Source organism: Zootoca vivipara, chromosome 4, assembly GCF_965207765.1.
Source record: "Zootoca vivipara chromosome 4, rZooViv2.hap1.1, whole genome shotgun sequence".
In the NCBI taxonomy this organism is placed as follows: Eukaryota; Metazoa; Chordata; class Lepidosauria; order Squamata; family Lacertidae; genus Zootoca; species Zootoca vivipara.
The window spans coordinates 79,463,626-79,534,461 of NC_142587.1; the positions used below are offsets into that span (position 1 = coordinate 79,463,626).

The window sequence follows — 70,836 nt, forward strand, 5'->3', positions numbered from 1 at the left end:
AATCCCGACAAGACAGAAATACTGTTCGTGGGGGACAGGAAGCGGGCAGGTGTGGAGGACTCCCTGGTCCTGAATGGGGTAAGTGTGCCCCTGAAGAACCAGGTGTGCAGCTTGGGAGTCATTTTGGACTCACAGCTGTCCATGGAGGCGCAGGTCAATTCTGTGTCCAGGGCAGCTGTTTACCAGCTCCATCTGGTACACAGGCTGAGTCCCTACCTGCCCGCGGACTGTCTTGCCAGAGTGGTGCATGCTCTAGTTATCTCTCGCTTGGACTACTGCAATGCGCTCTATGTGGGGCTACCTTTGAAGGTGACCCGGAAACTACAACTAACCCAGAATGCGGCAGCTAGACTGGTGACTGGGAGCGGCCACCGAGACCACATAACACCGGTCCTGAAAGACCTACATTGGCTCCCAGTATGTTTCCGAGCACAATTCAAAGTGTTGGTGCTGACCTTTAAAGCCCTAAATGGCCTCGGTCCAGTATACCTGAAGGAGGGTCTCCTCCCCCATCGTTCTGCCCAGACACTGAGGTCCAGCGCCGAGGGCCTTCTGGCGGTTCCCTCGCTACGAGAAGCAAAACAAGTTACAGGGAACCAGGCAGAGGGCCTTCTCGGTAGTGGCACCCACCCTGTGGAATGCCCTCCCACCAGAGGTCAAAGAGAACAACAACTAGCTTTTAATGTTTCATGGATTTCTGTATTTTTTATTTTAAAAAATTGGAAGCCGCCCAGAGTGGCTGGGGGAACCCGGCCAGATGGGCGGGGTATAAATATTATTATTATTATTATTATTATTATTATTATTATTATTATTAAACCTTTTTGCATGGGCAGCAGCTGCTCTACTACTGAGCTATAGCCCTTTGCACTAGCAGGGATAGGGACTCCAGCTCCCGTAATGTGGGAGATTAGCAGGCAAACCTAAGAAATGCATATTCTTGCTAGTTAGCATGAGAAGTCCACAGAGCAGTATTGCAGATAGGCCACTACTCTGACCATAGAAATACAATTGGTAGAGAGGGCTCTGTATGATGTCATTTCCCCTCCTCTCCTGGAGGAGCATACAGTACTTCATGTTCCTCTCTCTCTCTCTCTCTCTCTCTCTCCAGGCACATGCCTGAAGCTGGTTTTACTGTAAATATAAGCATTTTGCCTGCATAGTCTTTACAGTTACAATTGCTGTGAACCAATACATGATTATAAAGTAAGTAAATCTTTTTTTTTGAACTTGCTTTACAAGTTGTTGCCTGGTTCTTTGTTAAGCGGGGTAAGAAAGGGAAAGCCAGCTTACTTCATCGCTGGACTTGCTCAAAACAAGGTTTTACGGCCTAATTCCTATGCTTTGAATTTTGCAGTCATGGATGGGATTTTGAAACTCTATTTAACCCACACATGCGGTGCCAGGAAGGGTAAATTGCCATCAATATACCCTCTCCTATCCATTGAAACTCTTCCCACACATAAGACCTGGCCAGGGTGGTCAATAATGGTCAGGGATAATGGGAGTTGTACAGGCCCGGCTCGCCCATTGACTCTAGTGGCGCGTTGCTCCAGGGTGCCTGGGCGATCAGGGGGCGCTGAGGGGCGCCCCAGCAAGTGGGGGAGCTGCACGGCGGCCTCCCTTTTCCCTCCACCAGCTGCGCCGGGAGAGCAGGGAGGTAAGCAAGCGGAACAGGGGCACTAGGACCCTGTTCTGCTCTGCAGTGCCAGGGTCATCCCTCACCCCGGCACTGCGTTTCATTCGTAGAGGCGACGCCACATGGCAGCACCTCTACCAATGAAATGCAGCACCCTGTTGGCGGGAAGGAAACGGCTGTGGACCCTGCAAGCGCCGGAGTCGCGGGAGACGGCCGGGAAAGCCCCGGCGCAGCCTGCCCAGGCACCCCGGCCCGCTGGGAGAAGGGAGGAAGGCCGCACGGAGCAGTGGCACCCCCTCTCCCCCTCAATCCGGCATCGGACAGGCGGGCGGCCTCCGGCACAGCGCGGCCCCACTGTGAGGTGCAGGGGCCGCAATGAGGCTCCCCCCGCCCCTGCCGCCCGGCACGCCAGGTAAGAGCTTTTCCTTTTTTTTAAGAGTGGGGGGGCGCCCGAGGGATCCCTGCACCAGGGCACCCGATGACCTTAAGATGGCCCTGGAGTTGTAGTCCCAAAGCATCTGCAACCCTGTATTGCTGCGGAACCAGCCACACTGCCCTAAATCCGCCTCTGGCTTCTCTCTTGATTTGATTTCCACACAGCTATTAAAAGGCAGGGGAAAGTCTGAAAATGGCAAGCCAGCCATCATTATTCTTTTATGCTGAAAATATAATGGGCTGGAGATAAGCTAGGGCACTGAACTCTTGTTTCAAAATAAAAGGCTACTCTACTGAACCATTGGGCTCCGATTTAAGAGAGTTAATCCTATTGGAATCAGAACAAAAAGCTAGACTGAGAGAGATTACACTGCTTACACCTAATGAGGCTATTGTATTATGATATTCGCTGTTTACGTATTACATTTCCCCCCCCCCCCGAGCTTTGCTCTAAAGCTCTGTTCAAAAGCTCCCAGCAAGGAACTTGATGCAGCATCTTCCATGAAGCCACATGAACTGCTGTGAAATCAAAGTAGGAATATTAAGATGGCTTATGAGGCAAATCCTTTGGATGACTCCTTAGAATTCCTATGAGTTTAATGGGATTTACAACCCCAAATGCTCCTAGAGTCTGCAATCTCAATATAGTTAGGGCCTATGTTATAAAGGATGGATAATTCCGTGGAAAATGGGTGTCATTAGAAAGATAACAAACAAGATGTTGCCGATGAATTGCTGTGATTTTGCACAATCCACAAATAGAAATCGGGTAAGTCTCAACTACTGTGAGAATACTCCAGTATTAGCAATAGTATGAATCAGGTATACAAAAAGCAGTCAAGACTGAGCTGCAAACTCTGAAGGCCAAAGAGATGAGTACCTACTTACAGTGTGCATCATAGGTCAGTGACTCACTGCGCATGTTTACTTTGAAGTCCCACTGGGCTTAGTCTCAAGCATGGCATCTAGATCAGGCATCCCCAAACTTCGGCCCTCCAGATGTTTTGGACTACAATTCCATCTTCCCTGACCAGTGGTCCTGTTAGCTAGGGATCATGGGAGTTGTAGGCCAAAACATCTGGAGGCCCACAGTTTGGGGATTCCTGATCTAGAGAGTTGCTTTTGGCATGCCCAGTTGGATTTCTGCCATGTGTTCCCCTTTGAACAGCAGGTGCTTTTGGTCATCTTGCGAACTGGTGTTGAAATGACTTTTCAAAAGCAGTTTACCATAAGGTATAAGGTAAGGTAAAGGTAAAGGAACCCTGGACGGTTAGGTCCAGTCAAAGGCAACTATGGGGTTGCGGCGCTCATCTTGCTTCCAGGCCGAGGGAGCCGGTGTTTGTCCATGGGCAGCTTTCTGGGTCATGTGGCCAACATGACTAAACCGCTTGGGGTGCAACCGAACACCGTGACAGAAGCCAGAGTGCACAGAAACACCGTTTACCTTCCTGCTGCAGTGGTACCTATTTATCTACTTGCACTGGCATGTTTTCAAACTGTGAGGTTGACAGGAGCTGGGACAGGGCAACGGGAGCTCACCCCGCCGTGCGGATTCGAACCGCTGACCTTCTGATCAGCAAGCCCAAGAGGCTCAGTGGTTTAGACCACAGCGCCACTCGCTTCCCTAGAATCTAATACCTAGATGGTATTAGAGACTGCTATTCAAGAATTTAAAGTACCTTCATTTGGCTAGTGGAATTAGTTACATAGTTCTATGGAGCCTGGCCTGATTTCAATATGCTAATATAACAAGGGTTTCTGGAAAATAAAGGGGAGGGGTCCACACATAAAGAAAGTGATATTTAATTATTTTATTTAAATAGTTTTATTTTGCAATTGTATAACTCAGCTCCTCACAGCATTTTACAAAATCAGTTGTAATTCTTTCCCCGTGGTTACATACAGAATGAAACACCAGTCTGTAAGTTTTTCTTCTTCTTCTTCTTCTTCTTTTTTAAAGGGGGGGGGATTTAAATGTGTATTTGAATAGGCTCAGAGAGAGATGAGCAACCCTAGCCACCATCTGGTAAAACGGAAATACTCTCATTTAAGCCAAGTTCAGACTAGCAAAGTTTGACAAACGTGAAATCCAAATACTTTCAACTTTGCTTGCCCTAAGTTTAAAGAGCAGGTCACTATCAAACAGAGGGATGGGCATATTGTCACCATCTCTTTCACAGTTTCATTCTGTTGCAATGACAGCACTCAGTTGTGGGGTTGCCGAGTCAATTAATACAAAAGTAATGCAAGGAAGCTGCATACTTGCAAATGCACGAACAAACAGCATCAGTACAAAAATAAATTATTCTTATAAATGTATGCTTTATAAAACAGTCTGTTCAGCAGGGGCTGATGTCAAGGTTGGTGCTCACTTGACTTTGTACGATAAAGCCTGTTTGAAGCGTCGCTTGAGATCTTGCATGTTAGGTGATTTGGGTCGGGAAATGAGGGACGACCGCCTTTTGTCTCCGCTGCCACAGCTGTGCAGCTTACTCACTTCTTTACAAAGATACTGAAATACATCACATACACCTTGGCAGCTGTCGCTGGTGGAGATTTCTAGAAACACACTGCCCAGTTCATTGGCCAGCTGCAGGCCATCGCTGGCCGCCACCTGTCTGGAGTGAGCCAAGTCGCCTTTGTTGCCTACGATGACAACAGGGATTTTAGAGTCTGGGCGGATCTTCCGGATGTGTTGATAAAGGGGACGGATGGACTGGTAACTACGGTAGTCTGTAATGGAATAGACTAAGACAACACCGTCCGCCCACTTCAGGCACCTGGAGAGTGAATCCAACATCTGTGCAACATCTTCTTGCACCTGGAAAGAAAAAGAGCACATAGACTTAAATAAATGAGATACAAGGGGGAAACTTTTCAACAACAGCTATATCAAATGCCTTTCCAAATAAGAATAGGTTTGCTTCAAGACGAGCTGGTTGCTTTGGAAAGAGAAAATCCAGCTTGAAATCTGTTGCTGGCACAACTGTTTCCAACTTGATGCCCGCCACCAGATGTTTTGGACTACAAATACCATCAGCCTCAGCCAGCGTGGTCAATGGTCAAGGCTGATGGGAATTGTAGTCCAAAGTGTCTGGAGGGCACCAGGTTGGGGGAGGCTGTCTTAGCCAATAGCCAGTTCACAAGTTCACAAAGGGTGCATGGCACTGGCACATGTTAACTATGCCATGTGTGGTTCTCAAGTGTAGAATGGTCGTGTGTATAGCTTTAGAGACTCATCAGAACCAGCATGACCATTGATGCTTTTGCATCTGAATCTAGAAGGGATTGCCAAAGACAATGTGTAGGTCTTCATCCATGGTGGCTTCTGACCCCCAGCCAGCAAGATGTGCGACTCTACTGTATAATGCAGAAACAAAGAGCTTCAAAGAACTTTTAGTTTCTGCATGAAACGTAGCAAAAGCCACACCTCTTTCTAAACAGCCTATGGGAGCTTTATTTCTAAGACTGCAATAATAGGAAGCTGCCTTATGCAGTCAGACTATTGGTGAATCGAGCTTAGTACTGTCTCCACTGACTGGCAGCAGTAGCTGGAGATGCCGGGAAAAGAGTGCAAAAGAAGATACTCTACAACTGTTGAAAAATGCTTGCTTGAAATAAGCCCTCTTGAAAACACAGTGGGCCTTCTGAAATGCCTACAAGTTACTTGCCGATTGTAGTCACAGACAATTGCCGTGTAATTTCACATTCTATTTCCTCCTATCCTTTAACCATTGGACTTCAGTCATAGAATGTCATTTGCATTAATATGCAGATTGCATCAATGAACCTGAAAGGAAGATAGCAGCCTACTCCTATCAATGGGAATTTTCTCAGCAACATTCATATCTACTGATGGAATGAGGCCGACAGAATGGACATATTTATGATTGTTTCCGTACCTCAATACATCCTGGAGTGTCTTGGATTTGCAAGAAAATCTGGTCACTTTCAACGTGAACGAGCCTTGAATAGAGATTGCCTGGAGAAGGAAAAATGGAAGCTCATTTAAAAACTGCTGCACTTTATTTGGAGGTAGGAGGTATATTATAAAGAAGCAGGGGAGCTGATGTTAAACACATTCTTTCTCCATGGGGGTGCAATGTAAATAAAAGGAACAGGTGTGGTCAGAGAATTGGCAAGGCTTATCCAGGCAGCTCACTGGGTGACCAAGAGTCATCCACATTTTCTCAGCCTAATTTACGTTTTTATGTTGCTGTGAAGATAAAAACTCACATACACTTTCCTGGGCTCTTTGGAGGAAGGGTGTGATTCTATTCATTTGTTAGTGTTTATTTATCTAGCCCTCCAATGAGATCAAGGTGCTTCATTCCCCTCCCACATTTTATCCTCACAACAACCCTGCGAGGGAGGCTAGGCTGACAAATAGTGATTTGCCTAAGGTCATCCAGGAAGCTTCGTGGCAGAGTTGAAATCAGAACCTGGATCTCTCCAGTTCTAGTCTTAGACTCAGTCTAACCACACTAGACCTAGGGTCTGCAAAATTATAAGGTTATATTTAAAACAAAAAAGAACCACAACACTGCTTCTTCCCTGTTCTCTCCTCCCTGTTGGGCAAGGCCAGGAGAAGGGCTGGGTGGTGCTATGGGAAGCATACATAGATCCATTTCCCAGACTTCCCTAGAATGGAACCATTCAAGAGGAGCAAAACAAGGCTATATGTGCATAATCCCCACAAGCACCAGATCCAGATTCACAGAGAGATTCTATGAAAGAAAGAAGCTCACCTGTGTTGGGTTCATAGTCTCCAATGAACCTCCTGGTTAGGTACCGTACAATCATAGCTGAAAAGAAACGAGAGTTGTTGGGTTACTAGTGGTGACAGGTGGCAAAGGAAGACGCGTCAAACGACACACATCACTTTGATAAAAATAGCATTTGCAAAAAGGGGGGGGGGGCTGCGGTGATGTTCTGCTACAAGCAAACACAGCCACACAAAGCATTCAGCAAAATGAGTGTGGTCTCCTTAGCTACGATGCCTGCTTGCCAGCGGTGGCATCTCCAGCCTATAACGCAACAGGCGTGTAGAGTGTGCCTCGAAAGCAACTCTCTTCTCTGAATATGTTCGCAGCTGCTTCGTGTCAGGAGAAGATCTGCACGTCCGTGCCCCCGTGGCTTTAGGAGAGCATTCCCCCAGAAGCCATTCATTCACTCTTTCATTCTGGGAGGCAAGAGGGCTGAAACGTGGATGGCTTTGGGAACAAGAGGTGGCTGCCTTGCAACAAGCCAGGAAAATTATCCTTCCCGCTTACCAGGGGCGTAGGAAAGGAGGTGGGGGTGCAGTCCACCCTGGGTGTCATCCCTGAGGGGGTGACAAAATGGCACACCACGGGGGGGGGGCGGTACTTACCGCAGGGCCTGGCCTGCAGCACACCCAAACTATGTGTCCCTCCTGGGAGTGATGCGGCAGCTCGGGGCCCTGTGCTGCCTGAAACGGCAGGGTGGGGCTTGCGCCGGCCAGGCGAACTCCATGGGCAGCTCGCCACGCCCCTGGGTGGATTGCCACGGCGCCCCCATGGGTGGCTTCCCCTGCCCCGCTGCTCCGGGTGGCAGAGCAGCTAGCTACAGCCCTGCTGCTTACTACTGTCTCTGCACAAGGGCAGCCAATGCAGATGTTGTGAACTGCAACTCCCATCAGCACGGCTAATGGTCAGGGATGAAGGGGGCTGTAGCTCACAAAATCTAGAGGACATCGGGTTGGGAGGGGGGGGAGAGAGAGAGACTGAATTAGTTCACCAGCATCTGCCAGCTGGCTTATAGGCACGTCAAACCAAGGATGCGTCTACCGGTAGCTCAAGAGTGGCCACATTGACCAGGAATCGAGTGACTCCCTCGGGAGGTTGTGGCCTCTCTCCTTCCTTGAAGGTTGTTAAGCTTTAGCTGAGATTCCTGCATTGCAGGGGGTTGGACTCGATGACTCTTGGGGTCCCTTCCACCTCTAGGATTCTATGATTACTGTACAAGGGTTGGGCAAACGGGACCTTTTGCATTCAAAACACGTGCCCCGCCCCGCCCCCGCCCCCGGTTCGGCTCCATCCCGCTTTGCAGCAGCCCCTCCGCGGACTCGGCGGTGTGACCTTGGCGCTTACCGCTTTTCCCCACGCTCCCCGTTCCTAGCACAGCCAGCTTCACCTCCTTGACCAGGTAGTCGGAGGGGCACTCCTGGATCGGGGCTAAAAGGTAGTTGTGAGACATGATCGACAGCCGCATGGGGATAGGCTCCCCTTCCTCCCGCGCCCGGCGAGGCGAAGACGAATCCGGAGGGGCGCAGCTAGCGGAGGCGAGGCGACCTTTCCAGAGGGAAGCTGGAGGGGAGGCGAGAAAGGACAGCGAGCCAGGCTCCCGGCTCCAGCTTCTGCTCCGGATCTCAGCCGCCGAGCCTTTAAAGCAAGCCGGGCGGCGGGCGGGAGGGAGCTGTCTCCGCCCCTTCGCCTCCATCTATGGGCCGGGGAAGGTCCGGAGCTGCGTGCGCAGGAGGGCTGGGAGCTGTGCGCGCACCGCACCTAGCGCCGCCCAGCGCAGACCGTGGGAGATGCCCGCGGTTCCAACGGCGCTCCAAGGTTGTGCGGAGGCAGCGAAACGAAGGAGTTTTGTGTAAGGGCGCGCTTTGTTGGAGAGCCGCGGCTCGATCCTGGCTTGCGGCTTGGATGAATGGGAGCCCCCCGCTCCGCACGCACCGGGAGTGCCTACGAGCTACGTGAATAAAATTTGGAGAGGTGGGGTTTCCAATATTTTATTGGAGGGGACTTTGGTCTCTAGGAGTCTGCTCCCATGGCACGCACAGATTGCCAAAAGGCGGAGAGTAAGGCAAAGCCAACAAAAAAAAAAAGTAAAGGAAACTCATCTTCAAAAAAGGAGGATGAGAGATGGCACAGGTTTGTGCAACATTTGCGTTCGCTGATGTAGATAGAATTTAGAAATCATGGCTGCAGTTTAACAAGAAATACAATACATTTCACACTGCAGTTTCACTGCGGTCAGGTGTGCTGTACACCTGCTCAGTTTTAGTCCAGGTCGGTGCTGACTATTGATGGCCTCTGTTGTCTAATCTGAGGGTCCTTCATCTTTTAACCTTCAAATATAGGGCTGCCCTCTGTAAAGCAAGATGCTGTTCACTATATTAAAATATGGTGCTTCTTTTTATCCCACCCATTTCTACACTTTATTTTTAAATTGATGAATACAAGAGCCAGAATTGGTTTTAAAAATTGGTTAAAAAATACAAGTGTGTAGTGCAATCCTGTGCACTAGCTCTCATGTGCCTTTGCAAGTTTACTAAGTCTCACTGCATCCAACGGATTCAGCTCACCTGGGGCTGCCTCCACCTATGACCTGCTTTGTGTGGAATTGCTATGCTTTGTTCACTTACATTTTATGGGGCATCATGACATCATCAAAGAAGTCTTCAAGCTCCTCCAGACAACACTTTTATTGAGTGTGTGTCCTGATTTGTTCACGTGGAACTTACCTGGAGGTTAGACCATGTCTGGCCTTTACTGAACATTTGGTCTGATTTGCTTGCTGAGGGGGGGGGGTCTAAGACAGGCATCCCCAAACTGCGGCCCTCCAGATGTTTTGGCCTACAACTCCCATGATTCCTAGCTAAGAGGACCAGTGGTCAGGGATGATGGGAATTGTAGTCCAAAACATCTGGAGGGCCGAAGTTTGGGGATGCCTGAATCTAAGACAACGGGGATTCAGCCTGGATTTGCTTGTTCAGTGGTTATACATATTTAGAATCACAGAATCTTGGAAGTGCAGAGTTTGAAGGAACCATGGTGGGTTATCTAGTCCAACTCCCGTTTTTCTCAACATGGGGCCCAGACCCACGACCCTGAGATTATGAGTTTCATGTTGTACCGACTGAGCTATGCTCATCCCATGCATCGTAAGAGCATTTCCTTAGCATGACTCCTCCATCTTTTATCAGAAATTGTCCCCCGTCTGTCCCCCCAATTGTATGGCTTTCATGTATCAGACAGGTATGCTTAGGATGATGTACCTGTACACATCAGTACATTCAGTGTTATCCTTCCAGTCATGCCATTTTTAAAAAAATCTATCCTTTGTGCTTCTTTGCTAATATAAAAAATATTTTAGAAAAGTGCATGTAATTAAATACAGTTGGATTTATATCCCAGGCTGCATTCCCTGTTTATTGTGCACTCGCTGTGTTTCCAGTGCTGTGTTTTAAAATCCCTATTATACATATGTATATCAACAACCTCAGATATGCAGATGACACAACCTTGATGGCGGAAAGTGAGGAGGAATTAAAGAACCTTTTAATGAGGGTGAAAGAGGAGAGCGCAAAATATGGTCTGAAGCTCAACATCAAAAAAACCAAGATCATGGCCACTGGTCCCATCACCTCCTGGCAAATAGAAGGGGAAGAAATGGAGGCAGTGAGAGATTTTACTTTCTTGGGCTCCTTGATCACTGCAGATGGTGACAGCAGTCACGAAATTAAAAGACACCTGCTTCTTGGGAGAAAAGCAATGACAAACCTGGACAGCATCTTAAAAAGCAGAGAAATCACATTGCCGACAAAGGTCCGTATAGTTAAAGCTATGGTTTTCCCAGTAGTGATGTATGGAAGTGAGAGCTGGACCATAAAGAAGGCTGATCGCCGAAGAATTGATGCTTTTGAATTAAGGTGCTGGAGGAGACTCTTGAGAGTCCCATGGACTGCAAGAAGATCAAACCTATCCATTCTGAAGGAAATCAGCCCTGAGTGCTCACTGGAAGGACAGATCCTGAAACTGAGGCTCCAATACTTTGGCCACCTCATGAGAAGAGAAGACTCCCTGGAAAAGACCCTGATGCTGGGAAAGATTGAGGGCACAAGGAGAAGGGGACAACAGAGGATGAGATGGTTGGACAGTGTTCTTGAAGCTACGAACATGAGTTTGACCAAACTGCGGGAGGCAGTGGAAGACAGGAGTGCCTGGCGTGCTCTGGTCCATGGGGTCACGAAGAGTCGGACATGACTAAACAACTAAACAACAACACCCTGTGCTTTGTTACAGAATCCTATTGTTTTGATGCGTTGCTTCTCAAAGTGGCTTCACACCAATCAGAGTCCTTAAGCTGCTCCTAATTTGTCTAGAGCCATGTGTGAACACCTTTGCAAAAGATAGAGAGAATAAACGCCATGGTACACCTACATCGGCACAACTGGACACCTTCCTTTGCTCCAGCTGCAACAAAATATGTCTTTCCTGTATCGGTCTCTACAGCCACAGCAATGTGTTGTAACTCGCCAATGGTTTGTCTCCAACCCATGAAGGAACACTCTTCCATTGTTTCCTGAGACAGACGGATTCCAGCCATGTCACCAGTGCCCACTGGTGTGAATACAAACAGAAATGAATGAAGCTGTGCTGACATGAACAGCTAGGGAGGGAAGGAGCCGTGAAACACACCGGAAAAACAATTTCACTGCACTCTAAGGGAGCCATGTGGACACACCCTAAGTAATTCTGCACAGGACCAGGCTGCCCCTCTGTGTACAGCTGTCATGGGAAGCAATGTTACCTGCAGCATGTGTGAATTGTGGCTGTCACAAACACACATCATGTTTTTGTCCTTTAAGCATCTTTTTACATATATCTGGAAACCATGATCCAATCAGGGCACCTGGCAACAGAAGACTGCTTATGTGAGCTTCTTTTGTCTGAAAATTAAAATCGCAACCATTCTGTTTTTGTGCCAGTGAAACTATTCTCTCAGAAGAGTAGCTGCAGACCAGGCGCGAGAGCAGTTTTCTAGCGCAAAGCAGCTATGAGCACGTAAGTGCAAAATAAGAGCCCTTCTGGGTCAGACCAAAGGGTCATTCAGTGCAACATCCTGCTCTCATATCAGCCAGCCAGGTGTCTGTGGGAAGCCTAGAAGCAGGGCTTGAGCGTGATAGTGCTCTCCCCACTTGCGATACCCAGCTGCTGCTATTCAGAGGCATACTGTCAATGATGCAATGCAGATACTCTCCGAACCAATTCAGGGATATCAGATGGGTGTGCACAGTTGTTTAAAGATATATTTGTACAAAGCCTATGTGACAACTGCGAGACAAAATGGGTGGAGCGAAAGGATTGGTCTGTAAGGACAGGAGGAGTTCTGTGGAAGCATGCTGAAAAGTTGCTAAAACATTTTATTGGGGAGCAAAGGTTCCTATGGCTACCACCGTAGGCATGTATCTGATGTGGCATAGGATAGGACTGTCTGCTACAGAGCTACAGTTCCCAACATTCTTAGCAAACTACAGTTCCCAGAATTCTTTCGGGTGGAGGAGTCTTGTGCTTGGAATGTGCATTGAATGTGCTTTAAAAGATGTGAGGTGGCAGCCTTTCACCTTTATTGCAATAAGCGGAGACGCCATATGTACTTTTCCTAACTGCAAAAACAAAGCTGCTTCACTGAGGGTTACTGAGAGCAGCTATGGGGAGAGAGAGGCGACAGGGATAGGGAGCTGGGAGAACCAGCCCACAGCCCCCTTGCCTTGGCTTACTCCCAGTCCCTGCCCCAAGTGCTGTAGAGTTGGAAAGGACTATTGAGTGTCATCTAGTACAACCCCCTGCAACGCAGGAATATTTTGCCCAACATGGGGCTCAAACTCAGGACCTGAGTGGGGGCAGTGGTAGGTAAGAGGATGACCCAATCCAGTGCGAATGACCCAATCCACATGGTCAATAATGATCAAAGCCAGTGTTTCCCAAACTTGGGTCTCTAGCTGTTTTTGGACTACAATTCCCATCATTCCTAGCAAGCAAGACCAGTGGTCAGTGATGATGGGAATTGTAGTCTGAAAACAGCTGGAAACACTATGTGTAGTCCAACAGCATTAGCTAGAGCACCACATTGATTACCTCTAGTTGGGGTTGATAGGAACTGTAGTCTAAATACTTCTGGATATCACAATGTTGGCTCCCCTGGCATATCTAGTTAGACTTGTGTGATTTCACTGAGAAGAGTTTAAACTATACCAGCCTCCGGGCCAAGCTTTTGTTATTCTCCTCTTCCATATTTTTATCTCTGGTAACAGTGTGATGTGTGTTTGTTGTGTCTCATGTGCCTCTCCAGTTTGCTCATAAACAATGTCATTAAAATTTGAATTTCTCAGTCATGTTGTGAAATGAGCAAAAAAAGAAAAGAAAAGAGTGCAATATTGCTTTTGTAACTGCAATAAACCTACATTGCAAAGAATATTACACTGCGTTACTAATCTACTTTTTAAACTGGCTTTGGAAGGAGCAGTAAAATTGTTGGACATCTTTTTCTCCCCTGTGTAAAAATAAAACAAAACTACTGACACACTAAAAGAAATGAGTTGCCATTTTAGTCCTCTAGAGGGATGCGCTTCATAGCTGCTTGGCTGAAATCTGTAAGAAAAAGAAACACCCTCACATATAAGAGAGATGAGAGACACCATTATGTGGATCCACATGAAACATCGCAGCTAATATAGGCGCGTTCTGAGATGGTTTATTAGCTGGCACTCTGAATTGTTCTCTTCCAGTGTGAATTCAATTTCATGGGTGTGAACGCACTGCTAGCAGACCACAGATACAGGGCATGTCATTGCCAGTTCAGAGCAGTTCCCGAAATGTGGCAAAAGGTTGTGTACTTGGATGATTCGAAAAGGGAACCTGCAAGAAAATGTTGCAGTATGGAGTGCTCCTGCCTAGCATTGGACCAGACAGTCTTTCACACTCCCTCCTTCCCTTGCCTGTGGTTCCTAGAAGTTGTCAGCATGTGACAGAAGCCATATCCCAGCCAGCTTTGGCTGGCTGGCTAAACCAGTTGAGGGCAGCCAATGGGTCTCACAACCTCAGTGAGTTAGGGAGTTCCCCTCCAATAATAATTTATTATTGATATGCTGCCCATCTGATTGAGTTGCCCCCATCACTCTGGGTGGCTTCCAACAAATTAAAACACAGTAAGACATCAAACATCAAAAACTTCCTTATCCAGAGCTGCCTTCGGATGTCTTCTAAAAGTCAGTTGTTCATTTCCTTGACATCTGACGGGAGGGCATTCCACAGGATGGGCGCCACTACCAAGAAGGCCCTCTGCCTGGTTCCCTGTAAATTCACTTTTGGCAGTGAGGGAACTGCCAGAAGGCCCTTGGCCCTGGACCTCAGTGTCTGACCTGGATGATGGGGGTGGACATGTATCCTTCAAGTATATGGGGCCGAGGCCATTTAGGGCTTTAAAAGTCAACACCAACACTTTGAATAGTGCTTGGAAATGTACTGGGAGCCAATGTAAAGGTAAAGGGACCCCTGACCATTAGGTCCAGTCGTGACCAACTCTGGGGTTGCGCGCTCATCTCGCATTATTGGCCGAGGGAGCCGGCGTATAGCTTCCAGGTCATGTGGCCAGCATGACAAAGCCGCTTCTGGCAAACCAGAGCAGCACATGGAAACGCCGTTTACCTTCCCGCTGTAGCGGTTCCTATTTATCTACTTGCATTTTGACGTGCTTTTGAACTGCTAGGTTGGCAGGAGCTGGGACCAAGCAACGGGAGTTCACCCCGTCACAGGGATTTGAACCGCCGACCTTCTGATCGGCAAGCCCTAGGCTCAGTGGTTTAACCACAGCGCCACCTGGGTCCCCAATGAACCGGTAGGTATTTCAGGACCGGTGTTATGTGGTTCTGGTGGCTGTTCCTCGTCACCAATCTGGCAACCGCATTCCAGGTTAGTTGTAGTTTCCGAGCCACCTTCAAAGGTAGAGCACATTGCAGTAATCCAAACAGGAGATTATTCTTGGAATACTCTTGGGAAGGACACCTTCCATAGCCTCCCCCCTCAGGAAGTTTCCCATCTCACTGCAGCAGGGGAATTCTGGGGGTTCTTGTAAGTGGGTCTGTTGGAGTGTAGGCCTTTAGCAGATGCCCAACCAGGCTGGCTTTTGAATCTACCTGTGCTTACCACAGTATGGAATGAAGTATCCAGGAGTGTGGAAAGGACCGCAACACCTTGCATTAGAGCTCTGCAATCTACTGACCCAAAAAATGCATTTCCATTAGGAACACAGGAAGCTGCCTTATACTCAACCAGGTGTGTTGGCCCCTCTGCCTCAGTATCGCCTACACTGACTGGCAGCAGTTCCCCAGGGTTTCGGGCAGGATCCTCTCTCAGACCTACCTGGGGATGCCAGAGATTGAATATGAGGCCTTCTTCATGCACAACAAATGGTCTGCTACTGTATTTTGACCCATCAAGAATGAGCTGGCCAGGTATAAGTTGAATGACAGGTGTGGGGGTGAGGATACAGAGCTACGACTGGATGAGACAGAAGATGGAATAGCAGCAAACAAGGGGAAGGACCGCAGAAGATTCAGAAATGGAAATACTTGAAAAAAGGATGCTAATGAAGAGAACATAGGGGGATGAGCCAGAGAAAGAAAGACAGAGAGATCAAGACTTATAGTATAAAAAGGCGACATCTGTTGGTAGAATGTACAGCCAAGGGTAAAGACATGGTGCTTTTTGCCACAACTCGTTCTGAGGCATGGATATTATGCTTTTTATGTAGAATGACAGAAAGTAACACATAGGAAGTTGCCTTATAGACAGACCATTGGTCCATCTAGCTCAGACAGATGGAGGTTCTTCAGTTTCAGGTAGGAATCTCCCAGCCTTACCTGGACATGACAAGAATTGAATCTGGGACGTCCAGCATGTAATCAGATACCGTCACTGAGCTACAGACCTTCAGCCTTAACCTATGATCCGATGATGGTTTTAAGGGAATACTTGGAAAAATTACAAGGACCCCTAAGAATGCATGCTGTTCTTTTTGGAAGGCACCGGATCAGTTTTGTCAGCAGAGATCCGATGTCTAACATCGCAATACTCGTGGTATAGAACCCATGAAAACAAACCATGCAATTTCTAGAGGATGTTTTAGCAGAACCAGTGTTTTCTGTTGACATACCAGCCCATGCATCCCATTTTTTATCTTCCAAATCACTGTCTTTTCTCATTGATCCCCACAGGTGTGTTTTCTGTAGAAGGAAGCCAAGCAGCAGGGTGACAAGGCTAAAATACAGAATTAATCATATTTCAAAGATCGACATGGGTTTATACTCTCACACTAAGTGGATCCCTTAGTGTTCGTGGGTGCAAGAGGCAAATGTAGTGGAGAGGGCGTAAAGGGAAATAAGGGATGCTGTCATCCCTTATCCTGAGACAATAAAGCAGTAATAGGACAAAAAACGTCAATGGAGACTGGATTCCTTTTTTGAGAGGCTAGTCAATTCAGCAACTTCAGCCCAATTGTAGTTGAATCACAGTGATTAAACTGGGCTACTTGGTGTATTTTTGGAACATCACTCCTGTAGCTACATAAAGCACAATTGTACTAAGCCATCAAGGACAAGAGGAAAGCGCAATCAATGTAATGAACAACACTTAATTTATATGAACAAAGGGTGCTATTTTTTTTAGAAGGTTTGCTACATGTCAAACTCTCAATTCACACAGGTTAACTACGTGCCATTTTCCCACACACACAGCCATGGAATGGGCGGTTGGAATGTGCTCAACATTTCCAAAATGGATTTTCTTGACCAAAGTTTATAAAGATAAAGCTTGACATAGATAATGGAGATAAACCGCCTGGAGGCGGTTGGAGGATGGATGGCGGCTAACAGATTGAGGTTGAATCCTGACAAGACAGAAGTACTGTTTGTGGGGGACAGGAGGCGGGCAGGTGTGGAGGATTCCCTGGTTCTGAATGGGGTAACTGTGCCCCTGAAGGACCAGGTGCGCAGCCTGGGAGTCATTTTGGACTCACAGCTGTCCATGGAGGTGCAGGTCAATTCTGTGTCCAGGGCAGCTAACAGCTCCATCTGGTACGCAGGCTGAGACCCTACCTGCCTGCAGACTGTCTAGCCAGAGTGGTGCATGCTCTAGTTATCTCCCGCTTGGACTACTGCAATGCGCTCTACGTGGGGCTACCTTTGAAGGTGACTCGGAAACTACAACTAATCCAGAATGCGGCAGCATGACTGGGAGCGGCCGCCGAGACCACATAACACCGGTCTTGAAAGATCTACATTGGCTCCCAGTACGTTTCCGAGCACAGTTCAAAGTGTTGGTGCTGACCTTTAAAGCCCTAAATGGCCTCGGTCCAGTATACCTGAAGGAGCGTCTTCACCTCCATTATTCTCCCCGGACACTGAGGTCCAGCACCGAGGGCCTTCTGGCAGTTCCCTCGTTGCGAGAAGCCAAGTTGCAGAGAACTAGACAGAGGGCCTTCTCGGTGGTGGCGCCTGCCCTGTGGAACGCCCTCCCCAACAGATATCAAAGAGGAAAACAACTACAGTACCAGACTTTTAGAAGACATCTGAAGGCAGCCCTGTTCAGGGAGGCTTTTAATGTTTAATAGATTACTGTGTTTTATTTTTTGTTGGAAGCCGCCCAGAGTGGCTGGGGAAAACCCAGCCAGATGGGCGGGGTATAAATAATAAACTATTATTATTATTATTATTATTATTATTATTATTATTATTATTATTAACCCTTACTGATCAAAAGCTGGACTCCCATCTGCATGTACCCTTTACAGACTGAAAAAACACTGGTTTCTGCTTCATCCCATTAGTGCAAGAGAATAGGTTGATTTCATTAGCCAAATGGCAAGTTGGGCATACACAGAGAGGGGGGGGCAACAACCATTTTGTGTGCATTTAATTGATGTGCAACCACCGATGTGTGGGTCCTTTTGGACCCAGAAGAGGGCAGAAAGGGGGCCGAACAAGTCAGGCTCATGCATGCTCCGCCAATGCGTGCAGGGGGCCAGGAATGGAGCCCCCACACAAAACAGTCATATAAATCTGTATCTCACATCCTAGATTGGCACACCTAGAACTCTGCTCAAGTTACTAAATTTTATAACTCAAACCAATGCTTTGAGAAACTATGCTAATCAGTTCTAGCTAATAAAAAATCTTTATGTATTTTTAAACATCCAGCTCACTTAGCTGAAATTAAATTAACAGCATACCCACAAGTAAGAATTTTGGGCCAATTTATAGTGCATTGGGGACTGGACAGCCCTTAGGGGCGAGAAAGAACTTGGCTATCTTTAAGTGAACATTTCTGCCTATAATTTAACTCAACACTCCATTCATGCCAACTAGTTCTTGTCTTTTTACAAGAGCACAGTGCTTGTTAAGAATAATTTGACCACACCAACACAAACTTAGGTCCTCAATATGGTCTTTTATTTTGTTCATATACACTATGCCATAAACTCATATGGAATTGGTTCCAGCAGCTCTGGCTCCTTGCCATTGTTTCTCACAAAGTGGGCTTCTCTTGGAGGAGCAGGCTAGAAGGTAGAAAAAGAAATTTAAACATAAATCCAAGTTACAATAGCATTGTTTAGTCCAGGTGCCATCTGTTGGGCTTTCCTTGTTTTTACTGCAGCGCTATGTCCCTTGAACACAAAAAACTACAATACTTTGGACTTGAGAAAGCGTGGCACCTCATCTCACAATATGGCAACCGCTAATTCTATGCATGAATCATTTTATAATTTATTAAATATTTTTCCCTAGCAAGTTTGCTGAATCATTTGAGAATAGGATGAGTCACATAGTAGCAATTTTTTGAAACAAGCCAACAAGAGCTTTCTTCCCCCCCCAAAAAAATAAGCACAAAGATTACCTACTAGCATTGAAAATAACTTTATATTCCTCTCCACTTCCGCAAAAAAACCACCCACTTTGTTTGCAGACAAAGTGCATATACTTTGTTCACATCTCAATACATTACCTGGCGTTTTAGTTCAAACCAAGTTCCCTTTTCCTTTCCTTCATTTTTCTTTCTTTCATTTTCTTTCACACGCTGCAAGAAGCTGTCTCTGCTCTTTGAGTGCTTAATATGCTCAATTCGCACATTAATTCTCTTAGCCAGAATCTTGCCCCTAGACACAGAACACCAACACAGTTAGATTTAGCAGTTTTTGCTGTGGTTTTTTTTAAAAAACAACAACAACAACAACAACAACAACAACAACAACAACAACAACAACAACAACAAGTAGGGCTAACCGCTGAGCCCAAGTCAGTACACATGGTTACCATGCTGGTTTCAGAGCATAGGCAACTCTGATTGCTGTAGGAACATGTAAGCTTTCATGTTTTGAAGAACTTTTCAATGTTTCCTCTGACAGGATCCAAGCCAATTAAGTATTAACTGGTTGGGTTTTAAAAGGATATTGTCTCTGCCCCACTTGAATGGCCAATAGAGACAACAAATGTCTAACTGGCAAAGTGAATGGGGAGAAAGGAATCCATCAATGCAATTAAAGCTCCAAACCATTTTAGTAGCACTTACTTAACTTTCTTGTTCACAATAATGCCCACAGCATGCTGGGTAATGTTGTATACCCTTCCTGTCTTGCCATGGTAACATTTGTGGGGCATGCCTTTCTGAATTGTGCCCATGCCCTGTTAATAAAAGACAGACAGAAAATATTACCATAACTTATCTTACAAAAAAATGCCAAAGATATATTGAACTAAAGCAGTTGCAATCATAACATGAGCAACATTTCTCAAAAGCTTCCAATATCAGATAGAGCATGTTTTAAAATACATATTTGTCCCAAAGTCCTCCAATGTCAGGTTCCCTAGCTTTAACTAGACTAAGCATTTGTATAATAATTAAACTATCAAGTAAGCTACTATGTTTTGGATTATACAGTGGGTAATATCTAGCAAGTCATACTCACTGCGAATGGACTAGCATTGTATATCAAGCAATGTTTACCATTTGAAATAAAATTCTAGAGCAAAGTACTGGGTCTTCCAGTTGCTCACTTATTCTGTTGCAGGAAATCAGATCATGCAGCAGCCATATCCAGACTGATGAATGGTTTTGCCAATACACACATGGTTGCCACAATTATCCTTACAAATTAATGCTATCTTAAAATATTCAATCAAATAAAATTCAATTTGAAGAACTGGACTTCTCTGGTTTGCTTTCAGTGCCGGTGAAATGATTTGCTCACTTTGCTATTACAAAAGCAATCATAAGAGACAATCATCATCAAGCTCCAGAGTGTTATGAAATAAAAATTTCAAGTAAAGTTCTGTATCAGCAAAAGTGTGATATACTGAAGAGGGCAACCTTCTGGCAAATTAATACTCCTCTGTGTATTTTCCAAGTTACATTGTAAGATGAAATGCAAATGCGAGCATGGTTCAAATCCCAGCATTCAATACTCTAGGCAGGGCAAGCAAAACAATATTTGTTATTCTGTTAGATTGCACTTAATTTGAATTCTGTTTTAGAAAGACAATGAGAGAACTACAGTAATAGATTTAGCATTAGAGCAGCATTTTTAAATTTAAAAATACCTTTATGTCAACAATATCACCCTTCTTATAGATGCGCATGTAGGTAGCGAGAGGGACCACACCTATGAAAAAAATCAAATCATATTTTTACTCAAGTTAGTTTTGTACGTTTAGCTTGAGAAAGAGGTGGTTGAGAGAGTATATTATAGGCATCTTCAAATAACTAATGGGCTGTCACATGAGGGATGGAGCAAGCTTGTTTCCTCTTGCTCTGAAAGATAGTACCTGAACCAATGGATTCAAGTTACAAGAAAGGAGATTAAGAGCTGTTTGACAATGGAATGGACTCCCTTGGGAAGGTGGTGGACTCTCCTTCCTTGGAGGATTTTAATGAGAGATTGGACTAGTTGACCCTTGGGATCTCTTTTCAACTCTGAAATGTATTAAAAGTATTAAAATTGACTTACAACATTCAGGCTATATAAATAAATTAAAGCTACACATAGAAACAATTCCTCTTCCCAAAGCCCCTCTATTAGTGCTGCTTTCTGAGCTTTCTAGCAGTGTATATGGAAAGACATTTTTCAATAAATTAAAGATGCATAAGTCTCAGCCGATACTGATAGCATATGGACTATGGGGTGTGAACGTTCACCTGACCTTGGTGGTCACATCAGTTTACTGAAATAACCCTTATTCCTGGATCAAGAGGAAACAAACCCACTGACCAACTAAACTAGTTGAACAAATATTCCCTACCATGTTTGCGAAAGGGTCTTGAGAACATGTAACGTGTCCCCCTCCTCTTCCCCTTGGTGTTGGTCATCTTGACGGTTTACTGAAAGAGAAAATACAATTGGATCAAAAATTAACAGAAAATAAAATAAAAACATGCACAATGGTAGCTTTCCCCCAAAGCAAACAGCAATGAGGGGACGGGACGTAGGTCAAGATTGTCAGTGGGGAGGGATTATATACCCCTCACACTACAATACTGCAGAAAAGCCCATGTGTAGCATTAAACACGTTTAGTATCATGTCTAATTCGAGCCTCAATATCTCGTCAGATTACCCATGCAACGTCTTGAAATCCATATACATGCACTTTACGCCCACGTATGTGTGCATACACACAACATCCTCCAAAACACTTCCAAGTTCATTTGCCCATGCATAGTTAAGCCAAAGGTTCAGTCTCTGGTACCTCTAGTATAAAAAGGACCAGGAGTTGAGGCGGTACAAAAGATCTCCATGCCCAGGCCTCTGGAAAAGCCCCTGGCGCTGAAGGGCAGCCGAAATGGCGTGGGGGGGGGGGAATCTCCGTAAAGGATGATAAGAAACGTTCCCAGGAGAGACTATACACCTTAGTGACATCTAGACCTTTTGAGGCGTGGGTGCTTCCCAGCCCTGCCACTCGAGGTTCTGCCTTAACTGGAGAAGCCAGGGACGGGAGCCTGGGGCCTTCTGCATGCAAGGCATGCGCTCAAACCACTGAGAAAACGAGGAGAAAGCAGGAGGCGGCGGCCTCCACCGCGAACCTCCACGTGCGCTTGGATCGCACCCATTGCTTCCGTTTCTTCCCAGGCCAGCACACCCCACTAGCGCCGCTCCTGGGTGTCCCCCCCACCGGCCTCTCCCACCTAGCCGACCTCCCCACCTCTTCCCATCCCTCCCGAGGGCCATGCCGCCCTCCGCGAAACGGCTCTCGCTCCCTCGCCCTCCCCACTTCCAACCGCCGCCCGGCTCAGTTCCCCCCTCTCCCCGTCACCGGCCCATTTCGTGCCAAAGCCCCTCAAGGATCCGCTACAAGAGGCCCCCCATAAGTGGAAGAGGAGCAGCCGAGCTCGCCATGTACCTGTAAGATGGCGTCCGAGGCCGAAAAGAAAGAAGGCGGGGCTTCCTGCTCTCTCCGCTCTTCCTGCCCGCGTGCAGGGGCCCTCCGGGATGTATGGCTGTCAAGCAGAAACGCCGGACTGATTGCGACGTAGGGTGCTTGCGTGGAAACATTAAAAAAATATATATAATTTTATATATATAGGAAGCGAGACGGATACTGGGGAGAAAGCAGCCAACTCTGTCTTTCGTAGTACGGCGAACGGAGGCAGGCAGTTGTCGTAGACGCGCCTTCCAGGAGGCCCCTGCTAGGCAAAAGGGGCCAGCGGCCGAGGAGCTGACCCCGCCCACACAGGCGTTAGGCAGCGCGTGCGGCTGGCTGCCATCACGTGGTCCCAGGGAGCCGGGTTGAATGGAGTCATATGCCCCTGTAGCACCATCTCTATGTAATCACTATACTGTATGTTGCAAGCAGCGGATAGCCGTGTTGGACATTTTATTTTTCGTATGGAGTAACAACTGCGATGGAAGGCAGGCTTTTGGTCCACTGTAAGCGACCTCAAGTGCAGCATTCTCCCTGCACTAATTTCGAAAGAATGAATGGCACGTAAGAGAGCTTCTGTTTGTGTATCTGCAGAAGTGTGCATGCACACGAAAGCTCATACCATTGACAAACTTAGTTGGTCTCTAAGGTGCTGCTGGAAGGAATTTTTTTTATTTTGTTTCGACGTAAGAGAAAGTTATAGAGGTGTACTCTGGACTGTTAGGGACAACAGCTAAGCTTGCTCCTTGCACCTGATCCGCTCAACCATTGAGCATCAGTTCTCCTTCTAATCAGGTTCACATACACACTACCCTGCCTTCATATGTACTGCCTCAACACCTCTCACAATGGGGAATACCCCAGATGCATTACTGAGCACTGCCAATTTAAAATGTTTTAAGACCTTAGAGAATCGCTGGGTAAATGCTAATTACGGTAAGTCAGTTGGATACACGTTGAACGATGCACTGTGTGAAAAAGTACATTTTTGCCTACCCTGAATCTTCCACTATTCAGCTTCATTGGATGGTGCTGAGTTCTAATATGAGGTGGAAAAGATTCTCTGCACCTTTTATTTATACAAGGAGCCCTGGAGGCCCATCAGATGGAGACAAGTGCAAAATGCATTACCATCATTGGTCCATGGTGTCACGAAGAGTCGGACATGACTAAATGACTAAACAACCACCACCACCTAACACAGTGGCATTAAACTGCATCAGGCCACATTATGGGGAGATGCATGAGCAGTCTTACAATCAGGAGCTCTTCCTCTTCTAGATAGCCATAATAATGTTTCATAAGAAATGCAATTTGTGCTTAAGCTTGCCTCTCGCTTCTCCCTCCCTCCTCATGTCTCTTTAGAATGTGAACCTGACGGCAGAGACCATCTTAGAACTGATTTTTGTAAGGCTCTCAGGGAGACTTTTGACCAAAGAGTGGTATTTAAATGCTGCAAATAATTAATAAAAAACACAGCACAAAAGGAAAAGGGATTAGGGGGGAAAGCAATATTGGGGTATTTTAATATTTCTTGCTTCAAACAGAGCAAGATGCAGCAGTAAAAAAATAGCTAATGCTATTCTAGGCTGCATATAGTGTCCAGATCAAGGGAAGTAATAGTACCACTCTATTCTGCCTTGGTCAGACCACACTTGGAATACTTTGTCCAATTCTGGGCACCACAACTTAAGAAGGATGTTGACAAGCTGGAACATGTGCGGAGGAGGGCAACCAAGATGATCAACAGCCTGGAAACTAAGCCTTATGAGGAGCGATTGAAGGAGCTGGGTATTGTTATAAGATTTAGCCTGGAAAAGAGGAAACTGAGAGGACATGGATATGATAGCCATCTTCATATATCTTAAGGTATGTCACATGGATGAGGGAGCATGCTTGTTTTCTCCTGCTCTGGAGGGTAGGACTTTAACCAATGGCTTCAAGTTGCAAGAAAGGAGATTCCGACTAAACATTTGGAAAAACTTTCTGACAGAGCTGTTCAGCAGTGGTAAAGACTCTCATGAGAGGTGGTGGAGTCTCCTTCCTTGGAGATTTTTAAAGAGAGGCTGGATGGCCATTTGTTGTGGATGCTTTAGCTGAGATTCCTTCATTGCAGGAGGTTGGACTAGATGACCCTTGGGGTCCCTTCCAAATATAAGATTTTATGATTCTAAGATCATTTACCCCTGCTGCCATTTCAAGCTGCATTTGTGCTGTGTTGTTCACATCAGAGAGAGGATCGGGATGTATTCATTCCATGTGCAAGGCTTTTTTGGTTTCCCACCCCTGCAAACACCCACCCCAGAACTGCGCATACACAACAGCTGGCTCATAGGTTCACTTACTCCGCATCCAGATTTCAAGTTGGATTAAAGCTGGTTTGAAGTGAGAAATGTATCAAACACCAGCATTTGTGAAGAAACTACAGGATTGATATGGTTTATGGCTAACAACATGTGAATGCAGCTTCAAAAACTAGCGGTGGGAACACATTGACTGCAGTTATTGGTAACGTGGACATAACATTTTAAGATAAGATAATCTTTATTGCCATTGCCCGAAACGAAATTACTCGGCTGCTGCAACCACAGTTTCTTGGCAATTTAATTATTGGCATGACTAGTGGAAATATTTCAAGGAGTTATGAAAGCTGTTGGTCTTTTAGCAGCACAGCACTGATGGAGATAAGTCCCATTTCTCTCTCCTTCTCCTATAACTGGATGGAATGACTGCTGTGACCTTTGAGGAAGGAACATACAGTACTGTAAGGGGAAGCTTTTTCAGCACAAGAGTCCCATCTCTTTCACTCTCCTATAGCCTGATGGGACGCCTGATGATCCATCTGATCATGACTTTATGTGTCTGATGCAGTGGAGTGTGTCCCCCAAAAGCTTATGCTATAATAAATTCCAGTCTTTAATGTGGTGTAGTGTGCACGTGGGGAGGGTCGTGGTGGTCGGTGACTACCGTACTATTTCTGCAGCAGGGTCCCTGCAGCATCCCTCACTCCGGGGTCCTAGAGCCGCCAAACCAAGCATGAAAATAGAGCTTTTTAGCCACTATGTGCTTCAAAACCAAGCATTTATGAAGCCTGAAAACACCAGGCGCTTCCATTCCAAGAGAACTGTGTTGCATTTACTGGAAAGTCACGAAAAACGCAACCTAATGAATATATCGGACCTCTCCCAAATAGTTTGCCCATGTTATGAACGCATAAAACGGTACATATCTAGATGAAAGGCAACCCACAGGGATCTGCAATAATCGCTGCAATATATCCTTAATTAATACTGTCGTATAATTATAAAGTTACCGTATAACCTTAGAAGCTTGCATAATCTTAGAAGGGGTGTGGCAGCTTGGAGCGGGTGGGGAGCATGGCTGCAATTCAAATATCTCATTACGCTACGCTCCCGCTGCAGAAATACTCAACATACCTACTACTACCCTCTCTTATTTCGTGCTCGCGGGAGCCTAAAACACACAACGCATTACCTGCGCGCGTGCATGAGAGAGAGACGCGTATTAACCACGAACAGCAAGAGCGGGGAGAGAGGAAAAAACACCCCAAAATAAAAAATACTCGAGGTCTAGCGCTAGGACCTCGGGGAGCCACTGAGAGGCAGCCGGCGTGCTCTCGCGCTGGTCAGGGAAAGCGGATTGGCTGCGCTCTTGGGAGCCAGTGCGAGACTACGGCGCTACGGTTCCGGGTAGCAAGCCGTAGGGGCAGCGGGGCTCGTGCGGGCGGAAGAGGCTCGCGGAGAGGGGCGGTTGGTCTAGTGCCGAGGGCAAAGCGAGCGGACGCAGTGCGTGTCCTCCGTCACCCTCCCCCTCCCCCGCGCCCACCGTCGTCTGTCTCGTGCGCGCCCTTCGGCGGTTGGAACTGCTTACGGGTCGTTTCGTCAGGCGGGCGGAGCTCTCGGGGAGCCCGGAGTGGTGGGGCCGGGAGGGGGGCGGAGGCATCGCGCTCTCCCTCAGCCGTTGCTTGGGGGCGGCGCCCGGGTCTTTTTTTTTTTCTTTTTCCCTTCCTTCCCCTTCCCCTCCTCCGGTGGGAAACTCCCCCGGCTCGCCTCGACGTGTGATTGGGTGGAAGATGGCGCTGCGCGGATGGAAATCCTAATGACAGTCTCCAAATTCGCCTCCATCTGTACCATGGTGAGGAGCGGGCGAAGGGGTGGGCGCTGCTATCTCCCCTTCCGCCCCTTTTCGTCTGCCTTGTGTGGTGACGGCGGTGTCCCCCAGGGGAGAGGGGAGCGCCTCGAGCTGGGCTCCGAAGGGGCCTGAGGGCGTGTGTCGAGAGGGGATGGGAGGCCACCGGATCCACCTCCCTGCCTGGAGGGGCGGCGGGAGGGTATTTCCGCATGAATACACGTTTTCTGCCAGGGGTGAGGCCCACCGAGTCCGAACCTGGATTAGGGTGGCTGGCGCTTTGGGGCAAACCTTAAAGCAGAAGCGTGTGGGGGGTTTGGGCTGCTGGATCATGACCTGGAGGCGGTGACAGGAACGGTGTGTGAGCTGGATGACGAAAAAGGTGTGGAAATGGGTGGGCGGGCAAAGATTTTGGAGGTGGGCCTCAAGGTAGGACTGCATAGAGAGGAGTGTTGGCACAGCAGGATATGAGTAGCTCCTATGAAGGCAGTACTGTACATGGCTTTTCCTCGTGCAAAATAAAGCATTCTGGTGTGGCAACTGGCGTGCTGCAGCAAAAGCGAGGTATCCTGTGTTTTTAAAAGGCTAACACATTGTGGCATAAGCTCTTGTGGCCTAAGAGCTTGCTTCATCCGGCAGGTTGAGTGTCCTGCCTGTCACCGTCTTCATTTGAATATTCAGCTGCTTCTTCCTAGGCTTGCTTTCCACATAGGTTTCATTTCCTTATGCTTTAATTACTTGGGAAAGCAGGACAGGATCAAAACCGCTGTTAATCAGCTTTAGAGGGCACAACATTGATGTCAACACTGGCATACTTTGACGTGTGGTTCATTTAAGTAGCTATGAAAGAGTAGCAAATGAGACTTTCAAGTAAATTAAAAAGCCCCCTCAAGGAGGACATTCTTCTTGGTACATGTGGATTTTTATTCATAATGTGTGCTGACTGGACTTTTCTCTCCTCACCTTAAAATCCTTAACTGTTTACTTTAAGAGTGGAGAAACTATTTCCCTTTTGACATAGAAGCCTTTTTAGAAGGTAGGAGCAAAGGTAATAGGAAATATCTTCCCGAAAGATATGTCACCATTCTGCAGAAGACTGCAAATGTTGCCTTATCTGGGCCCAGTTGGTTTGTAGCAGTTATCAGCCTCAGCCCCACAGGTCTGTGAGAATCATATTACAGTGTTTCTCAACCTTTTTTGGGCCAAGGCACACTTGTTCCATGAAAAAAATCACGAGGCACACCACCATTAAAAAAGTTAAAATTTTTAACTCTGTGCCGCCCTATATTGACTATATAATTATGACTGTAAGAAACACTTGCCAATTGCTGTGTTGGTTGCAATCTCCTGTAATAAGGCTTCACAAGCCGCTGATTTCTCTGCCAGCACAATCCTTTGCTCAGCAAGTTTCAGGTTGAGCTCATCCAGCCAGCTTCTTTAAGTTTGTCTAAAACCACCCTCCCGTGGTGGTGGCTGTTGAGAGCTGTGCTCGCTCCGCGTCGTGACCCGGCCGGCTTCCTTTTCGGCGGGTCAGTGTTGGATATTGGCGGCCGCCAGGCATGTGACAACGCAAATCGCCCTTCTCGTCGCCGCACGTCGCGGCACACCAGCCAGCGTCTCGCAGCACACTAGTGTGCCGCGGAACAGCGGTTGAGAAACGCTGTCATAGTACTGTACTGGAGTTTGCATTGAAGTGGCTAGTGGCATCTCTTTCTTTCTTGAGAACAGGCTGGCCCCTGTCCTCCCAAGGGTTTTGTTGTGGCTTCCCTGAACCTGAGTAATTTGGCAACTATTTTTTTTTAAACAACTCTTCTAAAGTGCTGTAATGTTCCCACTATATTGCTTTGGGATGTCCCCAAAAGTGGACATTTCTGCCTGAACTTGGCTTGCAAATGCCCATCTTCTTCCTATGGTGAGCTGATTATGGCAAGAAAGAGTTTTTGAAACAAGAAAGTTGACTTCGTCCTGTTTCCTGAGCCCTAAGACATGGGTAGACAAACTAAGGCCCGGGGGCCGGATCCGGCCCAATCACTTTCTAAATCCAGCCTGCGTACGGTCCGGGAATCAGCGTGTTTTTACATGAGTAGAATATGTGCTTTTATTTAAAATGCATCTCTGGGTTGTTTGTGGGGCATAGGAATTCATTCATTCCCCCCCTTCAAAATATAGTCTGGCCCCCTGCAAGGTCTGAGGGACAGTGGATCGGCCCCCTGCTGAAAAAGTTTGCTCACCCCTGCCCTAAGACATTCTTGCAATGGGAGTATAGGCACATTTACAAAGTAAGAAGACTTCTGAATCAGTTTTCGCTCCTCAGCACAGGATGGAATAGAAGCAGAAATACTGTAACCCCTCCCCCATTAGTCTGCCTGTCTGAATGTGTGTATGTGTGGCTGTGTGTTTGTGTAGGCATCTGTTGTATATATGGTAAGTGTTTGTGTGTGTGCATGCTCATGCATTTATTAACCATGCCACTCTGATCACTTCCATTCTTGATATGTAGATCTCAGATATGTGGCCAGCCCTCAATGCAGCCCTCCTGCTGAAAAAATTAGTCTGTAGGATGTAGTCTCTGCTTTAAAGACTACCGGGAAGCTTTTAATATCTTTGATGGATTTCTGTATTTTAGAATTTCTGTTTTTTTGGAAGCCGCCCAGAGTGGCTGGGGGAACCCGGCCAGATGGGCGGGGTATAAATAATAAATTATTATTATTATTATTATTATTATTATTATTATTATTACCGTATATTCCGGCGTATAAGACGACTGGGTGTATAAGACGACCTCCAACTTTTCCAGTTAAAATATAGGGTTTGGGATATACTTGCCGTATAAGAAATATGACCCGGCGTATAAGACGACCCTCGGCTTTTGAGAAGATTTTCCTGGGTTAAAAAGTAGTCTTATACGCAGGAATATACAGTACATCCTTCCTTTCCCCCGATCTCAAATTACTTCCTTCTCCCCTTTATCCAAGTTTTCATATTTTGTGGTGTTTCCCTCAAAGCCCTTGTTCTTTCTCTTACTGTGTATACCTATGACAAACTTAGTTGGTCTCTAAGGTGCTACTGGAAGGAATTTTTTAATTTTGTGCATACCTATCTCCTTTTCTTTTTCTTTTGTCTTTAGCTATCACCTCTTCCTGTAGTTGAAATGCCTACATGTTAGCAGGGGAATCTTTTAAATCTCCTGTGTTGTTATTCCTCAGTATATGCCTATGTGCCTTAGCAAGATGGGCTCTACAAGAATATGTTGGGCATACGGTAGATGCCTTTTGACTGCTTTACTCAATCCCCACCCCCATGCATACAATGTGATGCCATTATACTATGCTCAGTCTTTACTGGAAAAGAAGAAATGTGAGACAAATGATATGTGCATTTGTAGATTGGGATTCTTCCTATTATCTCCAGGAGTAAGGTTTTTTAAGATGATTAATTCTGGAAAAGTGACAGGGATTACTTCCTCCATTGTACTCTGGAGATCCTAATCTAGTTGTGCAGCAGTAATGTAAATACCATACAAATGTAGTTGTGGCAATGGAGATACAATTATTGCAGAAGAATTGCTTTTGCTGCTTTTTTCTCATGGAAGTTGAGTATCTAGTGTTTGTGGGTTAGGGGATACAAGCACATATCGTTCCAAGACAAAAAATAATACTCAAAAGGCATTGGAATGAGAACTTGTGGGATTCTTTCATAACATAAGGGGAAAAAATATCTTGAAAGTAAAGGAAGAGGGACAGTGAAAACATGTATACTTACCAGTAGGTGCTGAACTGATGAAAGGCTCGTAATGTGAGAAACAGTTAAACTTGCAGTAAAGTATTTATGGACTAAGCGCTGTGAACCTAATAAAATGGAATTTTGAACCACTCTGATGTATCACCACAATACATTTATAGTTCTTTTCCCTCTCTTATCTTTTATCACAATATCTGTTTTCAGAGTTCCAATATGCAAGTTAGTGCCAGGCACTAGTTGTGCATTTATTTATTTATTTACACTTATAGCCTGCCCTTCAGCATATAGTCTTTGGGTGGGTTACAAAAATTTCACAATTAAAAACAAAACACACAGTCATTAAAATCATAAAACTGCAACCACAAAACCAACCAATAATAAAATTAGTAGAACAGGAGTGTAGAGCAACATGGCTTTAATGCTTTAGTAGAATGAAATACTGATTAAGACATTATCAAAATGTCTATTTAATTGCATTGCCACAAAATTCATTGGGATAGTTCTAATACTGACCCTATGGGATGTTAGTAGCAGGTGAGTAGTTCACTGTTATCAGTCATTATTCTGGCACAATTATTTGCTGCCATCATTTTTTATTTTTTTGTTCGGAACAGCATCTATCCTGAATCTGCCTGTTGACATTTCTGACAACTGCAGATTTCCAGACTGAATGTAGTATTTTTTTTAATATACTATTATATACTTACTAAAGCATTTCAGAGCAACATTGCAACTTAAGAGATGAAATACAGTAATGTGAATAAAAAATGGCAGTATGAAAAAAATGTGTAAATAAAGTTTTCATCTAGCACTGAAAAGAGAATAAAGATGGTGCCCCACAACCCACTTTGAGAAGGCAGTTCCACAAATCAGGTTCTGCCACAAGGGTATACAAATACAAAAAGTGTTTTAAAAATCTGATTTTAAATGTTGCTGGTTTTAGATTATGAATATTAAAATGCTTCTAGATTTCTGGTCATGTATGCTGCTGTGAGAACCCTTGGTTGGGCTGAGCATCATGAGGTAAATGCAGTGGATAGTACATTTGCAGTGTATGCATTGGACAATGACATATAGCTCTACTCTTTTCTCCTCACTTAAACCTGTACTTGACATTCTTCTTTTCAAAGCCCAGCTACATATTATGTTAAATGCATAGATTTGCATAGGTTTTCGTGGTTTGCTTTTTTAAAAAAGAGGAGCTATGAGAGGAGATCTAGATCAGGTCTGTGGCTGATCAGGGCTGCTTCACTCCTAATACAACACTGTAGTTTTAGCCTTTGCTCTGTGTGCTAATAAGAGGCATACTAAGCAAGTATGTATGGCTGATTAAGCATCCTGGTAGGAGAAGGCGCTGAATCTGATTACCCAGACCAGAGGTTATGCAAGTTTGCTCTCCACTGTGAGAATAGTTCAATCTTTGTATGAGAACAATAAGGTTCTTTGACTTCTGAGATTGGTTTGAAACATGGAACTTTAAAGGTTTTGTATGCGATCTGGTAGTGTTCATGTATCATTAAATAATGCTGCCAGCTTGTGTTGAAGAAAGCAATTCAATCACACGTAGAGTGTGAATTCTTCAATACTTAATGTATCTATCCAACCTTCCTTTCCAAAATGAATAAATTACAAATGGATAAGAAAGCACAACACAGCAGCCAATATGTTAAATATTGAGATACATCATCAGAGAAAACAAACCTATCCTAGAGCCAGAAGGAGTGTAAAGGAAATGAAGCCAAATGAACCTAACCATTTTCCCTATAAATCTCTCTAAAACCTAGGGATAGAATCAATGGCCAAGTGAAGGGTGACCTAATCTTCATAATCAAGCACAGCCCATTGCTACATGCCAAAGAGAGTATGAAATGGACTGACCCAGCCATTAAAATTGTAAAAACTCAGGAAAAAAATAATCATACCCCCGCCCCCAGAAACCTTCCTGTCAAATCTTCCAATAACATTAAGTGGGATAGCAGTAAAGACTAGCACTCAGATTCTCCTGTGGCTTCAGTGGCTTGGTATAATCATTGATTGCCATTAAGTCTGAAGTTGACAAACTAAGCTTAGCACTAATCAGGAAGTAGGTTTGTAAGCTGGGAATCTCCCCATGTGTGCAATGGAAGTGCAACCTTAAAAGGGGTATAATGGTGAACACACTCTTGAAAAACCAATTATCTATACCAACGCTAATAGGTTTTTTATATTTTCAAGCTGCTTTGAACCAAAAATTGGCTTCCAAAGTAATTTACAGCAGATAGAAGATAATACAAAGTGTTACTGTGAGAGGGGGTTCTCAGCTGGGTAATAGATTTCCATTTTGTTTTTCTTCTGTCAGTATCCTAGCAGCTCAGACACCCCAGGGAAACAAATCACCCAATCATATTAAATTCACCATCCCTTGACATTCCTTGCTGGATGCAACAGGTTTAAATAGTACCATCAGGCAAGTTGTCACATTGTAGAGTGAATAGTTTTATGTTCACGACATAATACGTTTTCTGTTTTACTTATCTGCTTCTGTATACTTTGACACTCTGATACTGCACTTAATTATGAAGCCCGTCATGTGCTTTGTTGAAAAAGTATATTTCTGTACATTTTAAATAGGGCAATTTGTACAACGTTCATTCATCAATTAGAATCTCCCTGTAAGTCTCCTCAAAAGACAACCAATGTCACTTTATTTGACCATTGGAAAAGGTTCAAGCAGAATTGTGATCTCTGAACTCTTTGTATTTTTAAACCAGTGACTTCATAAAATATTTCAATGTGAAATGCTGGATCCATAATTGCAAAACTGTTTATCCATCCTACAGAGGAGCATCCATTCATTTAAAAAAGAAAATATTGGCAGTAAAGTCATCAGTAGGAATTGAATCACATTCTTGTGTTGCTACTTCCTCTGTCATGACTATATTTAAATATTAAAGTAAATTTAAGTATATTAATTCCAGTTATACATAAAAATGGAAGGAGATTAGTACTGGGATGATATCCTGGTAGTTAATGTCATAAATGATGGGTGTGCAAATTAATGCTACTTACTCCTTTACCATAAAATTTAATCTGGAGTCCTATACAAATGTAAGAAAGAGCAACATTAAACATACCAGGTCTTCTGAATAGCCATGCCTAAGGTTTTTGCTTATAATTGAGTACGTTTAACTGATCCAAGAAGTCCCTGTAAGTGCTGGACTATATTCACAAATTTGTCAAGACAGGCATAAGTCCAAGGAACAGATGCATGTTATCAAGTCAATGAACAATGTAAAGATCAGCTAATTTTTGCATTCGTATAACCTAAAATGTGCAGGATCTTTATTTTTAAACATCACTATTCCAATAATGGGATGCGGGTGGCGCTGTGGGTTAAACCACTGAGCCTAGGGCTTGCCGATCAGAAGGTCGGCGGTTCGAATCCCCGCGATGGGGTGAGATCCCGTTGCTTGGTCCCAGCTCCTGCCAACCTAGCAGTTTGAAAGCACGTCAAATGCAAGTAGATAAATAGGAACCGCTCCAAGCAGGAAGGTAAATGACGTTTCCGTGCTCTGGTTCGCCAGAAGCGGCTTTGTCATGCTGGCCACATGACCTGGAAGCTGTATGCCGGCTCCCTCGGCCAATAATGCGAGATGAGCACCGCAACCCCAGAGTCTGTCACAACTGGACCTAATGGTCAAGGGTCCCTTTACCTTTACCTTTTATTCCAATAATGTGCCACAACCTTCAAAAATGAGCATGGGTGCCTTTAATTTTCAGCCCTTCTAGTTAAAACTGACTCTATAATGCTTTAGTGTGGAGTAGAATTGTGAGGATTCCCTCCATGTACTTAGTAATGTGTCAGGCTTCCGCAGCTATGAGCTTGGCTTCTTCCCTCCTATATTGATCTCTCAAAACATAATGATCCTTCAGAGCTCCTTAAACACTCTGGATGGCAGCTAGCTTTAGCTAACCAAGAACTAATAACTTAGATAAATAAATAAATAGTAAAGGCATGCTCCATTTTTAACTATTTTAATTTCAGAGTGTATTACTGGCCTGGGTCACTTAAACAAGATTGTGGAGCAGCTGAGGAATAGCATGTTACCTGATAAACTAGTTTGGCTTCTCTGCCTTCCTTCTATTCTAATAACAGCAGGCTGCAATGTTACATTATGTTTTATGGCTTAATGGTAATATGCCTGCCACAACAGGTTTGCATTTCTAGTATAGTTTCTTCTGACCTTTAGTTCTCTTTGTGTGAGAGAAAGAGGGGGAGTGAGTAGGTTGCCGTATGTGAAAAATGAAATGGGAGCTGCTGCTAAAACCATTGGTGCTTTAATCTATTTGAAAGTGTTCTGTGTTTTTTTTAACCCAGGCATCTGGTTAATTTGGAAATTTTAATTTTTGTCATTGTAGTCCCACTTGTTTGTCTTGTGACAGACTTGTTAATACATTGTTTGTCAGACCTGTTTATATTATTTGTAATTTTGGTATATTGTTTTTCTCTGTTTTTAGTACTTTGTTCCCAATTCTGAAATTGAAAATAATGGAGAGCATGCTATAAATACTGTAAACAAATTAGAAACAACAGCAACTATGTGTTGTGTGAAGAAGTAACAAGCAGAAGTACTGTTTGTTAGCGTTACAAACTAGTATATCAGTTGTCAGCTCAACATGCACAGCCATACTGTTGTATGTACAGCGAAACTTGTATTCTTGTTTTGGGCATCCTCCTTTAGTTGTTCTTAAGCAAACTCTTTGCCTAATTGCCTGCATGGTCATGGTAATTACTGGTGTGTGTGTTTTTTCTCCCTCTAGGGCGCTAATGCCTCAGCCTTGGAGAAAGAAATTGGTCCGGAACAGTTTCCAGTCAATGAGCATTATTTTGGTTTAGTAAATGTAAGTTGCAGATATTACTTATTTTGAATGAAAGTGAATGTATATGAAAAAAGTTGCTTGCCTATGCCTCAGGACTACACAAATTCTGGGCATAAAGAAATTATAAAAGCTCTCTAGTACTTGATTAAACATGTTTTTTATTTTGAGTGGAAAAATATATTCAATCTTTATTCAGACTTAAGTTCAGACTCTAAACTAAGTGCAAGAGCAGTGTTTTTAAACTGTTCTGGAGAATCCTGGGATTCCTAGGAAGCCTGGTAGGGGTTACTCAATGAGAAGGTGAGTAAAAGTGAAGAAAAGTCCCTGAAAGACAGCTTGCCCATCTCTGGTAGTTTTCTTTCTTGCAGTGTACATACAGCTTCAGGAGAGGTATATCCTAGGTCTCTCATTGTACATGAGAGCCAGTTGTGATGCTAGCCAATGCCTGCTATATGTGCCAGCCTGAGTGTCCACTCAGAACATACAGAGAACTATATGCAGTGTGCTGGGTGTCCATGGTGCATGTTCATTGTACATTGGAGTTAAAGTTAAGAGGATTTGCTGAAGCTGGAAACAATGGCATTAGGATATCTTTAAACTAAAAATTAAAAGCAGTCAACAAGCAAAACTCCTATCTTAATTGGACTGAAACCTTGTATTCTAATGTTTGTAGTTGATGTATTAGACCAAAAGGACAATAATATAAAATTCATTGCAGTTGTTTAATTGACTGGGAGTTGGACCTGTTTAAAAGATGCCTCAAACAGCTGGTAGACTGTATGGCTTTTGAAACTTAAAATAGTGATATGTTCCCCGCCCCATTAAAAAACAACAACCCCATGTTTCTGCGGTGATCTTGGCGGATATAACGCTGCGGGCCCTCACACATTTCTCTTTTCTCTTTCTAGCAATAATTCCCTTCTCTTAGTGACCTTAACAGGGTTACTTCTGCACCAACTCTAACCTTGATTGACCTTAATCAGAACTCCCAACTAAGCCAAAATTTGAAGTGAAACATTAGTGTAGTTGTAATGATAGAACCGTAGGTAAGCCTGACAAGGAAGAAGAGGGAACTTGCTCTTAAGAGGGGGAAGAGGAAGTACATGAGCCTATGGTTCAGTCTCAGTCTTGTAACCATACTAAACAGAGCTATCAGCCTCTTGACAAGGAATGTGTACTGTGAACTTCAAATTTTACAGCATTTACAGTGCATACATTTTATAAAATGGAGAACACAACATAGAGAGTTATACCCAAATTTAACTTCCTTGGAGTGGAACAGATTTCTATGAGTGGAATGGGGCTCCCCCTTCCTCTCCACCTCCTGTAGCCTCCCTCATGACCCTCACATTTTACTCTGGAAGTTTGGGGGACCCTCCAAAACAGACCTGAGGCAGAGAAAAGGCAGCCTCATTGCTCAGACTATTATTTGACATTAGATAATACCCAGAGCTTTTCTGGTGAATTTTCAAAACAATAACATTTACCAATGTGGCATAGATTTTGCATTGTAGAAAGAAAACCCATTGGTTGTCAGATATTCCTAAAAATAAAATGTGTACAACAGAGAAGCCAGATGGCAGTAAAAGGTGCATGCTTTGCTGACTGTTAAATCTGCCACTAGTTAATGGATAAGTTATACTTCAGTATCCAAAAATCAGTAAGAGACACTTTTGCTAATATACACTTCTGTTTCACACCACTCTCTTTGTAAACAGACTTCCTTTTCAGTGAGAACTAACAGATAATTTCTTTGTGTTCTAGTTTGGAAATACATGCTACTGCAACTCAGTTCTTCAGGCACTTTATTTTTGTCGTCCATTTCGGGAGAAAGTCTTGGCATACAAAAGTCAGCCCAGAAAAAAGGAAAGTCTTCTTACTTGCTTAGCTGATCTTTTCCACAGCATAGCCACCCAGAAGAAAAAAGTTGGAGTAATACCTCCAAAAAAGTTCATAACAAGACTTCGGAAAGAGAATGGTAATGCTCTATTTTGCTGTTATGGCACGTTTACCTTTATCAGTTTTACTCCGTCAGAAAAAGGGTGTTGTCTCTCCGTCCATTCTTGTTCTTCTAATTTGAACTAACACTCAGAAACTGAACTTATGGTCCCCCCCCCCCCCCCGGTGATAGTTAAAGTACTATATTATCCCTATTAAAGGGAATAGCCCTTTATTTTGTCACACTTGCAATAAATATTTTATTTTAAAGGTTTAAATGTCACCCTGTATTGTGGTGGTTTACAATCACATAATACCACTAAGATGCACAGCAAAATTCCAGTAAAAAATAAAATTTGATGGCCATATCATTTACACTTACGTTTCCTCTTTTTATTACAATATGCTGGAATAGCCACAACATATATCCTAAGGACAATAATGTTTCTTAAACAGTATTTTTAAACTATTAAAATCCTCAGAATTTTGATGGCCAGTATGCATACTAGTGGCGAGTGGAGCTTGTTTATTGCAAAACTGTTTTGCATAATACTGGAAGGTGGTCTGTCTATAGATATTACTTACTTGCTTTTTGTTCAGCCATCTTATACCCTAGTTAATTTGTTTTGCAGAGCTTTTTGACAACTATATGCAGCAAGATGCGCATGAGTTCTTGAACTATCTGCTAAATACAGTTGCTGATATTTTGCAAGAGGAGAGTAAACAAGAGAAGCAAAACGGTCGTTTACCGAATGGCAGCATTGACAGTGAAAATAACAACAGTCCACCAGACCCAACGTGGGTTCATGAAATTTTTCAGGGAACGTTAACAAATGAAACCAGATGTCTTACTTGTGAAACGGTAGGTATTTCCTATAGATTACTTTGCTTTCATTTATTGTGCAAATGTTTTTTTATATCCTTGTTTCTGTATCAATCAATCAAATCTTTACTACGGTCACAGACCAGCATAAGCAGTAATGTGAACGAGGCTTTTGTCTCCTTTCCACACACAGCCCTTTCACTCTTTCCTTCACAGTGTGAGCAAACAAAGTGAGGAGCCTCTAATTAGAGTTTCCCACTTCATCCAAACCAGGAAATGATGGTTTACTGGTGTTAGATTTCAGTTGTGTGAGGATTTGAGCACAGAGAAAAATGAAGCTGCTTATTTCATAGTATAGCTTGATTAAAGTTAACCATTTAATAGCAGCTATTAAAATTAACACTTGTTCACATGTTTCCTTTCATGATGGAGTAGTCCTAGAATTTCTGTCTAATTCTGCAAACAAGAATGAGTGCTTCCAATTTTTGCAGAAGAATTGCATGGAAAATATGTAGGATTTCTATGTACCAAAGATAAACATTTGCAACAAGCATCTTCCTGCCATATGTGTTAATAAGTTGCTTCAAGGAGATGGGGAAATTATTTATAAAGAAATCTTGCATTTCATGTTAACACTCAGTTTTCCTAGAGTTCTCAGAGTTTTTGTTCCTTGAAATTAAAGAACTGTCATTCTTAATGCGGGCAACCGGTAGTCAAAATAGCTACGAATCTACCTTCAACTCAGCCCCTTATCATAAATGATAGGATAGACAACTTACGTAATTTGAAGTTCAGGGAATATAAAGGGCCTAATCTAAAAGTGAGAATGCATGGCACTTTCTTTTAAAATTGGTTACCATTATTTTAAAAGGAGAGTTTTCTGTACACAGGACTCCAACCTCAATATCCTTGCATTGCAGTATTCAGAGCACTGCAGCATTTTATGAGGGTCCTGACTTTCTAATATAAAACATTCTAGTGCTGTTATGCATGTCTTGCATGAAAGCACAATTGAATATGGAACTTCAAAGAGAATCTTATGTAGCTTTTAATACAGACAATGTGTAAGCATATTTTTCAATGAGAGGTGTGCATCATTAATGAATGAATTATCCAAGACTTAGCTGGTATGTGTCTGCTTTTATATCTATTGTGCTCTGATATTGACCCCTCCACCGCTGACATTCTGTCCCCTAACCTCTCCTAGCCCACCCAGATTAAAAATTGCTGTTACATAGTATCCCCCGGGGTAGGATGCCACATACCAAGCTTTACCCAGCACTTCTTAACTTAACTTCAATAAAAGTTAGTACTCTAAATTTTTGTACGATTCAAAACAAACATCTAGCAGAGTTTTTGTACTTAAAAAAGAAGTAGTAGCAGCAATAGATTTAGATACATCATGACTTTGATTTAGGTCTGGTATTGGGAATGCAAAGACTGATGGAATCCACTTTTCAGTAACAAGGGTCAGAAAAGGAAAGCAGTTGTGAATTTGCAGTCCAATATTCATATGCTTATTGTACCAAGAACAATTAATACTATGTAAATTTATCTGCAGATGTTGTCCCAGTCAGAGCCAAGGCATCACGATTCCAGTTCCATTTGTATCACTTGCTCTTTTGTCAGTATTTACACATGGGGTATTACAGAACAGAAACTAATATCTATACTGTTAAGACTATATTCATAAGAGACAAATTATATTCCCAATTCATCAACTCATTTGCTTTTCTCTTGCTCACTGGAGAGCATACAGAGTTCAGCAGGTTTCCAAACCTGTGGGAATGTTCAGGAATGTGGATGAGGAGATATTGTTTAATATATCCTATCCCCGCTTGCGCTAGCAAGCACAAAACTTTAGCAGAGTAAAACATTCCCCTTTTGCAAAATACACAGCAGAAGAACGTTTGCGCAGGCTTGATTTAAGCCACTAAAATAAAGTGTATTTTCCTGGTATTTCCCCTTTTTCCCTCTTAAAAGAAAAGACACAACACAATGCTCTTAAAAGTATAAAAGATGTTTACTTACAAGCATCTCGAGGTACAGCACACTCAAGAGGTAGACTTGCTTAGTTAAAAGGTAATATATACATTGTGAAGTTCACTTATAAGAAGTGAGACTCCATCTCATCTCTCTCTCTAGGCTGGAGGCCTTGAGGGAGAGACTCACTAAGATGTGTGTAGTCCAAGAGGTCTGGTCCAAGAGAGGGAAAATGGCTGTTTCCTTCAGGATTTATCTGCCACTTCCTCAACTCATTTGCATGTGAAGGAAGAGGAAACTACGCTTAGTCATATCCTCCTCCTCAGTCCTCCAAGTGGACTATCTAGGGATTGTTGTGACTTGACTGCACTTAACCCTTTGCATCCCACAAACCCCTTCTCAGGCAATTCACAACATACACAAAAACATACATAAATAACTTTAATCAACCACCCAAGAGTCCCAGCTTGCCACGAAGATCCTGGAACTTCTCTCTTGGCAGGGGCTTTGTTAGGACATCTGCAGTCATCTGGTCAGTGTTGCAGTAACACATTTCAACAAGTCCATCCTCGATCACCTGGCGTATGTAGTGGTACCTGACCCCAATGTGTTTGGTGCGTGCAAGGAACTTTTCACTTTGTGTCAGCTTCATACTGCTCTGATTGTCCTCCATCAAGCTGACAGGTCCCGTTCTTGGCACGCCAAAGTCCTTCAGGAGCTGATCCAGCCAGGGGATCTCTCTGCAAGCTTCCGAAGCCGCAATGTACTCAGATTCTGTGGACGATAAAGCTACACATTTCTGTTTATAGCTGCCCCATGCAATAGCTCCGTCCCCATACATAAAAACATAGCCACTTGTGGATTTATAATCCTTATTGTCCCCAGCCCAATCCGCATCAGTGTACCCAAGCAGTTTAGGGTCTCTGACAGCTGGCAGTTTTAATTTACAGTCCATGGTTCCCTTTAGATAACGAACAACCCTCTTAACTCCAGCCCAATCATGCTCAGTGGGACAACTTACTTTCCTACTTAGGATCCCCACTGCACTTGCCAGGTCAGGTCTGCATGTGGTAACCAAATACAAAAGTTTGCCAATCGCTGACCTGTATTGCGTGTTGTTTGGCAGCAACTTCGAACCTTGTTGATTCTTCAAGAAGTCTGTGGCCATCGGTGTCGCAACTGGGTGTGCGTCCTGCATCTGCATGCTTTCAATCAGTTCAGTTATCTTTTGCCTTTGGCTGAGTAAGAACGATCCATCCTCTTCTCTCTCAACTTGAATTCCCAAGTAGTATTTCACTTTTCCAAGTTCCTTGACCTCTACTTCCCTGTTGAGGTGTTTGACTATGTCTTTATAGTCTTTCTCATTTGACGTAGAAATTAAAAGGTCGTCAACAAAGGCTAAAATGTACGAAAACTGTCCATTCCTTTGTTTGGTGTACAAGCACTTATCAGCAGTCCCTTGCTTGTACCCAAGCTGCACCAGCATCTCATGGAGTTTCTGGTTCCAAGCCCTCGCTGCTTGCTTCAAACCATAAAGTCCTTTCTGCAGCTTGCACACTAGATGTGCCTCATTTGGTTTAATGAAACCTTTGGGCTGCTTCATATAAATCTGCTCAGAAATTTCGCCGTGAAGAAAGGCTGTCGCAATGTCAATATGGTAAACTGACATTTGCTTAGATGCTGCAATACTTAAAAGTAGTCTGACACTGCTGTATCGAACTGTCGGTGCAAACACTTGATCGTAATCCTCTCCATACTTCTGGGAAAAACCTTGTGCCACAAGCCTAGCTTTGTAGCGTTGCACCTCCCCTTCTGAACCCTTTTTAACCTTGAACACCCATTTACTTCCAATTGCTTCCTTACCAGGAGGTAGTTCTGTGAGTGTCCAGGTCCTGTTCCGATGAAGTGCATCTATCTCCTCCTGAGCAGCTTTCCTCCAGAGACTGGCTTCATCTGGTGGCATCCTCTCTATCTCTTCCCATTTGGAAGGTTCCTGTGGAGACGCCGACCTTGTAAGGTAGGACAGCCGTAATGGTGGAACACCTCTGTTGGTTCTGGATGAGCGTCTGACCTCTGGTCTTTCGACCGCATCAGCTTCCTCATCCTCCTCCAGCAGTGGCATATCCCCATACAGCTGCTCGTCATCATCTTCGTCTCTGGTGCTGCCAGGGGCCTGGACCTCCACGTCTTCTCGGGTGTCACCTATAGGGGGTGCTACGACACTAGAAGTTGGATTAGTACTTTGTATTGGTTCAAAAGGAAAAATCACAAATTCCTCATCCTGTGGCTCCTTGGAACAATCAATGGCAGTGTCCTTTGTATCAACTTTGCCTTGCTCATCGAAGTAAATTACATGCTGCGAACTTGTCTTGCCAGTTTGCGGATCCAAGACTCTATATCCTTTTCCTCCAGAAGCGTACCCAACTAGGATCCCTGCCTTCGCTCTGGAATCAAGTTTGTGTCTGTGCTCCTTGGGCACATGATAGTAGCACAAACTTCCAAATACACGTATATGTGACAAATTTGGGGCTTTTCCATGCCAAAGTTCAAATGGTGTGCGCTCTGCGCCTTTCGTGGGCAGTCTGTTCTGAAGATAGACTGAGCAACGAGCCGCTTCACCCCACAGCCTGTGTGACAAGTTAGCTTCCTTTAGCATGCACCTTGTCATTTCCAAAATGGATCTAAATTTCCTCTCTGCAATTGAGTTTTGTTGGGGTGTGTAGGCAACTGTGGTCACGTGTGATATGCCTTCTCTAGCCATGACGGCCTGCATCTCATGTGAACAAAATTCCCCACCATTATCGGACATTAAAATGGAAGGGGCTCGCTGGAACTTGTTCTTGACCATGTTAAGATAGTCCCTGAACAATTCCACTGTCTCACTCTTCTCCTTGATAAAGTAGGCTACGCAGAATCTCGAGAAATCGTCCAAAAATATCAAAATATATTTATTACCTCCTAGAGAAGACACATTCATTGGTCCACATAGATCTGTATGGACAATGTCCAATACTTTAGTGCTTCTCTTCTCTGCACAACGTGGGAAAGAAGGTTTAGTTGCTTTCTCACTAACACAAGTTATACATTTTGATGTTGGTGTATTTGTGTTGCTTTGCTTTACCTGCAGACCTCTCACAAGATCACCTTTCTGTAGTTCCAGAATAACGTTGGTGTCTCTGTGTCCAAGTCTCTTGTGCCAGAGTTCCAGACTTCCTTCGTCCTTTTGACTTGGTTGCGCCACCTTTGCAGACTGGTTCTGCTGGTTCTCTGAAACATTAAGCTCATATACACCATCCTTTAGTGTGCCTTGAACATAAACTTCATCATGCTTAGTCACAATACATTGTCCTTTTTCAAATGTAATTTTAAAACCTTTCCTGTCCAAACTGGACACGCTGAGTAAGTTGCAATTAAGCTTTGGTGCAAACTTAACTTCAGTTATCTTAGTATTAATTGTTTCATGATCTACGTTGAATTTCAAATTCACAGTTCCTGAACCAATTGCCTTTACAATGTTGCCATCAGCAATCTCAATTTCAGAGGTTTCATCCCCATTAATCTCATTAAAATACTCCTTTTCATAACAGAAATGAGAACTCGCTCCACTGTCAAGAATCCACTTATTGCGCTTATTTTCACAATCCTGGACAGCTAAACTCCTCTCCTGCATCAACATGGTTTGCTCATGACTCCCCTTCTTAACACCTTGTGGTTTTGAGGGGTGGGATTCAACTTTATCCCCATTTTGACTCTTGCAGTTCCTTGCTATGTGGTTTTTCCCATTGCATTTAAAACAAATTATTTCTCTAGATGTCTGTCTGGACTTTCCAAAATGCTTGGATGCATAGCTGCTATCCTTCCTCCTTGGATTCCTTTCTTGAGAATCAAGGCTATCTCTGCATTCCTCTCTTAAATGGTTGATAAGCTCATTAAAAGTTAAATCCTTTGTGTGATCCATTATACTTTTAAATGGAGCAAACGTAGGTCCCAATGATGCAAGCATAAACGTTACTTTAGTCACATCATCAAAGGCTCTGGGAGTAAGGGCAATTCTTTGAACAATCTCAGAAAAATTCTTAAAATGCTCTGTAAACTCTTCTCTAGAATTCATCTTCAACTTGAGTAACTTATCCAACAAGTATCTATAGGAACTCTCTGTAGATTGTGCATAAATGCGTTCAATGTCCTCTAGGATCTTAGATGCATCATCTTCAAAATTTATCATTGATAGATGCTCATTCCTCAAACTGCTCAAAATTATGTGCTTGGCTTCATCATTTTTAATACTCCAAGCTTCTATCTTAGCTAAAGCTTCTGCATCGGTTCCTGTAGGCTTTTCTTCCTTAATGGCCTGCAGAACACGCCTAGCAGCAAGATAAACTAAAACGCGCTGCTTCCACTGCACAAAATTATTGTCATCCAGCAGCATAAAACTTGGTCTTGCCTCACTATCAAAACTGGAGCTTGCCATCTTAAAACTTCAAAAATTTCCAAAATTCAAAAATCTTTCAAAAATCAAATTCAAAATCTCAAAAATATCTTCACTACCTCTGAGCTTTCTCAGTGCTGTAAACTCTGAGGGAGGGGAGGGGTAGTTAATCCCCCAAGCACACTGCAGAACAAAGAGACCATGTGCTCAACCAGGAAATCCTAACTGGAAAAATCCTACAGAGTTCAAAATCACAATCCAAATCAATCCTTCAAAAATACACAAAATACGCAACTCTGGGCCGCAATAACCCTATGTGGGAATGTTCAGGAATGTGGATGAGGAGATATTGTTTAATATATCCTATCCCCGCTTGCGCTAGCAAGCACAAAACTTTAGCAGAGTAAAACATTCCCCTTTTGCAAAATACACAGCAGAAGAACGTTTGCGCAGGCTTGATTTAAGCCACTAAAATAAAGTGTATTTTCCTGGTATTTCCCCTTTTTCCCTCTTAAAAGAAAAGACACAACACAATGCTCTTAAAAGTATAAAAGATGTTTACTTACAAGCATCTCGAGGTACAGCACACTCAAGAGGTAGACTTGCTTAGTTAAAAGGTAATATATACATTGTGAAGTTCACTTATAAGAAGTGAGACTCCATCTCATCTCTCTCTCTAGGCTGGAGGCCTTGAGGGAGAGACTCACTAAGATGTGTGTAGTCCAAGAGGTCTGGTCCAAGAGAGGGAAAATGGCTGTTTCCTTCAGGATTTATCTGCCACTTCCTCAACTCATTTGCATGTGAAGGAAGAGGAAACTACGCTTAGTCATATCCTCCTCCTCAGTCCTCCAAGTGGACTATCTAGGGATTGTTGTGACTTGACTGCACTTAACCCTTTGCATCCCACAAAACCAAGTTCTGACAAGTGTTGCCTTAGGCATTTATCAGTATATTCTGTTTTATCTTTCATAAAGCTTCTGTATCTGCTGTATGAAAAACAAAAAGCAAAAAAAAAAAATTAAAGTGAAAAAAATGCATTTTTTCTAGTCTGCATACTGGCATACTGGCAAATAGAAGAAAACGGTAAACCCGTTTTACTAATGTGCTTGTACAGCCTGTTAAATGGTAATTCATCTTGAAAAACCCTTTTAGCTTTTTATCACCATTTGAATTATAGGTCACTTTGAGACCTTGTTTTAAAATGTGCTTTGTGCAGTGCAGGGAAATAATATATATTTTTTGCAACCCCCCCCCCTCTTCCACATTGCAGATAAGCAGTAAAGATGAAGATTTTTTAGACCTTTCTGTTGATGTGGAGCAAAACACGTCTATCACCCACTGTTTAAGGTATGGAAGATATTCAAATTTTGGACTGTTTGATTGATTTCTTACCCACCCTTCACCATAAGGTTCCAGGGAGGTTACAAGAATATAATATGCCCATATAAAATCAGCTGAAATGGTTACAATTATAAAAAATAAGTACGTAATACTATTCCAGCCAGAGCACTATAAATTCAGCAAAAGAGGTGGGTCTGGCAAAACAACATACTTTGACTGTCGCAGGCCAGGCTAAAGAGGTGCATCTTCAGCATATAGCGAAAGCTACATGGCAAATATGCTAGATGCACCTCTGTAGGGAAGGGAGTCACACAATTTCCTGGGCTGCCATTCCCACATTCCTTTATTCATCCATACAGTACTATGCAAGTTAAGAAGAGAGAAAGTTGGTGAAATTGTATCTTTTATTGCACCGACTTAGACTGCTACTAGGAATCTCAAGCCTTCATGCTCTCTATTAACCAAACTTGAACTACTAGATGTCATTGTACCTGCTATGGCTTTCTTGTCCTTTGGGATTGGCATGTCAATCGCTGCCAGCTTAAATTCAGTACATTTAAGCAAGATGTTGAGAGTTGGTCTGTATTTCACTTTAATGCCTGTTTTTCTATTTTAGGGGATTCAGCAATACAGAAACCCTGTGCAGTGAATATAAATATTACTGTGAGGAGTGTCGCAGTAAACAGGAAGCACACAAAAGGTACCATAAGCATATATTGTAGGTTTCACAGTTGTTAGCAACCTATCCAAATATTTTTCCTTACATTGTGTTTTGAAAGTTTAATTTGGTTATAACACCAATAAATGTTCTGTAGCAACCAAGATACTTGAGGTTCAGTGGGGTTGATTACCTAACTGCGTGATTTCTGCCTCTCACGTTTTCAGCCCCTAATATTTCAATATGATTTAAAAAGCTAATCCTAATTGTCTTCGCTGTCTTCCCACCTACCCCCTTCCCTTTTGTATTTCATCTGCAAATTTTATACACTTACACTGGCTCAAGCTCCAGATGTTACCATGGTACCAGTATTCAGACAAATACTATTTGGAGCAGCCAACCTTGAGTGGCTGGACAAAGCAATGTGAGATGTTATCAGGATATGATCCATCATTGGAGATGGTGAGCACTGTATATTTTAAGAGGGTTAAAAATCTTATCTTTAACCAGCTTTTTTACAAAGATTTTGTGTGAGAAATGGGAATTGTTGGACGTCATGATAAGCTTTGGCATATGACTGGAATGGCCCGCATCAGGCTTTCATTTTTTGCACTCTTGCCCCCTCCTCCTTAATTCAGGAGTGAGAAACCCTCTCCCCCCCTTCAAGGGCTGCATGCTGGCAATGGGAGAAGCCAGAGCCGAAAAGGGAGGGGCTTTTTCTCATCCTTAGAGCAGGCTGCCAAAGGAGGAGGCTGCATGAAATTAGGCTGTGGGTGACAGGTTCTCCATCTCTGGCTTTTTGTTATATGTGATTTGAGACCTACCGGCTGAAAAGGATCCATTTTTATATCCTTGTAAAAATTAAAGTATAGGAGAACATGGGATACTGTAAACATTTTGACATGAATTGTTCTGTTTATAAAATTGTATATGTGGCTCATTTACCTATGTAACATTTTCATTTCTATATATGTTTCCATTATTTTCCTTGGAGTTTTGAATCTTCATGGTGTTGATGACGTATGATTTAAGCTATGGTTTAGCTGAGTGATGATTAAAATTTCATAAGACTATTCTCGTCTATGCTTAAGTCATTAATTAAATTGATCTGTACTTTTGTGGAATTTCACTTTATGCTTCTGTAAGAGTTGAGTGTTTTTAGTTTTGATAAAAGGAGGTATATCTGAAGGGTTGTCATGCAGACAAGTAGACATCTTTGTTGCTCCAGAGGGCAGAACTAGAACCACTGGGTGGAAACTGCAGGGAAAGGGATTTTGGCTAAGCATTCAAAGAAGCTTCCTAGTGGCAAGAGCTATTATACAATAGAACAGACTTGCCTTGGACAACGGGGGCTCTCCTTTGTTGGAGGTATTCTAACAGATGCTTGGCAGCCACTTGTCAGGTATGCCACAGTTGCATCCTGCACTATAGAGCCTGTACTGAGTAGGGAATTTAGACTCAATGGCCTTCAAAGTCTCTTCCAACTCTATGATTCTATGGGTCAGGAAACTATCAGTCCTTGAATATGTTCACTCAGCATGTTTTGTCTGCGGTTGCTATAGTTCTACACTATGGAAGTGATAGATTTCTAGCTACTTGGGTCTACAACTGGTTTTCACTTTCACCTCATAGTGGGTCACACCAGTAGCACCATTGCTAGTTTTAGTACACTTTTAAGAAAAAGAAAAAGAGGAGATAAAGCAAGAGAATCAGAAGGGAGGAAAGCAGAGGGATAAGACTATATGTTTTTTTTAAAAAAAAGTAAAAGCAGATCTCATTTTGGAGGCTAGGGTTAAAACAGAGCTCCAAATCTAGAAATGTTATTACTTTTTACATTATATCAATTTTTCTACGAGGGATGTGTTCAAAGCGTTCACAAAAGATAAAATGAAGCAGTAAGGCCTTTGCTCTAGCCACCACTGTTTACCAGTAGGATCCAACAACTGTTAATAATAACTATGGTTTCTGAAAGTTTAAATAAAATATTGGTGTTGGTATACTTGCAACACAGTCCTAATCATGTCTGCTCAGAACAATGTCCTATTGAATTTAGTGGGGGCTATTCCAAGGTAGGGTTTACGGGTGGCGCTGTGGGTTAAACCACAGAGCCTAGGGCTTGCTGATCAGAAGGTCAGCGGTTCGAATCCCCGCGACAGGGTGAGCTCCCGTTGCTTGGTCCCAGCTTCTGCCAACCTAGCAGTTCGAAAGCACGTCAAAGTGCAAGTAGATAAATAGGTACCACTACAGTGGGAAGGTAAACGGCATTTCTGTGTGCTACTCTGGTTCACCAGAAGCGGCTTTGTCATGCTGGCCACATGACCTGGAAGCTGTACGCCGGCTCCCTCGGCCAATAATGTGAGATGAGTGCCGCAACCCCAGAGTCTGTCACGACTGGACCTAATGGTCAGGGGTCCCGTGACGGGGTGAGCTCCCGTTGCTTGGTCAACCTAGCAGTTCGAAAGCATGAAGTGCAAGTAGATAAATAGGTACCGCTCTGGCAGGAAGGTAAACGGTGTTTCCATGCACTGCTCTGGTTCACCAGAAGCGGCTTAGTAATGCTGCCCACATGACCCGGAAGCTGTACGCCGGCTCCCTCAGCCAGTAAAGTGAGATGAATGCCGCAACCCCAGAGTTGTCTGCGACTGGACCTAACTGTCAGGGGTCCCTTTACCTTTACCTATATGTTCAGTTCAGTTTTTAATTTAATGTCTATAAAGTGTGGTATTCCAGGTTTTAGACTAATTTCAAAGTAAATTTGTATGTAATAATGCACATTACCTGTTCATCAACCTTCATTGTTCAAACCATTGCTATTTTCATCTTGTTTGCTTTTAAGTGCGTGGCTGTGCTTCAGGAAATTAAAGCATGCATTTGCTAGCAGTGATGTACTACTGAAGTTTAATGATGCCTGATTTTCAATGTGAAAAGTGGTTCGTTGAGGGGTGCAAAAAGCTCTGACATGCTGCTCCTTAATGAACATTTTAGAACGTTCTTAATTTTTGCATTTGTTGTTTAGTCATTTAGTCGTGTCCGACTCTTCGTGACCCTATGGACCAGAGCACGCCAGGCATACCAATTTTTGCATACCAACTAGGAATTGCAGAATGAGCATGTTGATGCCATTGTCAAAGTGCACATCCCCCTGAAAATAATGCCATGTGGACTGATGATGTCCATAAGCATGTTATTCATTTGCACTGCATTGCTTTTTAAATGGGCTTCCCCAGATAGTCAGGTTCTGCATGGAGGACTAGATTGTATAGGAGGGAGTGTTGGCTCAGCATCAGGAATGTCTTCCCTACATTAATATGCATGCACACACCCAGCTTGCAAACGATCTACATTATTTTGCAAAGATGTGAAAAATTGCCCCAAAAGAGTGGAATGTTTTACAGGAGTAGAACATGCTCACAAAGTGCTCACCCCTTTTGGCTCAGTGTTGCTTGCAAGCAGTGGCACACAAGTATTTTTAGTTCCTACTTCAGAAACTCTGTTCTAACTCAAACTGCTTTCAGTCTTCTGTATATAATAGTTTGTGACTTGCTTGGTTTCAACCATGTTCCCTTCCCCACAAAATTGCTATGGCACCTTCCAAACATTGTTATGGGCTTTTGGGGGCACACAGTTCTCAACAGCTAGCAAGTGGTAATTGCTGTGTGAATGTATTTCTGTTTAACATATTTGTATACTTAAGTTGACCGATTTTAATAAGTCTACTGTGAGATATGACTTCATTGGTTACTGCCTACTGTCAGAAAAAAGTAGGTTTTAAAATGCAGTTGAATTTCGGACATTTATGACCGCACTAAAATAAATACTTTGTTTCAGGATGAAAGTGAAAAAGCTGCCTATGATCCTAGCTCTCCATCTGAAGAGATTTAAATACATGGATCAGCTACATCGATATACAAAACTCTCCTACAGGGTAGTGTTTCCCTTAGAGCTTCGGCTGTTTAATACATCAGGAGATGCCACTAATCCCGACAGAATGTATGATCTTGTGGCTGTGGTAGTCCACTGTGGAAGGTATGAAAATACAATGTGACACATTACTGCTACTGATTTACTGTGAAATAGCATTGTATCATTCTTTAAAATCATCAAAATAATAGGCTTTTGATGGACTCTCTTAACATATGCAATGTGCCAGCGTTGTTGTTTCCTTCAAGTGTCATAGTTGAGTGTTGTTGTTTTTATACAGCAATTAAATTAGCAAAAAAAAGTGGGGGAGCACGTCTTGTTCTTCAGATTTAGCTGCTGCTTTGGTTCTTGTTCTTTATGAAAAATCAATACTTGAAGCTTGTTTTCATATAAATTTTGTGTTTAAACAATAAAATAAGTGGAAGTAGTTGTCAGAATTCTTCAACATTTACTTCTGAGGAAAAAATGATGTTAAAGTTGATGATGACCATAATGTGAATTGCTTTCTTCTTCACAGTGGACCTAACAGAGGACACTATATTGCAATAGTGAAGAGTCATGATTTTTGGTTACTCTTTGATGATGACATTGTAGAGGTAAGAACGTCTGTAATTCCAGATTCTAAATGTTAGACTAGTTATTCTGTGTCTACTACTTACTTTTAGATTATCTCCAAGACAATAGATTTTGCAAAGAAACTGTTAACCTGTTACCAATGCTAATAAAACATGTTAACATACTCTCTAGTAAAGAGAATATGCCTTTGCATATTATTTTCTTTGGAGTGTCTTTTTCAGTGTGTCTCCTTCTAGCAAACAGCTACTGTATAATTTTAAAATGATAGCCAATGGTGTGTGTTAGCTAGAGGTATGAATGCAGTTCATGGAATGTATTCCCTGCCCCTGGCAGCCCCCTGCACAAACCTGCTCAAGAGGGTTGAGGGGTATGTAGGCAGTTGCAGGAGAGCGGAAGGGGAAATCCTGTTGCATGAGCAGAAACATGTTCCCAAAATGTTTGCGATTTCCCTCAGCTTCTATCTTTTTTCCTTTGTTATGAAGCATAAGAGTTTAGGCTGTAATCTTGCCACCCCATCCACTGTTGTTGGTTGGAGGAAGGGGGCTAGCATGCCGTCCTGTCTCCTCCCACCCCCACCCCCTACCAGCAAAGAGAAACATTGCTGATGAGGTTCTGCTGTTGAGAAGCTCTCGCCAGTAGTTTTGCCATTGGCAGTAGCCAGTTGAAAACCCGGAAATGGGGTGGTCTTGGGGTGGGGACACTGGAGGTTTTGAATTGACAAGACCCCAGAACCTTGATTGTCCTTGAGATATGGCAGTGGCTCCAGCACTCTAATCTCTCCCAACCCCAGTTAGAATTGCTGTAGCCATGCTAGATAAATTGGAATGGGAATTTCTTTTTACATAAATTATATCTTTCACATTTCATTTCAGAAAATAGATGCACAAGCAATTGAAGAATTCTACGGGTTGACATCGGACATCTCAAAAAACTCTGAGTCTGGTTATATCCTCTTTTATCAGTCTCGGGACTGAAATGGGTCTGTGGTGAAAAGTGACTTCCTGTATCGCTGCTTTTCTGGCATTTGTGGAAAGGAGAAAATACTAATTCCAGAGAGAGAATGCAGAGTCAAAAGAGTGGTAGCACAGTTTGCACAGAACAAAGCCAATGTTTCAGAGAGGCTTTCTTAAGCTCTTTATATCATGCTCATTTAATTTGCTCAGGTGTCATACTGAGAATGCTGATCCGCGACAATTGCTCATTGGGAACAGAGAGGCCAGCTGCTCTCATAAGAGCTAGCTATCGAGCAGCTGAAACACTGCTAGAAGATTTTTATCAAAAGTCAATTCAAGTCAGTGGTAATATTTTCATGATCTTCAGTACACTTTGAATTTTGGCCAGTGTTGCACAGGAAATAAGTGTAACAGAAGCAATATTAATTTGACATACATCTTTTGTTTGTTTGTTTGTTTGTTTCTTATTAAGAGTGCAAATGATTCTCTGTTCATTTATGCTCAGTTTCTGGGTTTATCGCACACCTAATTAGAGAGAGTTAGCCTAACAGTTGCCTTCCTGGCCAGAAAAAAATTAATAGAATTTGGTGTTAGCTAATAGAATCAAGAAGGCAAGTATGTTTTGCTTCTTTTAAGAAGCTTACATTACGGTAATATGTACCTCTATAATTGGTAACAGTTTGGGATTTTAAACTCCCTATGGGGAATAACTTGGTTTATAACTATAGTTTATTTTTATTTATGTATTACTGTAACTTCTAGAGGTTTTGTATTCTCAATTCCAACATGTTTTGGAGCCTAGTTTTGTATATTAGCTTATATCAGATTTAAATATTTTATTTCATTGCTTATCTATCTCATATCTCAATAAGGATACATTCGAAGCCTGAAGTAACTGAGGAAGGTATAGGTTTTACTTCCTTCCATGAGGAACTGATGACTCTGGCTGTGTATTTGACGTGATTTATTTATGGAGTTGGAAATGGAACTTTCCTCTGACCTTGTAAAACAGCTTACTTGTTTTATCACTTGTTTTATGAGAGACTAGAGCACTGTTGGTATGATAGACTTTCTGTTCTAAGTCTTCTAAACAATTGGCTGCAAAGTAGGTCAGAGTTCCTCATGCTTAAGTCCCAGTAGAATCAGAGTGTGGGCTTAATTGTGACATTTAATTAAAAACTGAAAATAGTTTCAGAATATCTCAATCTTCAACCTGTGGCTACAGTGGATTTTAAAATCCCAGATGTATGTTGGATAAAATGACTCCTTACAATTCTGTGATGGTTCTATTCAGTAAAATTTAGATAGTAATAAAATTGTCTTTTGATATTTGGTTGGATCACGACAGCAACAGATGATATGGAACTGATCTCTTCTGATGGAATTGAACTCTTCTAGCTAACATTTCCATACATTATCATTGTTGTCTGATGGTGGCTGAATGTAACTTAAAAAAGAAAGAAAGAAAGAAAGAAAGAAAGAAAGAAAGAAAGAAAGAAAGAAAGAAAGAAAGAAAGAAAGAAAGAGGCTGAACACACATTCCCAATTAGAGCATTTATGCCTTGATAGAATGTGGTTTTTGTTTTGTTGGACATGTTAAAAAATGTAAAACTTTTCCCCCTTTTCTGCTGCTATAATTAATGCATATACTTTATCGGTATCATTTAGCTCAGGAACACAACTTCATATAACTGAACAGATTTCTAACAGGGTCACCAAGTGGGCTACTTTATTTAACAAATGTGAAAATGTCATGTCAAATTGTAAAGATTCTTTTTATATAAAAACAAACGTTATAAAATTCTTGTTTTGGTCAGCACTCTTCTTTTTTTTTAAAAAAAAAAATTAACTGCTACTTAGCTTAAAACACCAGCATTTCAAAGATGACCATATTAAGTCTTCCATGAGAATACATAGTGGTTTTAATAGTAACAAGTGTAAATTCAATATATGGCTTATGGTTCATAGCCATTGTGACTTTCCCATATGGTGATGTGAAGCTTGAATAATTTCGATATGGGATCTTTTGATAAAGAGAGGAGAGTGTATGTTGCTTTACATCAGCAATGTGTGTGTGTGTGTGTGTGTGTGTGTGTGTGTGGAGTTTTTTTACATTAATTTCAGTATTTCAACACTGAGTAAAACTGAGTTGAATACCACAGATATTCATGCAAGGATTTGTACCTATATCCAGTGATATACTGGTATGTACCTTTTCTAAAATCATTTCCTTGTACACCTGGCCCCCTTTCATATAACAACTGTTTTGAAATTCCCCTTAACATCATCTTGAATCTGGAAAGGCAGAGAAATGCTGCTCAAAAGCAAGTCCAAAACCTTTGGGTCCATGAAAGTAGTTGCACAGTTTTTTGAATTCTAGCCATGACATTTATCTTATTCCTAGCCCTGTTGGAAATATGAGGAGGTGGTTCTTTAAATATAAACAATTTGCTCGCATCACACTGCAGCTTAATTTGAGAAGCACTGAGAGCTTGAAACAAGTCATTTGAAAAAAGGATAACAACATTCCAAAGAGATAGGGAAGAAGTCTTCAGATATAAATTATCATATATCCTGTCATCCATCGGGTACAGTTTTATTTGTGTATATATATTTTTTCAACTGTCAATTTGCCAGCGCAGCTTTTCCTGACTTCATTCCAATCTTCCAATCCGGGCTGTTGTCCAAGCCTGTCGTTTGAAGTTTAATGACACAGTAATTCCCAAGTTGTTAAATTGTTACTGTTCACGATAAATTCCCAGTGTTAAGTTGTTAAGCATACTGTTTGCAATATTGCAATGTAAATGAACTGTATTCCACAGATGTAAGTCATTTGGCAATCAAATTGGCTTTCCTGGAGACCACACACCCCCGGGCCCTAGATGGGGGGTTGCTAGACATCCACTTAGCCTTCTCTCTAGCTCATAATGAAGAATTTCTGCAAACGGATGCACTGTATGTTGTCCCAAATTGTTATCAAGGCATTATAAAGTCAGCTAGCAAGTATTTCCCACTTCCCTCGAAAAAGGGAGGAATTCTCATTTTTCCGAGCTGTGTCATACTAACAAGCACCATCTTGTTTCTTCTTTTTTCTTTATCATGTCTAAGTAAAGCTGTGCAGCTGAATACTTAATTATAAATAGAAGTCCATCTGTACATTTTCCCCAACCTAACACAAAAGAGGGTTATGGTATATGAAGAAATGATGCATACTACTGACAATACTACATAAACCACAAAACCCACAATTGTTTCCACATGCACAATCAAACAATGACTCCAAACATCATTTGGGCCAAACGGATGTGCAGTGTGAAGCATAATCCGTAAATTAACACATCATTAGCCAGAAGTGGCGGTCTGTGAGTTGAGTCCTAACACTTGCAGTAACAAAGACTAAACAATCTAGCTTTTGCCTCTGTGCCACATTCTTTTCTGTCAGATGTGGGGCTTGGGTTTATATTGCTGATGAAGTCATTCCCATCTATGATATTGCAAGCTTTATTCATGCCCAGCACTTGCATTTACAACAACCTTCCAAATGAAGTGATGAGGATTTTTATTTTTTTAAGGAGATCATTTAGAGCAGGCATCCCCAAACTTCGGCCCTCCAGAAGTTTTGGACTACAATTCCCATCATCCCTGACCACTTGTCCTGTTAGCTAGGGATCATGGGAGTTGTAGGCCAAAACATCTGGAGGGCCGCAGTTTGGGGATGCCTGATTTAGAGCTACATCTTATTTTCTTGCTACATACGAGATTATCAACCAAAGCCATAGTCGTGACAAGCTCCTATTTTAGAAGTGCTTTTCATTTGTTGGGATAAACAAAAACGAAGGACAGTTATTATATCCAAAAAGTTATTATCCAAGATCCTGTTTTCAGGCCTTCCCACAGTGATCTGGATGGTCACTGTGAGAAGATGCTGGACTAGATGGGCCATTGGCCTCATTCAGCTGACTTTTTTTTATGTTACAAACAGTGCTGAGAACACCATAAGTATAGTATGCAGCCTTACTAAATGAGATCAGAGGTCCCTCAGTGTTGTCTGCACAGACTCACAGCAGCTCTCCAGGGTCTCAGGCAGGAGATTTTCCTAGTCCTAACTGGAGATGCCAGAGATTGACCCATGACCCATTTGCATGCATTGAGAAGAAGAAGAAGAGTTTGGATTTGATATCCCGCTTTATCACTACCCGAAGGAGTCTCAAGGCGGCTAACAATCTCCTTTCCCCTCCTCCCCCACAACAAACACTCTGTGAGGCGAGTGGGGCTGAGAGACTTCAGAGAAGTGTGACTAGCCCAAGGTCACCCAGCAGCTGCATGTGGAGGAGCGGAGACGCGAAACTGGTTCACCAGATTACGAGTCTACCGCTCTTAACCACTACACCACACTGGCTACATCCCTTCCCCTAAAATCATGCCTGACTTGCTTGCCAAATTTTAAAGACTAAACAACGTTTGCTGGTTGACCTTGTAGTACTTGCTGAAGCAGGCCAAGAGTGCATCTTAGTGCAGCTGGCACTTTTGATGGATTGTCATTTTTGATGGATTGTGTGCAGTTTTCAGAACATTTCATAGCAAAGATGGGTAAACTATACATTGTGAGGCCCAGTGCTAGCCTGCTTGAAAAGCAGCTTTGGGGAGAGAAATTTTAAGCAGAGAAGTGGTGTGGGAGGGAATGTTTGACCCTTTCCCTCTCTGCTATTTCTCCACTTCAAATTGCACTCCAATTGTTTGGGGAAAGAGCCACTTGGGAAGCAGGAAGCTAGGTAAATGGGGTGGGGGGGTGGCCACTGCAAATATCTGAAGACTTAAACTGGGGAGAGAAAGTGCATGGTTGTTGTTTTTTTAAAAGACACAGAGGCTTACAATCAGTTGTAGTATATACCCTGTTCTCCTAAAATAAGACATACCCATAAAATAAGCCATAGCAGGATATCTAAGTATTTGCGCAATATAAGCCATACCCCGAAAATAAGACATAGTGATAGGTGCAGTTTTGGAGGGCCCCAAGGAAGAGGCAAGGCTGGACGCGTAATAAAAAAAAATAAGACATCCCCTGAAAATAAGCCACTGTGGGGTTTTTTTAAAGGAAAAATGAATATAAGACGGTGTCTTATTTTCGGAGAAACACGGTAAAGCCTAGGTTAAAAGGGGCACGACTGCCCTTACTTAAAATGGCCGCCGGAGCCTCGCATGTGACACAACGCCCACTAAATTAGAAAGCGAAAACCCCTTGCTGTGCCCCCAAGTGCGTGTTAGGAGAAATGATGAACGACTGCCTAATGCTGCCAGGCGTTTATTAATGCAGCCGCCAGGAGAGGCTTTGGGCTTGGGCTTTGGGGATGGAATTGCTGTTTTGGTGGTTGTTGGACAGTTCCCCCCCCCTACGTCAGCCCATGGGCTCCTCCTCCCCCCACCTCCCACCCAGGGCTCCATTCAGGATAGTATTTAAAGGGCTGTAGAGGTGAGGCCTAGTCTGTAAAATGGAGCCAAGGCCTAGTCTTTAGGCTGTAAAGTAGAGGCGAGGCCTTGGCTTGGGCTAGTATTTAAATGTGACCCGAGGCCTCTACCCTGTATCTCCATTCCTTGGCCCTGGCCTGACTCTGTGGGTTGTCTGGTAATAGGCCCCCTTCAGATCCCCCTGAGCCTCAGAGTCCCCCTGTTTGACAGGATCTCGTGGCGGAGGCGGGGTTAGTGGGTGTGGCGCATTGTGGCTAATCCCTGTGACTGCCCCCACGTGTCCCGATCCATGATCTATTCTGTTTGTCCCCCTCCCTCTCCGTGACCGGCGTATCTCATGACGTTTTGAAGGATGGTATTTATTTTTGTCTTGTGGTTATTTGGTGGGGGATTTTTTGGGGGGGGGGTAGTGGTGCTAAATTGTAAAGTAAAAAGCCCTTGCCATGCCCCCAAGTTATCTCCCCCTGGGCCTAGTTGGGGCCTGGCAGGGGCCTACATAAAACAAAGGCCTAGGGGTCTGATGATGGCCACCTTGGTGGTTTCAGTTGCTTGGTTGATGATGTCATTTGGTTTGTGGGTGTGGCTTAGATTTCACAGGAAGGGAGGGGTGGAGGAGGGTATAACGCCACTTGAGGGTGCTGTTTGACTTGGTGGAAAATCAGGTTTCTACCTGCCCAGATGCGAAATTTGAGGGTTTTTGTCCCCAACAACGCTCGGGAAGTGGCCTGGATCGTTGTGTAAAAATTTCAGGACGATCGGTCAAGCGGTTACGCAGAAAAGTGCGGCCGACACTTTCAAGATTTTTACATTTTTATATATATAGATAAAGCTATTTTTAGCCCTCTCACCCCTTGCTTTTTCCTGTAAGACCAATTGCAGTCGTTAACAGTCGTCAACAGGTTTACCACACCTATCAGCAAATCACCCATTCCACCACCCTTCTGAGTAATACCCCTCCCCACCTTCTCACTATATATAAGGGTCTGGTGACTTCTGTTTCAGTGTATCTGAAGAAGTGTGCATGCACACCAAAGCTCACACCAATGACAAACTTAGTTGGTCTCTAAGGTGCTACTGGAAGGAATTTTTTTATTTTGTTTCGACTACGTCAGACCAACACGGCTACCCACCTGCAACTAGGACGTCTGAAGGTATGACTTGCTTCAGTGAAATTGCTCCATAGAGGTCAAGCTAGAAACCACACTGACATAATGCAGACCTCTGCAGTATAAATTTACACAAAGGGCTAGTGGAGTTTTCCTGTGTTGTAAAATTTAAGCTGGTTCCTATGAACCCAGAGAAATGGATCTTGACCCAGGGAGAGCTCAAGGATCCAGGCAAGCAGACGAATTTAAGCGTCTCCTGCCCACCAAATAACAGAGACCAAACCAGGACGTACGAAGCAAGGCACTTTTATTTTTGCTGTTGCAACAGGGTCCTTCCTCTCACACAGGAGAACAAGGAAGGAACCCCAAACAAAGATGTCTTGCCCTTAAAAAGAAATTTGAAATTGGTTTCAGCCCACCCCCCAGAAGCATCATCCATATGTCACAGAAGGGGTGTAGCCCAAGACCCCCCTCCCTAGATTCATCATAGGTACATCATGAAAGGGGAGGTCTGGTGGCAGTAATCTGAGCAGTCTGGACCCTGCCCCCTGCCCCCCAAAACCTAATCAACAAAATTGAGAGATATTTACATTTCCCTGTTTCCCAGCCAAGTTAATCACACCCTTTTGTCTGGCAGTCAGGTATCAGGATGCCAGGGATTATCACTTTAATTCCTGAGACAATGAGAAGGTTCCCCCCACCCCACTTCTTCCTTGCAGAGGAACACCTGGTCAGAGAGAGAGTCAAAATGGTGTCAGAAAGGCCTGTCTTCCTGTGCTGCTTCAGACATGTGCCTGTACATTCATGTACATGTTTTATGAACAATTATTATATATATATAGATATGACCTCAAAATTCTTATAACAATTCCCCATTTGGGGCTATAATTTTTCTTAAAAATTGTTGCCCCACAAAAGAATAACCAGATGTGTTGTTTTAGTACTTTGGGAGAAGCATTTCTCAAAAATGGTCTATGTATTACACTTAACAGGATGGTCCACCAATATTGACTGGAAAGTGCAGTTTGCTTGTTTACCCTTTTGTGTGTTCTCAGGTGTCAAAAGCTAGCTCTCCTCTGGTTGCACACCTCCAACGTGGCACAACAGCAACAATCCCTGGTGAATCCCCTTAGGGCTTTCATATTGACCATGTCGCCTGGCACTCACCATAGCTGCCACAGGTTTGGACATGTCATGAGAGAGATGCCTTTGCCTTGGGCTTTCTATGGGCCTTTATTATAGGCTCTGGCCTTGCACTGTAGGGAGTTGCCCAGTTGCTCTTAAAGGAAGAAAGCTACTTGCACCTTGGATACACTTGCCCAATTAGAACTGAAGCCAAATTAAAATTTATACAGCCCCATAAAACATGTCCAAATTAGTCAAATTTAACTCTAAAAGGGATCATTCCTGTTAAATCAAGACATAAATACCTTCATTTATCTGGTGTTTCATGGATCTTGGAGCTTATTCTTGGTAAAATGAGTAAAAACAAATTTAAAAAATGTGTAGAGAAGGTTGGCACACTGCAGAGTGCCAGGTGGGACAAGAAAATGTGGTCATAAGTTGATCTAATCTAAATACTGAACTATGCAATATCCTGATCCTTTAAAAGGCATACAATGCATGGCAATAATACAAAAAAAAAACATTGGGACACTATACATTTTTTTTTAAAAAAAAAAAACCCAACAATTAAACACAAAATTGGTTCACCTCCCCCTCCTTGTGGAAATAACATACTGTCAGACATAGTTCAATGTTTCTGTCGAATATCACGCAACATAAGACCTAATAATTATATATCAGTTGTATGTCTTGAGGCCATCATGATCTTGAGACAATTCCGGCTGCTTTTAAATCCTAGGGCACAGAGTCTTGAGGTCAAGGAGAGAGAATGTCCTTGCAATTCACTTTCCCCCTTTGTCCCAAAGTCATTTGACACATTTCAGTATTCCTATATAACACATAATGCACAAAACCTTCAAATTATTAATTATACGCCATTTGTATATCTTGAGGCAATCAGGTGAACTTGAGATAATTCTTGCTGCTTTTGCATGTATCTCCAACAAGGGGGTTTTCTTGTCTGCCTTCGAGTCACTGGGAGGAAGTTAACAGTACTTCTATAACAGCACTTCTAAACCTTGCTGAAACGTTATAGCTTTCTAGGTCCTCCTTCTTAGGTTGTGATCAAAGAGATAAAATGTCAATTTGGTTTCCTGTAAAACATCCTTTTGAAAATAGGCCTGCAGGGGGTTGGGGCCTGAAGATATAATTAGTTAAAAAATAATAGTGATAAATAGTCAAGAAAGGGGAGAATATTCTAGAAATTTCTTCTTGGGGAGCTGCAAATAATATAAGATCATAGTTATTTAATTACTGCTGTTATTGTCTACTCAGTCAGTTTAATTTACTTCACCTAGTTTGGCTGTGGAGGAAACAAAGGACAAAAATTTTGTTAATTAGGACACAATCGATAAGTTATTAACATTTTCCTTATGTGGTTCTGAATTCTCTTTGAGGTTCATGTATCTTGTTTGAAAGGGATTATTATTATTATTATTTACAGGAAAGAATGACTTAGATGCTACATTAAATATGGGGATCTCAACACTATCACTGCCCTTAGGATACACATACATTTGAGTACAGACGCCTGACTGGGAAGGAAACACAGGCTATGCCCTATCACGGAAGCACATGTGTGTACTAAGGGAAAAATAAGGAAGGGGAAGATTAAAAGTACCAACGTTATATAGAAGCCTTTAGCAAACCTTAAGATTGGATAAACAGTTTAAGAGGGAATTTACTTCCTTACTAAAACCATTCTGTCCATTTGAATCAAGGTTAAAGTGACTCAGATAGACATTTGCTGGCTATGGATCCTCTACTTTTAATAACATTTCCCTAGAAGGAACACCATATTCCATAGTCACATGGTGAAACATTACATACAGAGCACATGGCTCCCTTGTGACACAGACCTTAAATATTATGAGTTCACAAACAAACATTTTCAAGGTTACAATCTCCCTTTTCCCTTCCCGCTCCCCCAATAATCTTTCCTTGCCAGAAAGCAGAGCTGGGCTGAATTTCAACCCATCACCACATCAGACACATTGCCTTTCACATAGCTCTAAAATGGGGGTTAGAAGGGACCCTGAGGTCATTTAGTCTAACCCTCTAAGATACAGGATTCACAAGATTTGAATGAAAATACCAACTTTATATAGAACCCTTTAGCAGATGAGTTTTTTTCCTTAAGAGGTGATATCAGGAGCCCAACACAATTGAAGTTAAAACTAGACTCAGATAGACAATTCCTGGCTAAGGAAGCTCTACTTTTGACAAACAATTCACCTTTATAGGAATAGCTGTTCAATTTTCCTTTAGTCAATATTCCTCTAGTCACTTGGAGGAAGACTCCCTTTTAGAGCCTCTCTCAATAACAAACATTTGCACACCTCATGAAGTGAACATTTTCAAGTTTCAAAATATTTTCAAAGCATTGAGCAAGCATTTTCAAACTTACTACTCTTATTTTCCTTCATCCTGCCCCCTCTTTTTACTTTTGGAGAGGAAAAAATGGCCTTCTACAGCCTCTTTAAAACAAACCTTTACACACTACCTCCACTCTTTTAAATATTTGCCATTGTTTTTGGGTTGATCAAGCCCTTACATAAGATTATTTAAGCAAGCTTGCCTTATTATTATATTATTTTAAACTATGCATGCTTTAAAAAAGGCAGTCTGTGGGTGTCATGGCCAAATTTTACACAAACCCCTAATTTCCTAAACCTGGATTATATCTCTCATTTACTTTAAGGGGAACAATGAACTATAGCAGACACAAGGATCAGACGCACATACACTTCACAGACAACACAGACAACATGTAACATGCAAACATATATAATTTTATACCATAACATACTTTGTAGGATTCCTCACAAAACTTTTCTCATTCAGAGTTCACCAGGGTTAATTTTAAAGCGGAGATTCACTGTATGTTAAAGGAACCTCCTGGTAGCCATTTCCCCTCATCTGGGTGGTCCATAGTAAAGCGGACCCAGTGTTTTTTTCTTACAAAGTTTTTGCAATTGGTTCCCTTCAAGCTTGTCCGCCCCGGGGATTTTGTGCCAATTTAAGAGAACGAATTGGAGTGGACTTTCATCCTCAAAGTCCTTACCGGAGCCAAGCCTCAGTTGTGCTTTGCCTCGGTTGGGAGTCTGGGAAAGGAATTCCTTAGAGTGGGTTGCACCCATTTTACTTAAGCCTTTTTATACTGCAGTTCGGGTCCCCGACCCTGTTCCTGGACACTCTTAACTTCCCGAGTCTATGACTCACCCCCACGTCCTAGTGGTGTTCCTGCCTGCCGTTCGCGTGCACTAACTACTAGGCGGCCTGGTGCAGCTAAAACCCTATTGGAACCCTCCCACTGGTCATCAATTGCCTGAGGGTTCCACAGCAACTTCCCTGCCTCTTACACACTAGACTCATATCCTACTGAACGCTTGCCTACGCAATGTCAGGTCGGAACTGAGGAATACAGAGATACAGAGTAGTAGGAAAGGAACGGGCGCACTTGCAATCTCTGGTCATGGGTCATACCTAACAAAGGTCGCCATGGCAGGGGGGCGTCTTCACCCGAAGATTAAGAGCAGAGGAATAGGAAACAGAGCTGGGATAGCCAGATTCCCAGATTGGTAGAAAAGCGACAGTTTGCTCAGACTTCTGCTCAGTTTGGCAGAAGGGAGCTGGGACAGTCTTTCTGAGCTCTGCGTTTAACGTAAAGACTGTTGCCCTGGACCTCAGTTCTACCTTGTAACTGTGCCTGGCAGCCTTGCTGCAACTAAGGTCCAAAGAGGAGAGTAGAAAAAGATAGTCCAAGTGGAGAAATAGATTTTTAGTTGCTGTGGTTCTTAGCTCACCCAAGGTGTCCCCTTTTAATACTCACGACCGATCCTTTCAGTCGAATCCCGTTGTCTCCAGCTTCCAACTGGTTCCTGAAAAAAAAACAGCCTTGTCCCTTTAAACGTTGCTTCGTCCTGGGGGTCCCGCTTGGACTCTCAATTACTACCAAGTGCCTCGGGTCCTGAGGTTGGTTTACCCCCCTGCAAAAGAGGCAAGGGCGCGCTGGGCTCCCCTTCCTCAGTGAACCCGGAGCTCAAGGCAAAACTGGGTCCCCGAAGTGGTCGCCAAATTGTTGTAAAATTTAAGCTGGTTCCTATGAACCCAGAGAAATGGATCTTGACCCAGGGAGAGCTCAAGGATCCAGGCAAGCAGACGAATTTAAGCGTCTCCTGCCCACCAAATAACAGAGACCAAACCAGGACGTACGAAGCAAGGCACTTTTATTTTTGCTGTTGCAACAGGGTCCTTCCTCTCACACAGGAGAACAAGGAAGGAACCCCAAACAAAGATGTCTTGCCCTTAAAAAGAAATTTGAAATTGGTTTCAGCCCACCCCCCAGAAGCATCATCCATATGTCACAGAAGGGGTGTAGCCCAAGACCCCCCTCCCTAGATTCATCATAGGTACATCATGAAAGGGGAGGTCTGGTGGCAGTAATCTGAGCAGTCTGGACCCTGCCCCCTGCCCCCCAAAACCTAATCAACAAAATTGAGAGATATTTACATTTCCCTGTTTCCCAGCCAAGTTAATCACACCCTTTTGTCTGGCAGTCAGGTATCAGGATGCCAGGGATTATCACTTTAATTCCTGAGACAATGAGAAGGTTCCCCCCACCCCACTTCTTCCTTGCAGAGGAACACCTGGTCAGAGAGAGAGTCAAAATGGTGTCAGAAAGGCCTGTCTTCCTGTGCTGCTTCAGACATGTGCCTGTACATTCATGTACATGTTTTATGAACAATTATTATATATATATAGATATGACCTCAAAATTCTTATAACACCTGCATGATGTTTAACAATAAAGTGTTATTGGTTATGTAAGAGAAGTTGACGGCGACTTTGGTCAGTGCGACAGTTTTCCGCCTGGATGTTTATGTAAAAGAAACAACTCTTCCTTCTGTTTCATTTCCATTAAACTTTATGTGGCTGATTCCTAGAACTCACATTATAACCTTAACTTAGTAGCGTGGCTGCACATGCAGTGCCAAAAAAAGAAACCCATAGCCAAAAAAGAAGAAAGAAGAGGATGTGGATTTGCACAAACATCTGCACATGCTAATATGTTTGTATAGGTGCAAATTTAAAGATAATTGTGGGCTAACCAGCCTCATATAACTAACAATATCTCGTATCTCGGAAGTCAAACGAAATCCATTCCAGAAGTCCATTCGACTTCCAAAATGTTCGGAAACCAAGGTGCAGCTTCCGATTGGCTGCAGGAAGCTACTGCAGCCAATGAGAACCCGTGGAACCCACGACGGACGTTCAGGTTCCAAAGAACATTTGCAAACTGGAACACTCACTTCTGGGTTTGTGGCGTTCAGGAGCCAAAACGTTCGAGTCACAAGGCGTTTGACTTCCGAGGTATGACTCTATTTTGATCCATTGTCACTGGGCCCCTAAAAGGCATGGGGCCTATAGGCCTACTCAGGTCTGGGGGGCTGCAGGTTCCCCAACCCTATAATAGGAGAAGGCTATTGCCCTCATGCCCATTTTTATGAGCTGCTCAGAGGCTGATAGCCAGCCAGAGCTGAGACCAGAATGCTGGACTTAGACCTCAATCTGATCCAACGCGACTGCTCTTACGTTCTCTTCTGAGAAAATGATGGCACTAGGGCAACTTACGCAAGGCAACTGAGACAGATGTGAATGTCTTGGGCAGCTGCTCTTTCCAGAATCTAAGTTAAGAGATTCCTGTCATGTCGAGCACCTGCAACGTCTCACTTTTAAACTCCTGGGAAAGTAAACTACTGGGCCAGTTTGCCAATCATGGAGAGAGACTTCATTATTCATGTCTCAGGAATCCGATGAGCTCTTCTATTATGAAATAATTGGACAAGCAGAAGAAAGCGGCTTTCCTGCCGGGCGTGAGATGGAAGACAATGGCAGCAGTGCTTAGGTCAATTTAAGCAGTAGGAAGAATGTTGGGGGTAGATATCTGAACTATCTGGGGGCAGCAGATGAGGAATAGTGATATATGATTCTTAATCAGAGCAAGGGTGGGGGGATTAAAATGTGATTATAAGGAGAAAGCATTCCCCTCTTTCCAGTGGGGTATCTGACTCATGTTGTTGTTTAGTCGTTTAGTCGTGTCCGCCTCTTTGTGACACCATGGACCAGAGCACGCCAGGCACTCCTGTCTTCCACTGCCTCCTGCAGTTTGGTCAAACTCATGTTCGTAGCTTCGAGAACACTGTCCAACCATCTCGTCCTCTGTCGTCCCCTTCTCCTTGTGCCCTCCATCTTTCCCAACATCAGGGTCTTTTCCAGGGAGTCTTCTCTTCTCATGAGGTGGCCAAAGTATTGGAGCCTCAGCTTCAGGATCTGTCCTTCCAGTGAGCACTCAGGGCTGATTTCCTTCAGAATGGATAGGTTTGATCTTCTTGCAGTCCATGGGACTCTCAAGAGTCTCCTCCAGCACCATAATTCAAAAGCATCAATTCTTTGACGATCAGCCTCCTTTATGGTCCAGCTCTCACTTCCACACATCACTACTGGGAAAACCATAACTATATGGACCTTTGCCGGCAAGGTGATGTCTCTGCTTTTTAAGATGCTGTCTAGGTTTGCCATTGCTTTTCTCCCAAGAAGCAGGCGTCTTTTAATTTTGTGACTGCTGTCACCATCTGCAGTGATCAAGGAGCCCAAGAAAGTAAAATCTTGAATGTCATGAATGTTCTGCTAAAGCAGAGCTGAGGAAGCCATGGTCTCCCAGATGTTGTTTGATGCCAAATGCCATCAGCATCAGCCCCAACCAGCATGGCCAATGAGGGATGATGGCAGCTGTAGTCCAACAACAGCTGGGGGACCACGGGTTCCCTATCATTGTGCTGGGTGGTGGTGGGATCCTGTTCAGTTTGTGTTCAAAGGTGGATTTATCTAATTTATCACACTTTCCAAATCAATAAGAGACTTGAAACACAGCCAGCCAACCTTCGAAATCCACACTGACCCAAATTTTGCGAAATAATGTTTACAGAAATGTATATATTAGGGGCAAGTGGATAAATAGAAATATTTCAATGAAAATAACCTAAAGGCATCATTTCAGGGGAAACGGCTTGCAAAAATGAGCATGTCAGTCAAAACGGCATGCAAAATGTGTCTATTAGGAGAAATTTGCACTAAAACGCAGATAAGTTTTCATTATTTTCCTTTTTCCTTCGAAGAACCGCAAATTGCTGCAGAAGTGCGAACTGAATTTAAGTCTGGACAAAAATGAGAAACTCAGAGAACCAAAAATTGGCAGAACCTCCGGTCCCTGCTTATGCAAATCTCTGACCACAGGCATGAGATCATGCCACCAAGGCCTCACTCCTGTCAGCAATTGTGCTGCAGCATTCTGCACTAAATGCAGCTTTTGGATCAAGCGCAAGTTATGGGATTTCAGCTGGAAGTTATGGGATGCGCACTGATGGGAAATGAAGCAGTGTGGCTGCCCCGAGACCTTTGCAGGTTCAAATGGAATTGAAAGTAGGATTATGTTTGACCGCCTGACTGTATCATGAGCCCAAATAACCATGAGTGCACAATAAAAAGGACATCTGGAGGCACCCTGAGAGAAACTATATTTGCCCGCTAGTAGCCCAGCTGTACCCCTCTAAACTCAAAGTTCATTTGGGGGACACAAGCTGTGGGTACAATGGTTGAAGTCTCCTGTTTCTCCAGCCTATCTCTATGTGTGGGCCAGATGTCAGGTAACAACCCCCATGAAAAAAGTAAAAGGTAAAGGGACCCCTGACCATTAGATCCAGTCACTGACGACTCTGGGGTTGCGGCGCTCATTTCGCTTTACTGGCCGAGGGAGCCAGCGTACAGCTTCTGGGTCATGTGGCCAGCATGACTAAGCCACTTCTAGCGAACCAGAGCAGTGCACGGAAACACCATTTACCTTCCTGCCGGAGCGGTACCTACCGGTATTTATCTACTTGCACTTTGACGTGCATTCGAACTGCTAGGTTGGCAGGAGCTGGGACCGAACAATGGGAGCCCCTCCCGTCGCAGGGATTCGAATCGCTGACCTTCTGATCGGCAAGCCCTAGGCTCTGTGGTTTAACCCACAGTGCCACCCGCGTCCCTTTTATAAAAGAAGTTAGGAAGAAGTTAAATATCAGCCAAAGATTGGGGGAGCGGAATCAAATTTTGATCAATTATACAGCAAGCTCTCCATCAAACAGTGAGGAGGTTTTGTAAACCTAGTTAAAATCTGCCCCCCTTGAAAAACGATTGAAGTAAATTACTAATAATATTTAATAAGAAGAGGCACAGTCACAGCACATTGCTAATTGAGTATTTAAAAACCCAAGTACATTTGACATCGCCTTCCTGTTGAGCAGTAATTCCAAATCTGATATTCTACCCCTGCCGAAATCCCCTTGGTGAATAAAGCAGCAATCTGCCTGGAATAGCCCCAACTTTGTCTGCTATAATCTTTCACAAATCAAATAACGACTCCGAAGATCATTTGCTTTGCTACAGCAGTAACACAATATATTGCTATTAGCTTTTGAGTTGGGGTGTGTGTGTTGTGTTTGTGCGAGAGAGGTTTTTTTAAAAAATTAAAAATAGTAATAAATGAGCAAGAGATTAGAAAAGCATTGCTGAAAAATTACACTCATTATTTCCCCCTCACAGTTGATGTCACTCGCACTGCTTCCTAGCTTGGATGAGTTCCACAACTCCCCGGCACGCAGTCTGCACGCAAGAGGTTGTTTGGGAAATCAACCAAGGAGCTGTAATTCATCACTCCAGCTGGTGCCCTTCCAGCTGTACTGTAGGAAGCTGCTAATTGCTTGGTATTCATTCAAGAAATGATGAGCACAGTGCCCTTTCTAGCAGAAAGGCAATGTGCTGTTGGGGGTTTGGTCTTAGAAAGGGAAAACTTGCTTGTAATACAGTTAGACTGGCATCCAAGGCAGTCTTCTAAAACCAACCTGGTTGAATTAAAGCACCAGCAAGTTGTGCCCGCTTTCCAGTTCAAGTCTGCAAAAGGCCGCTTTCTTTCTTGCCTCTCTGCCACTTGGCAAGCTCAATTGCCGAGCAGGGGTTAAATCCTGCTGCATCGGCTGGACACACCTGTTTCACCCAATGCAGAATTGAATGCAGCTGATGGGACAGGTGAGCGTGGTTTGGGGAGCATAACAACAACAACAACAACAACAACAACAACAATAATAATAATTTATTATTTATACCCCGCCCATCTGGCTGGGTTTCCCCAGCCACTCTGGGCGGCTTCCAACAGAAAAATAAAACACAATAATCTATTAAACATTAAAAGCCTCCCTGAACAGGGCTGCCTTCAGATGTCTTCTAAAAGTCTGGTAGTTGTTTTCCTCTTTGACATCTGTTGGGAGGGCGTTCCACAGGGCAGGCGCCACCACCGAGAAGGCCCTCTGCCTAGTTCCCTGCAACTTGGCTTCTCGCAACGAGGGAACCGCCAGAAGGCCCTCGGTGCTGGACCTCAGTGTCTGGGCAGAATGATGGAGGTGGAGACGCTCCTTCAGGTATACTGGACCGAGGCCATTTAGGGCTTTAAAGGTCAGTACCAACACTTTGAATTGTGCTTGGAAACGTACTGGGAGCCAATGTAGATCTTTCAAGACCGGTGTTATGTGGTCTCGGCGGCCACATGTACTTGCAAGCCAAATTGGTGGGCCAGGATTGGCCTCCAAGCCGTAGGTTCCCTACTCCTGCGCTCTGGGGACAGGGTGCTTTAATCCACTTTAATTGTGCAAACCTACGTTTCCCAACCTGCTCCTGGATCCATCAAGCAAAACAGTCGCCTGCCCTGCACCTAAGTAGCCAAGAAGATGGCAGCACCCAAGGACCAAAGGCAGGGACCCACAAACTTTAGGGATCTACAGGGGTGTGTGGGTGTGTAGGTGGAAGTGGGGGGGGGGAGTGCATTATAAACAGCTTAACCCAATAAAAAATACTTAGAAGCATTAATGAATGGGTGAATGAAGAACCCATTTCTGGACGCATTTCATTACATCAAGAGAACATACTATTCCCTTAAAATAAGAGTATATCAAAAGAGACCTCGAGTGTGTTCGAGCATCATCCAGGAAAACCCGCAGGCAAATTTGTTGCGCAGGTGTAGGGAGAAATGGCTGTGCTCACCAAGAGCCCATTTCCTAGCAGAAAGAGGGCACTTCATTAGGACAAAATTGGCTGTATCAGTGGCAGAGCACGAAACTCCTTTGCTTGATCCTGGAGCAAAGCATAACAACATGTTGTTTACACCTCAAATTGTTTATACCAAAGTGGAGATGGATTGCTGTTGACATGTTCTCTTCACACCATCTGGAAACCATGCAATTGCAATATGATAACTTATGGCACACAGACTGTACCTTTTCCCCGTACTCTGAGTAAAGATGACATTTATTTATTTCCCTGAACAATTTCCCCAGCTCAACATACGCATTTGCAACTCACAGGCATTCCAGCACAGGGACATAGGCAAAGCGATTTCAGTTCCCCAGATCCATAAATGATCGTTTTTTAAAAACTTATTTTTATGTTTCTAAACAGATGCAACAGATAATAACAAGGAAATCAAGACTGCAATGCCACATTTCACAAGTCAAGTTTGGTATAAATCGGTCCTGCAACTGCCTCAGATCTTAGCCTAACTCATCTTCCTGTACCTATCTTCGGAAAAGAACCAAATATTTTATCTGAAAGGGTTCAAGGAGAGCAAACATTTTCATGTTATTTTCATTTTTACATTTCTATTTCGCCCTTCTTCCAAGGAGCTCACGGTGGCACAGATGGTTCTCTAGCTCCCCATTTTATCCTCACAACAACCCTGTAGGCTGAGAGGAGCGACTGGCCCTGAGTGAGCTTCAGGGCTGGCGAGGGATTTGAACCCTGGTCTCCCAGGTCTTAGGGCACACCCGCACCATAAATTTAAAGTACATGCAATGCATGTTTAACTCAGATGGCTTTACTAAAAGAATCATGGGAACCGTAGTTTTTTTAAAAGGTAGCTGGGAACCGCGGCTCTGAGATAACAGTGAGACTACAGTCCCCAACATTCTTGAGGGGGAAGTTGTGTATTGGGTGTGTTTATAGACCAACTCTAACTGCTACACCATGCTTCATCTTGACCTATCTTCTCAAGAGTCCTGGGGCTCACTCAGTTGGGGAGATGAGAGTCCTTCACCTCTTTCTAAAGAGGGCTATATCACCTTTGACTCGGGAAGGGACCAGCAGTGCTCCAGCAGATTATCTCTGAAGGTCAGAGCAGCTCCACAATGGAACCTATTACTGGAGGTGTGGTGAGCTGCCCTTGGCTGAAAGTCTTAAAGCAAGGCAGCTCTCTTTGGGGGATGCTCTAGAGAGCTGGATTGCATACATGGAGCGGGGGGGGGGGGACAAGACCACCTTCCGGCTCATCCAGTGATAAATGTGTAGTATTTGAAGGTGGGTCCCTCTGTCCTTCCTTCCAGATGGCCTGC

At 43.5% G+C, this 70,836-nt stretch overlaps 3 protein-coding genes, 1 long non-coding RNA gene and 2 other non-coding genes across 6 annotated transcripts; 1 reads left to right on the forward strand and 5 right to left on the reverse strand.

Moving 5' to 3' along the window:
- Nucleotides 1-3,870: 3,870 nt before the first annotated feature.
- RASL11A (RAS like family 11 member A) lies at nt 3,871-8,600 on the reverse strand. Its single transcript, XM_035115861.3, has 4 exons — nt 8,185-8,600; nt 6,823-6,879; nt 5,977-6,056; nt 3,871-4,895 (listed from the first exon to the last, which is right to left on the reverse strand). The coding sequence occupies exons 1-4, from the start codon at nt 8,531-8,533 to the stop codon at nt 4,443-4,445; spliced, it is 939 nt and encodes a 312-aa protein (XP_034971752.2). The 5' UTR covers nt 8,534-8,600; the 3' UTR covers nt 3,871-4,442.
- Nucleotides 8,601-18,307: 9,707 nt separating this feature from the next.
- Nucleotides 18,308-21,252, reverse strand: RPL21 (ribosomal protein L21). Its single transcript, XM_035115276.3, has 5 exons — nt 21,174-21,252; nt 20,475-20,536; nt 19,447-19,559; nt 18,883-19,033; nt 18,308-18,436 (listed from the first exon to the last, which is right to left on the reverse strand). Exons 1-5 carry the CDS (start codon nt 21,238-21,240, stop codon nt 18,347-18,349), a joined length of 483 nt encoding a protein of 160 aa, XP_034971167.1. The 5' UTR covers nt 21,241-21,252; the 3' UTR covers nt 18,308-18,346.
- LOC118085827 (small nucleolar RNA SNORA27) lies at nt 19,265-19,396 on the reverse strand. Its single transcript, XR_004692701.1, has one exon. It is a non-coding gene; the product is annotated as a small nucleolar RNA SNORA27 (small nucleolar RNA).
- On the reverse strand, nt 20,094-20,170 carry LOC118085814 (small nucleolar RNA SNORD102). Its single transcript, XR_004692690.1, has one exon. It is a non-coding gene; the product is annotated as a small nucleolar RNA SNORD102 (small nucleolar RNA).
- Nucleotides 21,253-24,815: 3,563 nt separating the features above from the next.
- LOC148686013 (uncharacterized) lies at nt 24,816-26,284 on the reverse strand. Its single transcript, XR_015949681.1, has 2 exons — nt 26,182-26,284; nt 24,816-25,029 (listed from the first exon to the last, which is right to left on the reverse strand). It is a non-coding gene; the product is annotated as an uncharacterized LOC148686013 (long non-coding RNA).
- Nucleotides 26,285-26,358: 74 nt separating this feature from the next.
- On the forward strand, nt 26,359-53,465 carry USP12 (ubiquitin specific peptidase 12). Its single transcript, XM_035115275.3, has 9 exons — nt 26,359-26,445; nt 34,981-35,061; nt 36,805-37,018; nt 37,611-37,840; nt 45,484-45,560; nt 46,171-46,254; nt 50,041-50,238; nt 50,651-50,729; nt 51,582-53,465. Exons 1-9 carry the CDS (start codon nt 26,398-26,400, stop codon nt 51,681-51,683), a joined length of 1,113 nt encoding a protein of 370 aa, XP_034971166.1. The 5' UTR covers nt 26,359-26,397; the 3' UTR covers nt 51,684-53,465.
- Nucleotides 53,466-70,836: the final 17,371 nt, after the last annotated feature.

Excerpts from the sequence above, each read along its gene's own strand:
- RASL11A (XM_035115861.3), bottom strand. The coding sequence starts at position 8,533 with ATGGAGGCGAAGGGGCGGAGACAGCTCCCTCCCGCCCGCCGCCCGGCT. Across the intron at positions 6,880-8,184 it reads GGGGAGCGTGGGGAAAAGCG|CTATGATTGTACGGTACCTA; the intron begins GTAAGCGCCAAG and ends GTTTCTTTTCAG. Across the intron at positions 6,057-6,822 it reads AGACTATGAACCCAACACAG|GCAATCTCTATTCAAGGCTC; the intron begins GTGAGCTTCTTT and ends TTCCTTCTCCAG.
- USP12 (XM_035115275.3), top strand. The coding sequence starts at position 26,398 with ATGGAAATCCTAATGACAGTCTCCAAATTCGCCTCCATCTGTACCATG. Across the intron at positions 37,841-45,483 it reads GATGTCTTACTTGTGAAACG|ATAAGCAGTAAAGATGAAGA; the intron begins GTAGGTATTTCC and ends TCCACATTGCAG. Across the intron at positions 50,730-51,581 it reads TTGATGATGACATTGTAGAG|AAAATAGATGCACAAGCAAT; the intron begins GTAAGAACGTCT and ends ATTTCATTTCAG.
- RPL21 (XM_035115276.3), bottom strand. The coding sequence starts at position 21,240 with ATGACCAACACCAAGGGGAAGAGGAGGGGGACACGTTACATGTTCTCA. Across the intron at positions 19,034-19,446 it reads ATTGTGAACAAGAAAGTTAA|GGGCAAGATTCTGGCTAAGA; the intron begins GTAAGTGCTACT and ends TTCTGTGTCTAG. Across the intron at positions 18,437-18,882 it reads GGTTTGAACTAAAACGCCAG|CCTGCTCCTCCAAGAGAAGC; the intron begins GTAATGTATTGA and ends TCTACCTTCTAG.